The sequence below is a fragment of the Salvelinus fontinalis genome, chromosome 3 (assembly GCF_029448725.1).
Source record: "Salvelinus fontinalis isolate EN_2023a chromosome 3, ASM2944872v1, whole genome shotgun sequence".
Classification (NCBI taxonomy): Eukaryota; Metazoa; Chordata; class Actinopteri; order Salmoniformes; family Salmonidae; genus Salvelinus; species Salvelinus fontinalis.
Window position 1 is genome coordinate 44,313,747 of NC_074667.1, and position 72,089 is coordinate 44,385,835.

Genomic DNA, 72,089 nt, shown 5'->3' on the forward strand with positions numbered 1-72,089 from the left:
CTGCTTATCACTTATTAACCGTAATTTATTGACATTACTTTAATAAAATATTTAAGTTGTTGTATATATTACATTTGTTTCATATGATGACTTTATTATTTCATTCTATGTCATCATCTCTATAGAGCTGCTGCCTATGCAGTCTGACAAAATCACTATTTTAGTAGTTTTTCAAAGTTAACAAGGCATACTTTTATGACTGCGGAATACCAACTGTCAATCACTTGGATCTTGTATCTTCAGGTAGAGATACCGTGTGAAGCAACAGCTGCTCTCTACTGTATGTCACTTCACAATCTTGAATTCTTCTGTCTCTTCAGTAGCAGGCGTAAAAGAAACACAGACCGGACAAGTAGATGTGCAATGGATTATGGTCATTGTAGTTAATTACCATATGTTATATGTTAAACTATGTAGAATATTGGCCTGTTGGAAATTGCAACTCCCTACTACATCGCACAGTTCAGGTTGGATTGGATCTGATTTATCTCTAGAGGAACTGCATTGAGCTCACAGAAAAAAACTGAACGAAATGGAATTCAAATAATGGAACCGAATTCGGTCAATTAATTGTTCAAAAATGAAAAACAACTGAAGTTTCGGTTAATTGCTCAGGGGCCAAATCTGGGGTGGCTCTATACTTATATATTTACAAACAACTACCGCTGTGCCAAATTTGGTGCTTTTATCACAAACTTTTGTTTTGTTTTATTATTGATTCCACGATTTCAGTTTAGCCGCGCACCACAGTGTATAAAAGAGAGATTATTATTCAATTAACACAGAAATCATTGAATATTGTGTTTTTACGCTGGTAAGTAGTTGCTTGACAAAGTTCAAAAATTTCAAAAGGACTATAAAAAAGGGTTTCAAAATTCTGATTTTTTTAACCCTGTTGGTGCTTTTATGGTTAAATATTAAATTATTAATAACCCTCAAGCTACCAACTGGGGTCATTTTGACCCCAGAGGCATATTTTTTATCATAGCCAAATGTGGTTTATTCATTTCTTGACTTTGTTAACCCTGATGTGTTCCGGTTGAGTTTTCTCTCTGAAAAATGTAGTTCATTTAATCTGATTGTCATAAGGTTCCATGACTTTGTCCACACAGGTCATCTGAACACACAAAATACATTTTGATGATTTTCATTACATTTTGAGTGTTTTATTTTTTTATTTAACTTTTGTACACCTGTGGTGTTCCCAGTCAAAAAAAGACCGGCCATTAGAAATGACTGGGTGAGACTACAATTAGTGTATAAAATTGAGTTCAGGCACATGCCCATTCATCAGATGGACACACTTCCTCTCCCAGACCCCCACATGCATGTGTGTTTGAACACACACACACACACACACACACACACACACACACACACACACACACACACACACACTACAGGCCATAAATAGCAAATAGAAGTTCAAAACTTGTAATTTTCACAAGAACTTAAGTTGATAAAAAGATCTAACACAACATTAGGTGATAATATATGTATTATTGTGGATTTAAGCATAATTAATGAACATGAAACGAACACAACAGGAGGGTTAATCAACTTGTCCTTAACAAATTTAAATCACTGTTTAGTGTTTCTGTAGCACTATGGAGCATCTTGTCTTGTTGCATCACCACCTGGTGTTGCATCACCACCTGGTATGGCAACTGCACCTCTCTCAACAGCAAGGGTCTACAGAGGGTGGTGCAGAAGGTCCAATAAATCACAGGGGGCGAGCTCCCTGCCATCCAGGACATTTACACCAGGCGGAGGGAGGCCCAGAAGATCGTCCAGGACGTCACTGGAGTCACTGACTGTTCACTCCGTTACCATCTGGCAAACGGTATCGGAGCATCTGTCTCGGACCAACAGGCTCCTAGACAGCTTCTACCACCAGGCCATTAGACTTTTGAACAGCTAGACCCCAGCTGTCTACCCGCTTGCACCTTAGAGACTATTTGGACTGACTCTCCACACACACACACACACACACACACACACACACACACACACACACACACACACACACACACACACACACACACACACACACACACACACACACACACACACACACACACTGCTATGAAACCAATAACACACACACACACACACACACACTGCTATGAAACCAATAACACACACACCTACAGGTTACTGCTGGATTTCTTAACCCGCTACACATAGTTAACACATTTAATTGCAGACAATTACTGTCTACATCGAGGCTACTCTTCTGCGAAAACTAACTTATTGAAGACCAACCTTTAATAAATAATTACCACATTGTAAATGAAAGTGACATGGATTGCAGAAACATGTGATAGACAATTTGAATATCATTATAACAAAACACTTTGCATCTGTTTCTTTGGTTAAAATAATGATACATTCCTCTCTCTACCACATTTCTTTCCAATTCAGACATTGTTTCTTCAATAAAGTACAATATGCCACAGTAGGCCTACTGGCCTCATTACTGTAACCCTGTATGAAAACAAAGGTACACCATGAACTGCTATCACGTTGTTCTACAGATGAATAAATAATCTCCACTAGCCACACAACATTGGAAATCTTACACTACCAGCTTAACCACGAACAGCTCATCACACACAGACAATCACGCCAAGCTGTATGCTGTTAATATGTTGTTTTGTTTTTGAAAGCGATATATAATAAAAAAAAATACACAGAACAAAAATATAAACGCAACATGTAAAGTGTTGGTCCATGTTTCATGAGTTGAAATAAAACATCCCAGAAATTTTCCAAATACAGAAAATACTTATTTCTCTCAAATATGTGCACAAATGTGTTTATATCCCTGCTAGTGAGCATTTATCCTTTGCCAAGAAAATCTATCCACCTGACAGGTGTGGCATATCAAGAAGATGATTAAACAGCATGATCATTACACAGGTGCACCTTGTGCTGGGGACAATAAAAGGCCACTTTTAAAGGAGCAGTTTTGTCATACAACACAATGCCACAGATGTCTCAAGTGTTGAGGGAGTGTGCAATTGGCATGCTGACTGCAGGAATGTCCACCAGAGCTTTTGACAGAAAATATCATGTTTATTTCTCTACTCTAATCTGCCTCCAACGTCGTTTTAGATATCTTGGCTGTACATTAACTGTCCTCACAACCACAGACCATGTGAAACCATGGTGAGGAGTATTTCTGTTTGTTATAAAGCCCTCTTATTGTCTGGGCCTGGCTCCCCAGTCATGTTAAATCCATAGATTAGGGCCTAATGAATTTATATAAATTGACTGATTTCCTTACATAAACTGTAACTTGCATTTATGCATTTTTGTTCAGTATATAATAACTATTAGAATACAATATCATTTGATTAAAAAAATACAAATGTGTAGCCTACAATTCAGGAATATTTCCTCTTCCTTTTTAGTAAGTCTGTCAAATCATTAATGGATTACACGCATTTTTGAAAAAAAAACTAAAAACATTTTACACCATGATTTTTCCATTCATAAAATGTGTTGGGTAGGCTACATTGCCATATATGTGCTTTGACCTTCTACCCCTTGAAAGTTTGCCTCACAAATCGAAATGTAACGTGTTATACACCTTAACTTTGTGTATCACCCCATCATTGTTTCATCTAGCATGGATGACAGCCTGTTACAAGCAAAAAGCAAGCACTTTTTCCAGGTTGGCTTGTCTACTAATGGTAGATTTGCAGTGGGTAATGAGAAATTGTACAGCTTTATTTCAGTTGTATGGAATGATTTTTAAAAGAGATAAATTGCCCTTGTTCTAAAAAAGCTGAATTAAATTGCTATGATGATAATACCCACCAGAGGGCAAAATATTATTGAAAAATGTTGGCAGTAACCAGGTCTAAGAGTAAACACCGACATCCGCTTTAGGAAAAGGACATCCGCTTTATTAAGGAGAGGTAATTCGGTGGCCTATATGTTTGCATTTGAGATCCGCTGTGCGGGCGATTTGAGTGCATATTGATGGCGATAATCTACTGTAATCTGTAATCGGATTACAAAAAAACAAATCAGTTACTTTATCAGCAAAAATATTGTAATCAGATTACAGATACTTTTGAAAAACTAGATTATTATTTATTGGATGACTTTTACATTCATGAAGGATGTTTGCAACAACAAGCAAAACATTAGGACACCTTTCTCAATGACATTCAATTCAGCATTGAAAAATGGCCTACATTTAAAGTCTGACCACAAGTCAGAGACCACTATGATGACAATAGCATTCCTTTAAGGGGAAAGTAATCAAAAAGTAACTGAATGTAATCAGATTGTTACTGAGTTTTCTTAATTCAAAAATTGCTTTACTGATACACATTTTGGAAAGGTAACTAGTAACTGTAAAGGAACTGAAAGTAATCAGATTGTTACTGAGTTTTCTTAATTCAAAAATTGCTTTACTGATACACATTTTGGAAAGGTAACTAGTAACTGTAAAGGATTACATTTGGAAAGTAACCTACCCAACCCTGGTCTTAGGTCTAGCTACATGGGCCTTGTTTCCCAGAGCCTTCGGCATTAGAACATTCTTAAGATACATCTTAAGTAGCCAAAGTATTTCCCAGAGCCTTCATTAGAAACGTTGTTAGAGGCTGTTTTGCTCTTCCGTGTCACTTTATTCACAGATCTCTGCGAATCATCAGAGAGAGTGGTGAGAATAATAGAGAACGGCGCTGGATGGAATAGCAGTTGTTTTACGGGCTCCTGATCAATTGTGCTGTTTTGTGTACTGTTTTGCTCTGATCTTAACCCCCCCCCCCTTTGTTTCCTATGACCGAAAAGAGCTACTGGACATCAGAACAGCTATCACTAAGCTTATTTTGGAAGAGGACTTCTACTTCAATGAATCGGAGGCAAAAGACATTGAATATCCCTGATCAGGCCCAAATCCCCCGATACTCGAAGAAGGAGGAGACGGCGCAATAGAGGCCGGCGTGCGGGATACCTGATGAGATTAAATTGCCCCTACACTGCATTCTATTGACGAACGTGCTATCACTGGAAAATAAAGGGGATGAGCTCCGTTAGAGACAATCCTATCAACGTGATGAACTGTAACATCCTATGTTGCTCTGAGTCGTGGCTGAACAAGGACATGGTAAATATAAATCTAGATGTTTTTTCTATACATCGGCAGGCCAGTTCGCTGGTGTCGGTGAAGATCAGGGGAGGTGGTGTGTCTCTTTGTTAACAACAGCTGGTGCGCGATCTCTAATATTAAGGAAGTCTCAAAGTTCTGCTTGAGTTAGAATACCTCATGAAAAACTCTAGACCATACTATTTATCATGAGAGTTTTCATCTATATTTTTTGAAGCTGTCCACAAACCGATGCTGGCACTAAGACCGTACTCAACAAGTACTCCTCCTCACCCAGAGGAGGAGCTCCTAGTAGCCGGTGACTTTAATGCAGGAAAACTTAAATCTGATTTACCTCATTTCTACCAGCATGTCACCTGTGCAACGAGAGGTGAAAAAACTCTAAATCACCTTTACTCCACAAACACAGAGACATGTACAAAGCTCTCCCTCGCCCATAAACTTGGCAAATTTGACCATAACTCTATCCTCCTGATTCCTGCTTACTAGTAAAAACTGAAACAGGAACATTCATGAAAAAGATTGCAGTTATTCTGCATTTACTACGTCCAAAATACCACAGTCGACTGCAGTTACTGCACTTTTACCGCAGTTTCAAAACTACACTTTTTTCAATACGGAATACTCAATACGGAAGTGGATGCAATACACAATACTCAATACGGAAGTGGATGCTAAGCTACAGGACTGTTTCATTTGAACAGACTGGAATATGTTCCGGGATTCATCCAATGCCATTGAGGAGTTTACCACCTCATTCACCGGCTTCATCAATAAGTGCATTGATGACAGCATGCCTACAGTGACCGTACTGACAGAGCTAAAGGCTAGAGCTCTTGCTTTCAAGGAGTGGGAAATTAATCCGCTCACTTTTTTCAGGACGACAGTGTGATCATGCTCTCCGTAGTTGATGTGAGCAGGTCAGCATTCACAAGGCCGCAGGGCCAGACGGATTACCAGGACTTGTACTCAGAGCGTGCCAACTGGCAAGTGTCTTCACTGACATTTTCAACCTCTCCCTGACCGAGTCTGTAATACCTACATGTTTCAAGCAGACCACCATAGCACCGGTACCCAAGAAAGCGAAGGTAACCTGCCTAAATGATTACCACCATAGCACTCACGTCGGTAGCCATGAAGTGTTTTGAAAGGCTGGTCATGGCTCACATCAACACCATCATCCCAGATACCCTGGACCCACTCCAATTCGCATACCAAACCAACAGATCCACAGATGAAGCAATCTCAATCGCACTCCGCACTGCCCTTTCACACCTGGACAGAAGGAACACCTATATGAGAATGCTGTTCATTGACTACAGCTCAGCGTTCAACACCATAGTGCTCTCAAAGCTCATCACTAAGCTAAGGACCCCGGGACTAAACACCTCCCTCTGCAACTGGATCCTGGACTTCCTACCCGGCTGTCCCCAGGTGGTAAGGGTAGGCAGCAACACATCTGCCACGCTGATTCTCAACATGGGCTACCCTCAGGGGTGCGAGCTCAGTCCCTTCCTGTACTCCCTGTTCACCCATGACTGCATGGCCAAGCACGACTCCAACACTATCATTAAGTTTGCTGACAAAACAACAGTGGTAAGCCTGATCACCGACAGTGATGAGACAGCCTATAGGGAGGAGGTCAGAGACCTGGCAGTGTGGTGCCAGGACAACAACCTCTCCATGAACATAAATAAGACAAAGGAGATGATCGTGGACTATAGGAAAAGGAGGGCCGAACATGCCCCCATTAAAATCGACGGTGCTGTAGTGGAGCGCGTCGAGAGTTTCACGTTCCTTGGTGTCCACATCATCAACAAACTAACATGGTCCAGTCACGCCAAGACAGTCATGAAGAGTGCATGACAACAAATTTTCCCCCTCAGGAGACTGAAAATATTTGGCATGGGTCCCCAGATCCTGGATTCTACAGCTGCACCATCAAGAGCATCCTGAGCAGTTGCATACACGTCTGGTATGGCAACTGCTCGGCATCTGACAGTAATGCGCAACAGAGGGTAGTGCGTATGGCACATTACATCACTGGGGCCTAGCTTCTCGCCATCAAGGACCTACAGTTGAAGTCGTAAGTTTATATACATCTTAGCCAAATATATTTAAACTCAGTTTCACAATTCCTGACATTTAATCCTAGTAAAAATTCCCTGTCTTAGGTTAGTTAGGATCACCACTTTATTTTAAGAATGTGAAATGTCAGAATAATAGTAGAGAGAATGATTTATTTCAGCTTTTATTTCTTTCATCACATTCCCAGTGGGTCAGAAGTTTACATCCACTCAATTAGTATTTGGTAGCATTGCCTTTAAATTGTTTAACTTGGGTCAAACGTTTCGGGTAGCCTTCCACAAGCTTCCCACAATAAGTTGGGTGAATGTTGGCCCATTTCTCCTGACAAAGCTGGTGTAACTGAGTCAGGTTTGTAGGCCTCCTTGCTCGCACACGCTTTTTCAGTTCTGCCCACAAATTTTCTATAGGATTGAGGTCAGGGCTTTGTGATGGCCACTCCAATACCTTGACTTTGGAAGTATGCTTGGGGTCCTTGTCCATTTGGAAGACCATTTGCGACCAAGCTTTTACTTCCTGACTGATGTCTTGAGATGTTGCTTTAATATATCAATTTTTCCATCCCATGATGCCATCTATTTTGTGAAGTGCACCAGTCTCTCCTGCAGCAAAGCACCCTCACAACATGATGCTGCCACCCCCATGCTTCACAGTTGGCATGGTGTTCCTCGGCTTGCAAGCCTGCGCCTTTTTCCTCTAAACATAACAATGGTCATTATGGCCAAACAGTTCTATTTTTGTTTCATCACACCAGAGGACATTTCTCCAAAAAGTACGATCTTTGTCCCCATGTGCAGTTGCAAACCGTAGTCTGGCTTTTTTATGGCGGTTTTGGAGCAGTGGCTTCTTCCTTGCTGAGCGGCCTTTCAGGTTACGTCGATATAGGACTCGTTTTACCGTGGATATAGATACTTTTTTTTACTGTTTCCTCCAGCATCTTCACAATGTCCTTTGCTGTTGTTCTGGGATTGTCACCCAAGTCATAGACTGTTCTCTCTGCTAACGCACGGCACATGGTACCGGAGCGCAACGTCTGCTTCTACCCCAAGCCGCAAAACTGCTGAACAATAAATCAAATGGCCACCCAGACTATTTACATGCACCCCCCCCCCCCCTTTATTTTTACACTGCTGTTACACTCTGTTTATAATCTAGTTATAGTCAAATACCTACATGTACAAATTACCTCGACTAACCTATACCACCCCACATTGACTCGGTATCGGTACCACCTGTATATAGCCTAATTATTGTTATTTTATTGTGTTAATTTGTATTTTATTTTTTATTTTGTAAATATTTTCTGAACTCTAATTCTTGAACTGCATTGTTGGTTAAGGGCCTTCTTAGCGCTCGTCCCCGTTTTTCCCAATATCCAACTGAATGACGTGCCCAAAGTACACTGCCTGTTGCTGAAGCCAGGATATGCATATAATTGGTACCAATGGAAAGAAAACCCTTTGAAGTTTGTATAAATGTTAAAATAATGTAGGAGAATATAACACAATAGATATGGTAGGAGAAAATCCAAAGAAAAACGAACCTAACATTTATTTTGAGAGACCATCCTCTTAGAATGGCAAGTGTAAGGTCAATTTGAAAATTAGCTCCCTGCATGCAATTCCTATGGCTTCCATAGGGTGTCAGATGTCTATGTTCAAGGTTTCAGGCTTGTAACTTCAAAAACGAATAAGTAATATCAGTTTTAGTACAAGGACACAGTGTTGGAAATTCGTGTTTGCGCTCGCCATGAAGACAGGACGCATCTGCTAAAATCGGTTTCCTATTGGACATAGTTCTTTCCACAAGAAATGTTATAGTTTGATTACATTTTAGGGTATCTGTGGAGTACATAGAAACGTATTTTGACTTGTTGAAACAAAGTTTAGGGGTAGATTTTTGGATTCCTTTCTCTGCATGTTGAACGAGTGAATTACTCAAATCGATGGTGCCAAGTAAACATACTTTTTGGGATATAAAGAAGGATTTTATCTAACAAAACACCACTACATGTTATAGCTGGGACCCTTTGGATGACAAATCAGAGGGAGATGTTCAAAAAGTAAGTGAATATTTAAATATTTTGATATGGGGTACCGTCCTCAAACAATCACATGGCATGTTTTCACTGTAATAGCTACTGTAAATTGGACAGTGCAGTTAGATTACAAGCTTTCAACCGATATAAGACTCTTATATGTACCTAAATGTTTAATATCCTGTAACGGCTGTCTATCTCTTCCTCCTCATCTGACGAGGAGAGGCGAGAAGGATCGGAGGACCAATACGCAGAGTGGTAAGTTTCCATGTTTTAATATAATCCACGAAAACAAGACACAATACAAAATAAAAAAAGAACTAACCGAAACAGTCCCGTGTGGCAACAAACACTGACACGGAAGACAAACACCCACAAACCAAAGGTGAAATCCAGGCTGCCTAAGTATGATTCTCAATCAGGGACAACGATTGACAGCTGCCTCTGATTGAGAATCATACCAGGCGGAACACAAAAGCCCTACATAGAAAAACACACAGACAGCCCACCCCAACTCACGCCCTGACCATACTAAATAAAGACAAAAAAAAGGAAATAAAGGTCAGAACGTGACATCCATAATTTTTATGATTATTTGAATTGCGCGACCTCCAGTTTCACCGGAAGTTGTCCCGCTAGCAGGACACCTAGCCCTAATTAAGGGCTCGTAAGTAAACATTTCACATTCTACACCTGTTGTATTCGGCGCATGTGACAAATACAATTTGATTTAATTAGACAATTCCTGGAAGCTGAAAATGTCCCAGTTTGTCCATGGTCTGCATACTCACCAGACATGTCACCCATTGAGCAGTTTGGGATGCTCTGGATCGATGTGTACAACAGAGTGTTCCAGTTCACGCCAATTTCCAGCAACTTTGCACAGCCATTGAAGAGAAGTGGGACAACATTCCAGAGGCCACAATCAACAGCCTGATCAACTCGATGCGAAGGAGATGTGTCACGCTACATGAGCCAAATGGTGGTCACACCAGATACTGACTGGTTTCCTGATCCACACCCCTACCTTTTTTTAAGGTATCTGTGACCAACAGATGCATATCTGTATACCCAGTCATGTGAAATCCATAGATTAGGGCTTAATGATTGATTTCAACTGACTAATGTCTTTGTAGGAACTGTAATGCAGTATAAACTTTGAAATTGTTGCATGTTGCATTTATATTTCTGTTTAGTATATAAAATATTAATAAAAATATGTTGTTCCAAACAATATAGATTAGTATAATTTTTTCATACAGTCATTTTTTGCTCATCAAGGGTGCCAATAATTTTGGACCTATTTACTTTATAAATAAATTGCTGTGCTCAAACGAAAGATGCACAATTCATATTATTTTGACATTATGTTTCATTGGTGACATTGTGAAGCTTACTTTTACATGTGTCCTATATATAAACTGTATGTCGTGCACACGATCCAATCGTTAGCTGCAGCATAACAAACAAGTTTGAAATTCAAGGATTATTCCACCTCTTTTCAACATAATTTTTATTATCTCCAGCACAATACCAGCGTCTACATATGTGAAAAAGGCACATTTCTACACTTTGTAGAAATGTTTTTATTTCTACCCGATGACATCATCAAAAGTTAAAACATTAACAACAATGATTTTCAAACACAGATTCGTGGTGATGTGGAGAGCAAGAAAATACCCTCCCTCTGGCTAGAAACTCGTTGCAGGTTTTGATTAATTCTACCCTGTGCCGACACAAGGAAGCATTTTTTAGGACCTTTCTTCTTATCTTTTTAACCACAGATCATAGAAGTGCCCATTTTTACCTATGTAGACACGGGTACGGTGCTGGAGATAATGAATATGAGGTTGAAAAGTGGCGGAATTGCCCTTTAATTGCTGTGCCAATTATTTGAGATGTTCCGGTTATTTTTTTAATATCTCCACAATGTTGCCCAATTCCCAATTTAGCAGCCTAAAAATGTTTCCTTACTGTCTGTTCACTATATTCAAAGCATCAATAAAAGTACTTTCAACATGTTGCTCTGCGAGGATAGTTTGAGAAGCATGTGTTGACAGAAGATAAAGTAACACTGTAACCCCCCTCTAAAATGAAAGGTCAAAATTCCAAACTCTATATCCCAAAAGGCTTCCTGTCAACTGCTATCACAAACAGTATTAACGGAGCTCTCTGGAAATCCAGCAGAAATCCCACCAGCAATTTTCACGATCTAAATGAACTGTCATTCACTTGTCTCTAACAGATTCTCATCAACTAATCTCCTAAACAGATACCCCAAAAGGACAGAGATACAAAAAGGAATCGAGGAATCAAGTTTTAGGTAATTTGACAGTCAGTGTACAATATCTTATGGACAAATAGCTAAAGCTCATGTCAGCAACATTCCTCATACATTCACAAGCTGTTGAAGGAAATTAGATATTTTCCTAGGATTTTGAATGCATTGCTGAGTTGAATGGAGACTGCCACATTCTTGCAGTATTCAAATGTTATCTGTCCAATGCAGTATGCATTATCGACTCACTCAACTCTTAACGAGCTTAAAATGTTCAATTACATAGTTAGATGGCCATTATGACTACATGACCAAGTGACAAGACTGAGTCATTGGAAAGGGTTATGATGCTTGAAGTTATTTATATTCAAATTGTGATTATGTAAATTCTGATAAATATTTAGCAAAATAATTGCAGTTGTGCTGATAAAACTCCCAAAACTACTACCACTGCACAACTACTAAGCATAACTTGTTAAAGTCGAATTCTGCCATAAGGACACAAAGGACTCAGGCGTTAATTCAATAACTTTTTACTTCTGACTTTGGACTGTCACTATCATTCAAGTCTTTTGTCAAATTCCGTATTTTCTTCACCACCGCCTGTCAGAAATATTTTCTTCACAGTCCACATCTGTGCCAGTCTCACTGATGCATGCTTTTGATGGCAGCCAACTGCAAAATACCTCCATCAAAAGTGGAGGTTCGTCTTCATATTTCAGTTCCACTAGGCCTCTTGTTGATGTTTTTCTTGCTCAGGCAGTCTTTCTCTGTTTCATATGCGTGCATCTGTCATATCGGAACAGCCTTTATATGGTGATGGCTTTGTAAATCACATCCCCTCATACATAGGTAGACAAGAAAATCCCCCTTTCATATACTTTAATACTTTAACCCTGATATCCCTGCTATTTATTGCTACTCTCCTCATTTCTATTATACTCCTTTCTTTCTTTCTTTTCTTTCTTTCTATCTTTCTTTCTTTCTTTCCAGCCCTGCTCTTCTATTTGATACCTTATTTCCCCCAAAATCTGTGAGCAAAAGGGCAACAATGTGGAAAAAATCTGGACAGGGGTTGGTTATATTACCATCACAGACAAACCCAGCGACAGATGACAGAAAAATTTATATTTTCTTCCTGTTTTGCATGTCAGGTTCTGGGTTTTATGTGTCCAATTAGGAAAAGGGTGGTGTCATTCTCTCATGGCCTCATATTTATCTAAGAAATATTTAATTCTAGAAACACAAATATTTTGGGGCAAACATAGAAATTCAATCTCATAGTTCAAACACTACATATTTCAATTAAAGTGTTATTTCATTGAGGTTTGTTGACGTACTGGAGGCTTGCAGATATTACAGCTGGTAAGTTAAAGAAGTTTGCTATTGCTCTGTGAGCAAAAGGGAAAAAAAGGGAAAAACGGAATATTCACACGTGCATCCTTGTGTGATTGGATTGCCGTGCTAGCATCCATATTGACAGATCCATGTGGGTATCAAAGATAAAGAGCATTGTCTAATAATAATGCTGCATGGTAGATGGCCCTTGTTATATTAAACTTTTTTTCAGAATGCCCTCCTAGTGTTGTGTATACTGTGTGGCAGAGCCTGACATGCTTCAAAAGTCATTTGGAGGAATGGCATCACATATGCTTTTCTGTATCGATCAGAATTGTTGTGATATTCTAACCAGGCTTTTACAAAGCTCTCTTTTGAAGTAGGAATAACAGATGGTGTTAATTAGCATTTAAACTGCTATTAATGATTAGGGTTATTGATCAAATAAAATACAGTTTATTGATGATTGATAAAAATGCTAAAACATTGGGTTGAAAGTGTGTCAAGGGTAATAACTACCTGTTGTTTTCTCGCTAAGTGTATCATTAGTTAGCATGTTTCTTACTCCCCTACCCTTGGATCCATGACATTGGGGCACTCAAAGACACCATTCCCATGTTCTATTATCAAGTGATACAAGTGTTCTTCAATTAAAGATCTCATTAAACCTACTTGATAAGTCCATTTATCCCTGGGGGAATCAAGAAACTCATTAAAATCCCTATCCAGGATAAAGGCTCCCCCATTCACCATCACATTACCAGCTTGACAGATCTGAGGGGTGTTTGCGTGTCTGGGGACTATAAGAAGAGAGACTCTTCACTCTCCGGACACAACTGGTTTTCTCTGCTGGTGATTAGTCTGATCCACAGCAGGATTTAATGGTGTGAGCTCAGACTTTGTGCTCAACCGGGTCCCCTTACCCTCCTTGACCTTCTCCTACAGAGGCGGCTGAAGAAAACTGCTTTAGTGTCAGGCGATGTCATAAAGAGGTGCACTCATCACACATCCTGTATCACCAATATATTTTACCCCCAAGGTACACTCGTCACCAGCCCCCTCTTGCATCTGTACTCCTGACCTCCTGACTGTGACATTACAGACCTTGTTAGTAGCAATAGATGAGCATTGAGGCATTTTACAGACATTAATAGTGAGTTGGTCGCACCCCTTTTGAGACTATTGTTATGTTTTTCTGCACTTGAGATATGTAGAATTCATGTTTGCCTGTGGAACAGTTTCTACAAAGTCCCAAATCACATTTAATACACATTTTACATAAAACTCACACTTATGGGTGAGAAGGCCCTATCTCGAGGTAGGATTCAGCCATCATTAACTCGTCAATGACGGAGACTTTGTCTGAATTCCTCAAACTACATTCAATATCAAGGGGCAAAGACGTACAAGCTAACTTTCACATGTGAGTACTGTACTGTGGTGGAATAAAGCTTTTATCTCTTTTTTTGGACCCAACTCATTACCGTTCCACACCTAAACTAATAGGCATACAAGAATCAGGCAAACGAGTGTCTTACATTATATAAAATGTCTGGATTAGAGTTAAAAAAATCCTGGAACATTCAATACATTTCCTGGTTTTGCAGAAATCCTGCCTGAAGGATTACGGTTTTCCTGCTTATGATTCTGAGAACCTCCAACCGGGATTTCAGGAAAACCAGCAAATTTATTGAAAGTTTCCAGAATTTTGCTAACCTAGTCTGGATTAATCCAGCAATTTCCCAGTGGTCTATGTAATTTTCGCACTTACCCTCACAGATGGCATCATTATCCCTCTCCTCTAACCGTGGCAACAGGCCCAAAAGGTCATTTGTTATAATAAGATAATAGGCATACATTTTTCAGATATAGCCAAATGTGCCATGTGACTCGGCACACAAAGAGAAGCCGAGAAGGAAACATTCCATTCCCCATTTACCTTGGAAATAATGTTAATTGGTCAAACAATTTATTGCTGGTCTTATGTCTTGACTTATCATAATTACCTTGCCTTGAATATCTCTTAGTGCTTTAGCAATGGAAAAGAGATGGGTGTCCAGCAGAATCTATATGCATCCATTTGGGTGGAGATATCCTGTAATTGTCCAGCTAATAGCATATATGCCAATTCATCACCAGGCTCATCTACTGGTCAGCTGAGTACCATTCAGCTCTCTAGTGCTCTAAAGTGGCATCTTCTATTCTGTGCACATTAAACTTCCCGTCATACAATGTAGGTACATTAAAGGTGTACTCTGACACCAACATTAATATGAATTGCAATCGGAAAACCACTTTTCCTGTAGGTGAATAGAAAACAGACAGTGGTTGATGAGGTATTTTCTGTATCTGTTGGGTTTGAATCCCTGTTCTCTAGAAGAGCATCACAAAACAGCACATGACAGATTTCAGAGCAACCTCCTTCCTGAGCCATCAGTAATGAGACTGTAAAAAAAAAACATAAATTAGCTTTAGGATGTATCAAGTCTATTAATATCTGAAATGCTTGCCTGTGGTGTTTGTTGTATTTTACTTAGCGTTTGCTATTTTTAATTCGTTGAGAAATTAAGACGCTAATTAGCTCCCATTGCCTGAGAAGCCTCAGGAAATGACATTTTAGATGGCCCCAGAACATGCACCCCTTGGTGAAATTAGAGCCAAGCTCTTGCTTGGTTATTAATTTGAATGACATTTTTTACCCTCATCACCCTCCCCTAAAGAATAACCTTTAGAGTACTAATATAATTAAACAATCCTGGCCATGGATCTTCTTCAGAATATCAAGATATTACTAAACTTTGCCAGAGGCCTACTAGTCTTCTGTTCTAAACCCCTATTACTACCATCATGTAACACTCATTTTACACAATCTGATTAGGTAGGTAATCGCTGTGACCAATCCCCCCCATTTGACCCTCCATTTGACTTCCTTAACAAATGTATTTGTATAATATTGGAATCTATATGAACCATGAAGTCTCTCATCTTAAACAGCAACTGGGCCTATCAGAATACTATTGACAGTACCAGTCAAAAGTTTGGACACACCTACCTTCTGTACCTTCTTGCCCGTTGTGCTGTTGTCTGTGCCCAACAATGTTTGTACCCTGTTTTGTGCTGCTACCATGTTGTGCTGCCATGCTGTGTTGTTACCATGTTGTTGTAATGTTGTGTTGCTACCATGCTGTGTTGTCATGTGTTGCTGCCGTGCTATGTTGTCATCTAGGTCTCTCTTTATGTAGTGTTGTGTTGTCTCTCTTGTCATGAGGGGTGTTTGTCTTATATTTTAATTTAATTTAGTTTTAGTTTTAATCCCAGCCCCCATCCCAACTAGAGGCCTTTTGCCTTTTGGTAGGCCGTCATTGTACACAAGAATTTGTTCGTAATTGACTTGCCTAGTTAAATAAAGGTAAAATAAAAAATACAATAAAAACCTACTCATTCCAGAGTTTTTCTTTATTTTTACTATTTTCTACATTGTAGAATAATAGTGAAGACATCAAAACTATGACATACCACACATGGAATCATGTAGTAACCAAAAGCAAGTTTGTTTAACACTTTTTTGGTTACTATGTCACGTTCCTGACCTATTTTTATGTTATTTTGATTATGTTTAGTTGGTCAGGGCGTGAGTTGGGGTGGGCATTGTATGTTGTGTGTGTTTGGTTAGTCCATGGGTGTTGTATGTGTATGGGATAGTGTTTGTTAGGTTGTCTAGTTATGTCTATGGCTGCCTAGATTGGGTCTCAATCAGAGACAGCTGTCATTCATTTGTCTCTGATTGGGAGCCAGATTTAAGGTAGCCATAGGCAGTAGGCTTTTGTGGGTGTTTGTTCCTGTGTCCTCACAGGACAGTTGAAGGTTAGTCTCATTTGTTGTTTTGTAGTTTTGTAGTGTATTGTTTTGTTGTTTTCATTAAAAGATGGCTTATTTCCCTCAATCCGCATCTTGGTCCTATCCATGCTCCTCCTCGTTTGAGGAGGAGAACAACATTGACTGCCTTTACAGAAACACCCACCACAACAGGACCAAGCGGATTGAGGAGAGAGAAAAAGAACTAAGGCACTGGACACAGGAGGAATGGTCTTGGGAGATCATGGACGGAAAAGGACCCTGGGGAAGGGTTGGAGAGAATCGCCGCTCTCGGGAGGTGAAGAAGGCAGCCACAGCCCAGGAGCGGTGGATTGAGGAGGCAGCACGTATGAGAGGCTGGAAGCCCGAGAGGCTCACCCAAGAATTTCTTGGAGGGGGGGGGCTAAAGGGGAGTGTGGCGAAGCCGGGTTGGATACCTGAGCCAACTCCCCGGGCTTGCCGTGGAGTAAGAGGGCGTCGTACTGGTCAGACACCGTGTTATGCGGTAAAGCGCACGGTGTCCCCAGTACGCGTGCTTAGCCCAGTGCGGGCTATTCCACCTTGCCGCACTGGGAGGGCTAGGTTGGGCATCGAGCCGAGTGCCATGAAGCCGGCCCAACGTATCTGGTCTCCAGTACGTCTCCTCGGGCCGGCGTACATGGCACCAGCCTTACAGGTGGTGTCCCCGGTTCGCCTGCATAGCCCAGTGCGGGCTATTCCACCTCGCCGCACTGGCAGGGCTACGGGGACCATTCAACCTGGTAAGGTTGGGGAGGCTCGGTGTTTAAGAGCACGTGTCCTCCTTCACGGTCCGGTATATCCGGCGCCACCTTCCCACCCCAGCTCAGTACCACCAGTGCCTACACCACGTACCAGGCTTCCAGTGCATCTCCAGAGCCCTGTTCCTCTTCCACGCACTCTCCCTATGGTGCGTGTCTCCAGCCCGGTACCTCCAGTTCCGGTACCACGCACCAGGCCTGGAGTGCGCCACGAGAGTCCAGTGTGCCCAGTTCCTGTTCCCCGCACTCGCTCTGAGGTGCGTGCCCACGGCCCGGTGCCTCCAGTTCCGGTACCACGCACCAGGCCTATAGTGCGTCTCAGCCGGCCAGAGTCTGCCGTCTGCCTAGCGCCAGAGCCGTCCTGCCATGACCAGCCAGAGCCGTCCTGCCATGACCAGCCAGAGCCGTCCTGCCATGACCAGCCAGAGCCGTCCTGCCATGACCAGCCAGAGCCGTCCTGCCATGACCAGCCAGAGCCGTCCTGCCATGACCAGCCAGAGCCGTCCTGCCATGACCAGCCAGAGCCGTCCTGCCATGACCAGCCAGAGCCGTCCTGCCATGACCAGCCAGAGCCGTCCTGCCATGACCAGCCAGAGCCGTCCTGCCATGACCCGCCAGAGCCGTCCTGCCATGACCCGCCAGAGCCGTCCTGCCATGACCCGCCAGAGCCGTCCTGCCATGACCCGCCGGAGTCCCTCAGCCATGACCCGCCGGAGTCCCTCAGCCATGACCCGCCGGAGTCCCTCAGCCATGACCCGCCGGAGTCCCTCAGCCATGACCCGCCGGAGTCCCTCAGCCATGACCCGCCGGAGTCCCTCAGCCATGACCCGCCGGAGTCCCTCAGCCATGACCCGCCGGAGTCCCTCAGCCAGGACCCGCCGGAGTCCCTCAACCCGGACCTGCCGGAGTCCCTCAGCCAGGACCTGCCGGAGTCCCTCAACCCGGACCTGCCGGAGTCCCTCAACCCGGACCTGCCGGAGTCCCTCAACCCGGACCTGCCGGAGTCCCTCAGCCAGGACCTGCCGGAGTCCCTCAGCCAGGACCTGCCGGAGTCCCTCAGCCAGGACCTGCCGGAGTCCCTCAGCCAGGACCTGCCGGAGTCCCTCAGCCAGGACCTGCCGGAGTCCCTCAGCCAGGACCTGCCGGAGTCCCTCAGCCAGGACCTGCCGGAGTCCCTCAGCCAGGACCTGCCGGAGTCCCTCAGCCAGGACCTGCCGGAGTCCCTCAGCCAGGACCTGCCGGAGTCCCTCAGCCAGGACCTGCCGGAGTCCCTCAGCCAGGACCTGCCGGAGTCCCTCAGCCAGGACCTGCCGGAGTCCCTCAGCCAGGACCTGCCGCCCCTTGTCCCGGTGCTGCCCCTTGTCCCGGTGCTGCCCCTTGTCCCGGTGCTGCCCCTTGTCCCGGTGCTGCCCCTTGTCCCGGTGCTGCCCCTTGTCCCGGTGCTGCCCCTTGTCCCGGTGCTGCCCCTTATCCCGGTGCTGCCCCTTATCCCGGTGCTGCCCCTTATCCCGATGCTGCCCATTCAGTTAGGTGGGTTTAGTTGGAGGGTGGTCATTGGGTGGGGGATACGGAAGCGGGGAGTGACTATGGTGGTGTGGGGACAGCGTCCAGAGCCGGAGCCACCACCGTGGACAGATGCCCACCCAGACCCTCCCCTAGACTTTTGGTGGTGCGTTCGGAGTACGCACCTTGAGGGGGGGGGGGTTATGTCACGTTCCTGACCTATTTTTATGTTATTTTGATTATGTTTAGTTGGTCAGGGCGTGAGTTGGGGTGGGCATTGTATGTTGTGTGTTTGGTTAGTCCATGGGTGTTGTATGTGTATGGGATAGTGTTTGTTAGGTTGTCTAGTTATGTCTATGGCTGCCTAGATTGGGTCTCAATCAGAGACAGCTGTCATTCATTTGTCTCTGATTGGGAGCCAGATTTAAGGTAGCCATAGGCAGTAGGCTTTTGTGGGTGTTTGTTCCTGTGTCCTCACAGGACAGTTGAAGGTTAGTCTCATTTGTTGTTTTGTAGTGTATTGTTTTGTTGTTTTCATTAAAAGATGGCTTATTTCCCTCAATCCGCATCTTGGTCCTATCCATGCTCCTCCTCGTTTGAGGAGGAGAACAACATTGACTGCCTTTACATACTACATGATTCCATATGTGTTATTTCATATTTTTAATGTCTTCACTATTATTATACAATGCAGAAAATAGTAAAACATAAGAAAAACCCTTGAATGAGTAGGTGTCCAAACTTGTGAATTGTACTTCAGGTAAAATTAAAATAAATGCTCCATAAAAGTTTTTAAATATGCGTTATTTCCATGAATGATGGTCAATAAGATCATGATTTATGGTCATAGGTTGTGATATAACTCCAATCTAAAAAATAACTGACAAACACATGCAGCTAAATATTTTTTTGATGTTTGCTTTGATAGGTTGCACCCCACAGCTTTAAGAATGCACCGTCTAGACACCCCTCCTAAAAAACAAACTTCTTCATTCAAACATTGGTGGCCTGGTGTGGCTATTTCTCCCGCAGCATTTGTCCAGATAAGACAGTGTTCAGATACCTTTGCCATGTCAGAGTAGGAGGTTGAAATGTAACTGTCACACCAGAAATTAGGCATCCCTTGCTCATCATTACATTTACATTTTACACTTAAGTCATTTAGCAGACGCTCTTATCCAGAGCGAATTACAAATTGGTGCATTCACCTTATGATATCCAGTGGAACAGCCACTTTACAATAGTGCATCTAAATCTTTTAAGGGGGGGGGGGGTTAGAAGGATTACTTTATCCTATCCTAGGTATTCCTTAAAGAGGTGGGGTTTCAGGTGTCTCCGGAAGGTGGTGATTGACTCCGCTGTCCTGGCGTCGTGAGGGAGTTTGTTCCACCATTGGGGTGCCAGAGCAGCGAACAGTTTTGACTGGGCTGAGCGGGAACTGTACTTCCTCAGAGGTAGGGAGGCGAGCAGGCCAGAGGTGGATGAACGCAGTGCCCTTGTTTGGGTGTAGGGCCTGATCAGAGCCTGAAGGTACGGAGGTGCCGTTCCCCTCACAGCTCCGTAGGCAAGCACCATGGTCTTGTAGCAGATGCGAGCTTCAACTGGAAGCCAGTGGAGAGAGCGGAGGAGCGGGATGACGTGAGAGAACTTGGGAAGGTTGAACACCAGACGGGCTGCGGCGTTCTGGATGAGTTGTAGGGGTTTAATGGCACAGGCAGGGAGCCCAGCCAACAGCGAGTTGCAGTAATCCAGACGGGAGATGACAAGTGCCTGGATTAGGACCTGCGCCGCTTCCTGTGTGAGGCAGGGTCGTACTCTGCGGATGTTGTAGAGCATGAACCTACAGGAACGGGCCACCGCCTTGATGTTAGTTGAGAACGACAGGGTGTTGTCCAGGATCACGCCAAGGTTCTTAGCGCTCTGGGAGGAGGACACAATGGAGTTGTCAACCGTGATGGCGAGATCATGGAACGGGCAGTCCTTCCCCGGGAGGAAGAGCAGCTCCGTCTTGCCGAGGTTCAGCTTGAGGTGGTGATCCGTCATCCACACTGATATGTCTGCCAGACATGCAGAGATGCGATTCGCCACCTGGTTATCAGAAGAGGGAAAGGAGAAGATTAGTTGTGTGTCGTCTGCACAGCAATGATAGGAGAGACCATATGAGGTTATGACAGAGCCAAGTGACTTGGTGTATAGCGAGAATAGGAGAGGGCCTAGAACAGAGCCCTGGGGGACACCAGTGGTGAGAGCACGTGGTGAGGAGACAGATTCTCGCCACGCCACCTGGTAGGAGCGAACTGTCAGGTAGGACGCAATCCAAGCGTGGGCCGCGCCGGAGATGCCCAACTCGGAGAGGGTGGAGAGGAGGATCTGATGGTTCACAGTATCAAAGGCAGCCGATAGGTCTAGAAGGATGAGAGCAGAGGAGAGAGAGTTAGCTTTAGCAGTGCGGAGCGCCTCCGTGACACAGAGAAGAGCAGTCTCAGTTGAATGACTAGTCTTGAAACCTGACTGATTTGGATCAAGAAGGTCATTCTGAGAGAGATAGCAGGAGAGCTGGCCAAGGACGGCACGTTCAAGAGTTTTGGAGAGAAAAGAAAGAAGGGATACTGGTCTGTAGTTGTTGACATCGGAGGGATCGAGTGTAGGTTTTTTCAGAAGGGGTGCAACTCTCGCTCTCTTGAAGACGGAAGGGACGTAGCCAGCGGTCAAGGATGAGTTGATGAGCGAGGTGAGGTAAGGGAGAAGGTCTCCGGAAATGGTCTGGAGAAGAGAGGAGGGGATAGGGTCAAGCGGGCGTTGTTGGGCGGCCGGCCGTCACAAGACGCGAGATTTCATCTGGGGAGAGAGGGGAGAAAGAGGTCAAAGCACAGGGTAGGGCAGTGTGAGCAGAAACAGCAGTGTCGTTTGACTTAGCAAACGAGGATCGGATGTCGTCAACCTTCTTTTCAAAATGGTTGACGAAGTCATCCGCAGAGAGGGAGGAGGGGGGGGATTCAGGAGGGAGGAGAAGGTGGCAAAGAGCTTCCTAGGGTTAGAGGCAGATGCTTGGAATTTAGAGTGGTAGAAAGTGGCTTTAGCAGCAGAGACAGAAGAGGAAAATGTAGAGAGGAGGGAGTGAAAGAATGCCAGGTCCGCAGGGAGGCGAGTTCTCCTCCATTTCCGCTCGGCTGCCCGGAGCCCTGTTCTGTGAGCTCGCAATGAGTCGTCGAGCCACGGAGCAGGAGGGGAGGACCGAGCCGGCCTGGAGGATAGGGGACATAGAGAGTCAAAGGATGCAGAAAGGGAGGAGAGGAGGGTTGAGGAGGCAGAATCAGGAGACAGGTTGGAGAAGGTTTGAGCAGAGGGAAGAGATGATAGGATGGAAGAGGAGAGAGTAGCGGGGGAGAGAGAGTGAAGGTTTGGACGGCGCGATACCATCCGAGTAGGGGCAGAGTGGGAAGTGTTGGATGAGAGCGAGAGGGAAAAGGATACAAGGTAGTGGTCGGAGACTTGGAGGGGAGTTGCAATGAGATTAGTGGAAGAACAGCATCTAGTAAAGATGAGGTCAAGCGTATTGCCTGCCTTGTGAGTAGGGGGGAAGGTGAGAGGGTGAGGTCAAAAGAGGAGAGGAGTGGAAAGAGGGAGGCAGAGGAATGAGTCAAAGGTAGACGTGGGGAGGTTAAAGTCACCCAGAACTGTGAGAGGTGAGCCATCCTCAGGGAAGGAACTTATCAAGGCGTCAAGCTCATTGATGAACTCTCCAAGGGAACCTGGAGGGCGATAAATGATAAGGATGTTAAGCTTGAAAGGGCTGGTAACTGTGACAGCATGGAATTCAAAGGAGGCGATAGACAGATGGGTCAGGGGAGAAAGAGAGAATGTCCACTTGGGAGAGATGAGGATCCCAGTGCCACCACCCCGCTGACCAGAAGCTCTCGGGGTGTGCGAGAACACGTGGGCAGACGAGGAGAGAGCAGTAGGAGTAGCAGTGTTATCTGTGGTAATCCATGTTTCCGTCAGTGCCACATAAATACCTTAATAATTTAACGCCTTTGCTGTTACTTCAGATTGCATGGTCAATGTCTCCCATGGACACAACTATTTACTAGTGGGGGTTTCTAATGGTGAGACACTGGGGATAAAATAAGGTGCCCTGGAACTGTCATTCCTCATGAAAAATATGTTTCCTGATTAAATAAGTTTTCCCAAATGGTGGATGAACCTATTGAGTGGCCCTTTACAGTTCTGTGTTCGCAGTGATGGCAACACCAGGACCGTCATGTTCCCATTGTAGTTGGTCAAGGTTAAAGTGATGTACGGAGTGCTACTTTGTGCAAAACGTCAGGTGAAATGTATTGGTTTAATTAGTCATTCTTAATGCTATTAACCTGCACTATAATATAGATCTGAAACTCTTTAATTGATCATCTCCAGCACTAACCCAACATCAACATATGTGAAAATGCACGTTTCTATGTTTTGCAGTCAGAAAGATAGAGGAAGGTAAGTTTTTCCAATGTCATCATCTGGTGTGCATCATGTGATTTCAATCAATTATGAGTAGGCATTGCCTACTAATTGGTTAAAATCACATGATGTTGATGTTGGTGTAGTGCTGGAGATGATGAATATGAAGTTGACTTTTTTTGAATTTCGCTTTAACATTACATTACATGATAAAAGGAGCAGGTTAGCATTTTTTGTCATGAATCTTGTTCTTCAGGGAGCTCAGCAGTGGTCACTAGCTGGCAAATCCACAAAGTAATCCAATCTGTTTTGAAACCTTACCCTAACCCACTGTTAACCCAAATGCTTAATCCTAACCTATAAGCACATTTTGGTTTTCATGAATTTGTACAATATAGCCCGTTTTTACGTTGCAGCTGGCCTATCTAAGTGGAAATTGCTCAGTTCTGCCTCCAGGACAAGACTGCGGAGACACAAAAGCAAGTTCAGATTGGACCAGGGTCGAATCTGGGGGTGTTTAATTAAAGCTTAGTTGGTAATTTTTGCCTACAGAGGGCATCAATCTATTATTCATTTATAATTACTTCTCTGGTTAAGGTCTCTGGTCAGCTCTTTGGTTTATTTTTCTGTAATCATGAACCCCTTCCAGGCCCAACAATCCAGCAAGCATACAGTAAGCTTTCAAAGACAGGATGTTGTTTCATTTATTTTCAGCAGTAGCCTATACATGCAATAGCCAATATTATACCTCAGAAATAATGAAGCAATTGTATATGTATATGTGCAATACAAAATCAATACAGTTCTGACAGTATTTCAGAGATGTATTCGTTGTTCCACTATGTATGATACTGTGTATATACAGTAAGTGTGAGTGGGATGATAATATTCAGATGCAATTCATACACCAAGCACTAATCCACAGAATAAACACAGAGATTAAGATACTTGAATATTAATGTTCTTGAATTGCTAAATATTTGCTGGCAGTGTGCAAAGCAGAAGGATAAGCGTGCCAAAGCAAAGAGTCCTGTTGTTTTAGTTTAGCTGACTTATAAAAAGACAATTCCGGAGTCCATTTTGACAACTACATGAAATAACATGCACCTACTTCTTACCAATATCCAGCTAGGAAAGGGCAGGCAGGATACCGAGTTGTTATTCACACCAAATATAATTTTATTTGTCACATCCTTCATAAACAACAGTGAAATGCTTACTTATGGACCCTAATACACAATGAGTAATGACAACTTGGCTATATACACGTACTGAGTCGATATGCAGGGGTATGAGGTAATTCAGGTAGATATAGTGCCTTCAGAAGTATTGATTTTCCTATTTTTGTTGTTACAAAGTGGACTTAATTGTCATTTTGGGTCAATAATTTACACAAAATATTCTGTAATGTCAAAGTGGACAAACAATTCTAACATTTTATGAACAATTTATGAAATACAAGACACCAATATATCATGATTAGATTAGTATTCACCCCGCTGACACAATACGTTAGAAACACCTTTGGCAGCGATTACAGCTGTAAGTCTTTTTGGGTATGTCTCTAAGAGCTTTGCACACCTGGATTGTTCAACATTTGCCCATTATTCTTTAAAAAAGCATTCAAGCTCTGTCAAGCTGGATGTTGATCATTGCTAGAAAGCCATTCTCAAGTCTTGCCATAGATTTTCAAGACAATTTAAGTCAAAACTGTAACTAGGCCACTCAGGAACATTCAATGTCGTCTTGGTAAGCAATTCTAGTGTAAATTTGGCCTTGTGTTTTAGGTTATTGTCCTGCTGAAAGGTGAATTCATCTCCCAGTGTCTGTTGGAAAAAAGACTGAACCAGATTTTTCCTCTAATATTTTGCTAGTGATTAGCCGTTTCTTTTTATCCCCCCAAAACCTCTCAAGTCCTTGTCGATGACAAGCATACCCAAAACATGATGCAGCCACAATCATGCTTGAAAATATGAAGAGTGGTGCTCAGTGATGTGTTCTGTTGGATTTGCCCAAAACATAATGCTTGGCATTCTGGACAGAAAGTTTATTTCTTTACCACATTTGTTCACTATTACTAAAGTGTCTTGTTGTAAACAGAAAGCATTTTTTTTCATATTTTTATTCTGTACAATGCTTCCTTCATTTCACTCTGTCATTTTGGTTAGTGTTAGGGAGTAACTACAATGTTGTTGATCCACATTCAGTTTTCGCATGTCACAACCATAAAACACCGTAACTCTTCTAAAATCACCATTGACCTCGTGATGAAATCCCTGAGCAGTTCTGTTCTTTAGGAAGGACGCCTGTATATTTGTAGTAACTGGGTGCATTGATACCCCATCCAAAACCTAATTAATAACTTCTCCATCCTCAAAGGGATATTCAGCGTCATCCAATCGGTGCCCTTCTTTGTGACCCATTGAAAAACCTCCCTTGTCTTTGTGGTTGAATCTGTGTTTGAATTTCAATACTCGATTGAGGGACCTTACAGATAATTTTATGTGTGGGGTACAGAGATGGAGTAGTCATTCAAAAACAATGTTAACCATCATTACGGAACACAGAAGTCCATGATTTGTTAAGCACACTTTTACTCCTGAACTAAATTTCACCTTTATTTAACCAGGTAGGCTAGTTGAGAACAAGTTCTCATTTACAACTGCGACCTGGCCAAGATAAAGCAAAGCAGTTTGACACAAACAACAACACAAAGTTACACATGGAATAAACAAACGTACAGTCAATAACACAATAGAAAAAGTCTATATACAGTGTGTGCAAATGAGGTAAGATAAGGGAAGTAAGGCAATAAATAGGCCATAGAGGTGAAATAATTACAATTTAGCAATTAACCTTTCTGGACTACCCATCCCGATCCGGGATAATTGTCATCAGCAACGCTGAATAGCATAGCATAGCATAGCGGCACAGTCAAATGATATTACTAGAAAATATTCATATTCATGAAATCACAAGTGCAATATTGCAAAACACAGTTTAGCCTCAGATTTTGAAATTATGCTTCACAGCGAAAGCAATACAAGCGTTTGTGTAAGTTTATCGATCACTCGACAAAACATTAAGTACACTTAGCATCAGGTAACTTGGTCACGAAAATCAATCAAATGAATCGTTTACCTTTGATGATCTTCGGATGTTTTAACTCACGAGACTCCCAGTTAGACAACAAATGTTCCTTTTGCTCCATAAAGATATTGTTTTATATCCAAATACCGTTCGTTTGGCGCGTTATCCTCAGAAATCCACAGGAAAGAGCGGTCACGACAACGGAAATTCCAAATTATATCCATAATGTCCACAGAAACATGTCAAACGTTTTTTATAATCAATCCTCAGGGTGTTTTTCAAATATCTATTCGATAATATATCAACCGGGACTGTTGGTTTTTCACTAGGACCGGGAGTAACAATGGCCGCCTTTCTCTGTTGCGTACAACTCACTCAGAGCCCCCACCTATCCATTTACGCAATGTGGTCGTTCACGCTAAGTTTTTCAAAATAAAAGCCTGAAACTATGTCTAAAGGCTGTTGAAGCCATAGAAAAAGGAATCTGGTTGATATCCCTTTAAATGGGTAATAGGGATGCATAAGAACAGAGAGGTTTCAAAAACAGAGGCACTTCCTGATTGTATTTTCCTCAGGGTTTAGCCTGCAATATCAGTTCTGTTTAACTCACAGACAAAATTTTGACCGTTTTGGAAAACTTTAGAGTGTTTTCTATCCTAATCTGACAATTATATGCATATTCTAGTTTCGGGGGCTGAGAAATAGGCAGTTTCAAATGGGTACGTTTTTTAGCCAAAAACGAAAATACTGCCCCTAGCCTTAAAGAAGTTTTAAACACTGGAGTGATAGATGTGCAGAAGATTAATGTGTGTTCCACACTTGGTACCGCTTGCCGTGCGTTAGCAGAGAGAACAGTCTATTAATTGGGTGGCTGGAGTCTTTGACAAGTTTTAGAGCCTTCCTCTGACACCGCCTGGTATAGAGGTCCTGGATGGCAGGAAGCTCTGCCCCAGTGATGTACTGGGACGCACACACTGCCCTCTGTAGTGTCTTGCGGTCGGATGCCAAGCAGTTGCCATGCACTCTTAGAAAAAAGGGTTCCAAAAGGGTTCTTTGCAGAGGGATACATTTCTACTGTTTTGATCTGAGGAACCCTTTTTGGAAAACAACGGTTCTTTGTAAAGCAAATGGTTCTACCTAGAATGCTTAACATCCTAAGAACCATTTTTGGAAGAAAGGGTTGTTTTATGATTCTTTGGAAGGCAATAAGGATTCTTTGGAAGGCAAGAAAGGTTCTACATAGAACCATATATCATATTTCCCAGCATGCTCTATTACAGGGTGATTTTCAGAATGTATTTATTTTAATGTGTTTTTGCATGTACATTGATCGGTTGATCAATGTTATGCTACACAAAAATAAATAACATACATTAAACAACTAAATCAATTAGTAGTAGTCTCAATGTTTAATCTTCCCTACCCTGGCAGTCATTCTGAATGCAGTTTGCGGGTGATGAAAAAATCCACTTGTTGGATATCCTAATTGTCTGTATTCTAATAGGAATACAGGCCTAATGTGGCGTATAAACCAGGGGTTTCCTAACAACACTGTGTTAGGATATAACTATACTGTGTCAAATACCTTATGACACAGTATACATCATGTATTGTCATAAATAATTACATTTTAAAGGCTAATAAGGCTGGTGGAAACATTCAAAGAGGGTTCTACGAATTAAAATGGTTATTGTTCAAGGCAGAACCCTTCATAGAAGGTTCTAGGTAGAAGCATATACAGGGGGTTCTATGAAGAACCCCACACACAGGAAAAGGTTTCTACCTAGCACCAAAAATGGTTCCCCTATGGGTACAAGACAAACCAAAAAAAACTATTTTGTTCTACTTAGCACCTTTTTTTAAGAGTGTACAAAACTTTGATGCAGCTGTTCTAGATGCTCTCAATGGTGGAGCTGTAGAACTTTTTGAGGATCTGAGGGCCCATGCCAAATGGGTACACCGTTGGGATTCGAGTGGCTTCAGCAACATAAATAGATATCTACTATCTACCTTTGTGCTAAATTATGTTATAAACATGGGTGAAATTAAATCCTACTGTGTGATATCATCTCATTAAACCAATGTGATATTTGAAGTCTCAACTTAATACAAAAAAGTATGACTGCACATTATAGGTTACCAGTGGTTATAGGTTACCAATGAGGTATTTCAATGAATAAAAGTGACAGTTATTTAAATACATCAGGCTTTCAATCCAATGCAGATGTTTTACATGCTAAGCATAAACTCACACAGGGGCAGTTTTGATACCCCATCTTAGTTATTATTTTTACTTCAAGGGTCATTTCACCCTGGCTCTGCCAAGGCATATAGTTATTACTATATTAACAAAATTACGATTTTACATAAACATCCCAATTATCCAAGCCACAAGCTAGAACTCACACATGTTCATTTCAAATCAAATCAAATCAGATTTAATTGGTCACATACACATGGTTAGCAGATGTTATTGTGAGTGTAGCAATAACTGGTAGAATCGCTCCCTGTGTATCGTCTACTCATAGTGAACCACAAAGTCTTGGCATTCATAGTGAATGATGATACCACCCGCTAGGTAGAGGGAGCGTGCCCACAAACTTGAATAATGGCATTGTTTACTTCGAACAACCAACACAGTAATCTCAGAACTTCTCTTTTTTTAACGTTTGTTTTTCGCTAATGTTTGTCACCATGCCCGTGTGGTGTTCTGTGCCTGGCTGTGTTAATTACAAACAAGCGCAAAAATGTTTTACCTTTCACCGTTCTATCGATTTCTTTCCTTCACAACAAAACTGATTATTTTCAATTAGAGGTAACCTAAAATTAGCTAGCTAGCTAGCCTAATTGAGTAAGTCAGCTAGCTAGCTAATGTTACAGTCCTGTAATGAACTCTGAAATCCATCAGCTAAATCATACAGCTGTATTTTGGTATACACACTATTAATCAATTTCGCTAATTCCATGCTAGTCACTGCTAGACTGGTAGCTTCCTTCAGCAGAGTCAACATGTTTATCGTTCGCTCTATCATTGACTGACTTTAGCTAATGTAAGCTAGCTAATGTTGCCCTTATTTGGTATCTCAATTTGGTAGGCATCTATTCCACCCTTGTCTGGAAAAAACACTCCGTTAATAAAATTGAATGGTCGATATAGCTAACTCACTCTCTGTTTTTGTGTTGGTAGCAATGATGAATGTGTATAAAATGATCTATGGTTGGTTAGTTGGTTCTCAGCCAGTCTCATCTGGCTAGAAATCTTTTAGCCAATTTAGTGACGCTAGTTAGCTAACAGCAAGCTGACAATATTGAAATGTCCATGTTAGCTATGTTTAGCTAGCCAGTCTAATGGAGATCATTACAATTTGTGGGGTGGTTAAATTGTATATTTTTATGTATTTGTTGTAAGTAGTACAGAATCGGATTTCACCAATATGCGCTTCCAACCCCTAGCTCTGCACAATGTGAAGGTAAGTTGGTCATAATATTTACAAGCTGACGGCTAAGAAAGCTCAATTTACAGTACGCATAAACATGTATTGGGTAGTGTTTGTATGGTTTGTGCTTGTGTTACGGGGTGGTTCGAGGTAGCCCGAGGACTACAGAGTACCTTCCAGACCATGTAATCAATGTATTCTACCCCTCTTCTCTTTTTACCTTTTCTTTTTGTAAAATTCAGGATATCTGGAGTGATTCCACAGTTGCCTGCTGAAAAATACCCCAAAGCCGGGGCATTTTGGGTACACAAGCATGAGAGAGCGGACACACCTTGCGGTTATGGATCACAACAGGACTGTGGGACAGAAACCAGCAAGGAACACTGAAAGGTATAAAATCAAGACTACAACAGTAATGACACACAACTTAATTCTTGTCTCTGCAGATTCTCAAAACACAATACAAATACATGTCTACAAAATCCCCCTGCAAAGGATTACTATTGACAAGAATGATCTGTCAACGTCAATGGGCTGGAGGAGGTTTACAGACAGTACTTTGAGATAAGGATGGGGGTTTTGGTTGTGCAGGGTTGTGCTTAGACAGTAAATGTATTGTTGTTTATGAGAACGATTGAGGTGCCATTTCTCCCCAATCTCCCATACACAACAATTCATACTGTGTAAGAACTGCCTTCCTAAGACTTTTCACATCTTTAGTTCCCCCAGCCCATTTACTTTGTTGACTGATCTTTCCTCTCAAAAGCAGCTCCCAATGTCCCCTCACTGTCACTTAACATTAGGCCAGACGGTCCCATTCGGTTGATACATTTACCAACAAAGGCCTGTTGCCCTACGTTCCCTCCACGAAAAGTGTAAAACGCTAACACCATAACCATGTCTTTCCAGGAGACACGCAGTACCAGCAAATCTTCCGCAAGAGGACGAAACCGTTGGTGGTTAATTAGACCATACACCACGTTCGGTAGAGCATTATCCAGCTGGTCGTTCACCGCAGACAGGACAAGCCCATCGCCATAAGAACAAATAGTCTCAGCTTCCCCAGTCCACCATGTCAAACAACTGCCAGTGTACTGAAGCCGGATAAAGGACTATGGCTGCATTTACACAGGCAGCCCAATTCTGAGCTTAATTTCACTAATTGGTATTTTGACCAATCAGATCAGTTCTGAACAAGATCTGATGTGATTAAGACCAATTAGTGTAAAAATATCTGAATTTGGCTGCCCGTGTAAACACAGCCAGTGTGGCTCAGCATAAGACCATGTATAACAGGGGTCTCCAACCCTGTTCCTGGAGAGCTACCCTCCTGTAGGTTTTCTTGCTGCAACTCCAGTTGTAACTAACCTGGTTCAGCTTATCAACCAGCAAATTATTTGAATCAGGTGTGCTAGATTAGGGTTGGTGTAAAAACCTACACGACGGTAGCTCTCCAGGCACAGGGTTGGAGAGCCCTAATGTAGAGCCACAACAAAATGAGTATGAATATTTTCTATCAATCTTTGAAATGCTAACTCAAGAGAACTGGGTATTCAAGAAGAATGTTGTATGGTAAAAGTAACATGCAAATAAATTGTATAAACAGTGTAGTACATTTCAGTGTGTCCGAGTGTGTTTCAGGTGTAGAGACACACAAGTGAAGAGAACTGTAACTACTGTACAGATTGTGACACCAGATATTGTGATTTACGCAAAGATTTTTGCCTACATCTTTTCTATTTCAAGTCTTCTCTCATTTGATTGAGACAGGTGGGTGTCCACCCCAAAGTGCTGCATGTCATGATGACAAAGACCTGTCTCAATCAATGAGTGAGAAGACTTGAAATAGACTCGATGGTGGTACATATATTGTTGGATTACTTTATGGAGCAAAGAAAGTATTTATTTTAAGAACAGAGCATTTTCTAAGTTCAAACTGACCCAGAGTTGCAAAGAAAAAGCCATATCTCAGATTGGCCAATAAAAATAAAAGATTAAGATCGGCAAAAGAACACAGACACTGGACAGAGGAACTCTGCCTAGAAGGTCAGCATCCCAGAGTCACCTCTTCACTGTTGACGTTGAGACTGGTGTTTGTTTGGTACTATTTAATGAAGCTACCAGTTGAGGACTTGTTAGGCGTCTGTTTCTGAAACTAGACACTAATGTACTTGTCCTCTTGCTCAGTTGTGCACCGGGGCCACCCACTCCTCTTTCTATTCTGGTTAGAGCCAGTTTGCACTGTTCTGTGAAGGGAGTAGTACACAGCATTGTACGAGAACTTCAGTTTCTTGTCAATTTCTCGCATGGAATAGCCTTTGCTTCTCAGAACAAGAATAGACTGACGAGTTTCAGAAGAAAGTTCTTCGTTTCTGGCCATTTTAAGCCTGTAATCGAACCCACAAATGCTGATCCTCTAGATACTCAACTCGTATAAAGAAGGCCCGTTTTATTGCTTCTTTAATCAGAACAACAGTTTTCAGCTGTGCTAACATAATTGAAAAAGGGTTTTCTAATGATCAACTAGCCATTTAAAATGATAAACTTGTGCCATTGCAACACAGGAGTGATGGTTGCTGATAATGGGCCTCTGTACGCCTATGTAAATATTCCATAGAAAATCTGCCGTTTCCTGCTACAATCGTCATTTACAACATTAACAATGTATTTCTGATCAATTTTATGTAATTTTAATGGACAATTTTCGGGGCTTTTCTTTCAAAAACAAGGACATTTCTAACTGACCCCAAACTTTTGAACGGTAGTGTACATTTTATGAGACTCCTGTTCTCCCGAATCAAGGATGAAGATGGCATCGCCAAGGTTGGTCAGAAATTCTCTGTGCTACACCAAACAGTACTTAAAACTTCTTAAGGGCCGGGGGCAGGGTTCAGAAATTCGGATGACTGACGTGCCCAAAGTAAACTGCCTGTTACTCAGGGCCAGAAGCTAAGATATGCATATAATTGGTGGCATTGGATAGAAAACACTCTGAGGTTTCCAAAACTGTTGAGACAATGTCTGTGAGTATAACATAACTGATATGGAAGGTGAAAACCAGATTAAAATCCATCTGGAAATGTATTTTTTGAGGTCACAGGCCATTTCAATGCCAGTGAAGTGCTTATGGGATATACAAATAAATAGGACCCAGATTGCAGTTCCTATGGCTTCCACTAGATGTCAACAGTCTTTAGACAGGGTTTCAGGCTTGTTTCTTGAAAAATGAACAAGTAGTTGTAATTTTTCCAAGGTGTCTCTCATTAGAAAAGTAGTCTTGTTGCGCGTGTGAATGAGGTGCGCGCTCTTCGTTATTTATTTTCCCTATTGAACATACTATTCTCCATCTTAAATATTATAGTTTATTTAGATATTAGAGTACCTGAGACTTAATTAGAAACATTGTTTGACTTGTTTGGATGAACTTTACCAGTAACCTTTTGGATTCGTTTGTATGCATGTTGAACGAGTGGATTACTGAGATCATTGGCGCCAACTAATCTGACATTTTTGAATATAAAGAAGGACTTTATCAAACAAAACGACCATTCATTGTGTAGCTGGGACCATTGGGATTGCAAACAGAGGAATATATTCAAAGGTAATTGATTTATTTCATCGCTATTTGTGATTTTGTGACGCCTGTGCTGGTTGAAAAAGTACTTTGATGTGGGGCACTGTCCTCAGATAATCGCATGGTATGCTTTCTGACAAATCTGACAACGCGGTTGGATTAACAAGAAGTTAAGCTTTTAAATGATGTTAGACACTTGTGTTTTCATGAATGTTGAATATTATTCTTTTTGTATTTTGAATTTCGCGCTCTGCAATTTCACCGGATGTTCTCGTAGGTGTCCCGCCGCGGTTCATGCGCCTGAGAGGCATAACCATAAAAAACTTCAATAAATAATCTATAATAAAATAACAATTAAGGCCAAGTAATACAATCTTAAATGCATACAAGTTCCTGAGTAAAAGCTCACAGAAGTCCACAGGCTTCAGGTACAATTCAGATCAGAGACTGCAGTTTGTAAGTGTACATGTGTGCTGGAGCAGTGAGTGAAGCTTGGGGGTACCTGTACCAGACGGGGGGAGCAGGCCTGGGTAATCAGGAGCAGACCAAAAGGTGGGGGCCAAGCAGTGCAGCACACCATGGGAGTAGAGTAGTTCATGAGCCCTAGGAAGATAACCTGTAACTCCCAGTAATGGATACCAAAACTCTTTGGTTAAATCACATTATCTATCTAGTGTAACAATCTGTAGCCAAGAAAACTGGTGATCAGCAGATGATGGAAGAGGTAGTCATTATGAAATTGCCATTCCAAAAAAACATACAGTAAGTTTGGGGAATGCTTGTAAAGCTGTGGGAGGAGTGTTGTCATGATCAAACTACCTTTCAGCTCTTCATGAGTCATATGATTGAAATCCAGAGGGAGGGATACAGTTCACGGGATACAGTTCTGCTACAATGACACATGCAGGCAGAGGAATTCTGTTTCTGTGTCTAGAATCCCCTCCAGGAAGAAGCCCAGGCACCACACAGTATTTTTTGTAAGACAAAAACATTATACTCTATTGTACAGTTTGAACAGCAGTTGAACCGTGCCAGCATAACATCAACATTAGGGTAGACTAGTTGAACATGCATACATGTGCACAGGTACAGAGATTACCTCTACAACAATATATAGCCTAATAGAAAGAAATGTGGCATAACCCTCAACCTTTGCACAGTGACCAGATCATACAAATGAACCTGTGTAGGTAGGCAGAGAGTATCTACCTACAGCCAAAACTATCAGGCATGCTTAGGGAAATAGTTTAATAATAAAACCAGCATCAGTTTTAGAGATTTACAAAATTAAATGGTTGTATTATTGTTTCTCATCACTGTTTGCTAGTAAACTTAGCTTGCTAGCTTGCTGGATGTGCAATACTTGTTATTTGCATCTGTTTCGAATCATTCAATCATTCTTACATCATGCCTATACTTCTGTGTGATTGAAATGCATCCAGTGTCATAATCATAACCAATGTGTCATGACTCCCCTTTGAGGATCAGAATGGGTCAGGTCAGACTGATGGGGGGGGGGGGGGAGGAGAGTAACCAGGTCTATCCCTCAGCAGGGAGAGGGGGAGCTGCTAGTTGATTGAATGTTCATACCCTGTCATAAATTACAAGAGAGGGAGACTTTCTTTCTTTAACCTCCAGTATTGGCTAAAGGAATGTCCCTTTGTCTCCAGAGAGTTTTGCCCGTCCAAAACTCTAAAGTAGAAAAAGTGGATAATGGAACAATAATTCTAACATAAAGAATGTGGTGAATGGTCAGTGGGGAGCTATGGAAAATAAATATAATATTGCTTTTCATTTTGTGATGTCATTAACAACTGTATGGACAAAATTCTGTAACCTGGGAAGTATGTACCCTTTATCTGTCAAGTTTCCATCCAATACGTTGTGTATATAATATGAAAAGTGATGAAGGTATTTGTGTTAAGATAGGAATGTGATTTTAGTTTTCTAATGAGATAAAAGTTTTTGATATCCTTTGCACATTAAGTAGCCACGACCCAAGTGATGTCAGAGAGCTTGTCAGCATGACAGAATGCCCCTTTTGACCAAGAGTGCATAAAAGCTTGGAAGAGAAATCATCCTTCTGACCAGGAAACGTGAGGCGGAGAGCTGCACATTTGAAATTGTTGAAACCAACCTCAACATGAAGTGAAGAAATTAACTCACCTACGAGACCAGACCACCACCAGTCAGGTACAGCTAAATATCTGTTCTGAGGAATGAGCACTCACTGGAGACCAGCCAACTAAGAAGAAGGACATTGTGACCTCTTGTGGACAATCAGAGCCTTTCATCCACAGGAGACTCCACCAAAACCTTTTCCAAGAAGGTTTGGTTTTGACAGAGATAGACGAACGAAGGCATTTCACATGTAAATACATTCATGATTTCTTACTCCAAACGGGCGGTTGTTCATAGGCAAACTATATGATTAACGTTACTGTGAAAATAATTCTGAATTGTCTTGATGATAAGTGTGCCTTTTTTCTCTCTATCTATCTTCTCCCCTCTCCATCTATGTTGTAAGAAGTCATCATATTTTGTCAGTCCACTAGGAACCTTTGTCTCATGTAAAGGGTGTATGTTTATTCTGTGTTATTTTTAAGTTAGCAAGTATATAAATACTAAAACAATTTGTGTAGTACTGAATAATGAGCAAGGCTGGGGTTTTTGAGGATCCAAGAAGGTTACGACTGGCCAGAATGTTGATTTGATAGGGGTAATGATTAATAATGACCGTTTTTCGATTAAATAGATATATAGCTTTTAGAGTTTAATTTGGGAGATGGTAACACTTTAAATAACTTATTCTGTGGTGCCCCAAATCCTAATGAGTTCATTTTTACATTATTTATTTAATCGGGTAACAATTCAACATAGTTAGTGGATTAAATAAATAAGTCATCAGAATATGCCAACCCTTGTCAATTATTTTACATAGCTAGCTAGTAAAATGATTTACAGTTGCTGATGTTACACATGTTTGTGAACAAGTTACAAATGCGAGGCATGGTACATAACACGTTAGGAGGCGCCAGGCCAACTAGCTAGCCAATTCCAGTCATGCCAAAGTTTGCTGGTTAACCTAGCTTCAGGTGGCTGGTGGTAACGTTGTAACTTGCTGTTTTAAAACTAGCAATATCTAAGACTAAAAAGATAAAAGGTTTTTACAACTGATATACAAAAGATCTCAGATTGTAAACCCTCTTCTATTTTTAGTCATAGATATGGCTACCGGTAGTTGTTTAGTTAGCTAGCTACCTAGCTAGCAAAGTTAGCAAACAGAGAAACAATTCAATATCCCCCCACTATAACAGTAGAATGTTAGCCTGCAATACACAATATGGGTTTCAGTAGATAAACTAAAGTTAGCTAGGTGGCTTGCAGGAAAATAACTTACTTAGCTAAGCACCATACTTGTCATCTGCCCTCTTGGTGTTTGCATCAGCTATAGCTGAGCTTCTAACGTTAGCTAAATCCAACTCTGATTCAAATCCTCTTCGCTATATTCCGGTTGAAACATGTATGGTTGAATGTCACCATTCAGCTAATAGATGCTCCATTGTCAAATTCGTGTTGATTCGAGGAATCACATGAATTCATTGCATCACCCAACACAAGTGAAGCATTGCCCAAAACAAGTTGTAGTCTTTCAGAGACTGGAAAAAATGTGTCTGCTTGTATATTAAGCAATGAATCCGCCAACAGGAACATTGCTGAAAAGACAACCAGTGGCTCCACAAACATATCTACACCCACAGAAACGTATAGTGCGATCAGTATAACATAGCCTTTGCGAAAAGCCACAAAGCAGGACTCCATTCTTTTTTAGATCTTGCCCCCCCCCCACCCCGTCATAGGGTGTATCATTCAGCGCGTGAAGCCCTGACCTGCCTATCTCCTGGGCAATTATGTGTGAAAGACATCTCACTGTCCTAGAAATGCCTCAGACTTGATGACAACAAGCCCAGATTCCCCAAGGGTGAAATTCCCCGTTAAGTCAGCTGAAAATGCCTTCAATGGGGTTGCAGGAAAAGTTGAAATAAGAGTTTCTATTTCATGGGTGACTTTGTATATACATGCTTGACACGCATAGTCCTTTCCTCTACCCCAAGCTTTCTCACCTTCCTTCTCCTCTGAATGCCGATGGCCTACTGCAGTGTGGGGTCCAGGTAACCGAGTGTGGCAGGGAGAGACGTTGGGCCCTTCCGTTGTCAGTCTACTCAGGAGCATAGGAACACCCCAGGGTGTTGTTGGGTCCTCATCAATCTGTGGAAGGGAGAATAATGGTACCATAGGTCCTGAGGCCAGACAATCGGTTTCACTATGCACAGACTCTCTGTCATCATATTCACCTTTCCTACTATAGTTCCTCATTCCTCAATTGTTAATATGGAGTTTATTTCCAAAATGCTATAGCCCCCCTAAAAAATCACAAGCTCTCACAGTCTCACAACAGAATTAGACGTTCATCCATGTTTCCGAAACGTCTAATTTTGAAGTTGTTCCAAACGTCAAATTTCTTAAATGTAGGCATTAACTCTGAATTGTTTAGATTAGGGTTACGTTTAGCCATTAACTCTGAAAGTTTAAGGTAAGGTTTAAGGTTTGGGATAGGCTTAAAACAAATATGTCAAAAACAACATTCTATTGCTGGATTCAAATATGAAACCTTTGGAACCAGAGGCTGATGCTTACACCCATACCCATCCTCTACAGTCTACACCTTAGCAAAATCAAAGCCTATTTGAAGATAACAGTGATCACTGTGCCCCTAGTGGACGGTTTCTTCTCCCGACGTTCTCAGACATGGATGGACGTCAAATACTCACATCAAATCAAATCAAGCTTTATTAATACAGCACATTTCAGACATGGAATGCAACATAATGTTCTTTACAGGAAAAAACTAATGAAAAACAATGAAAATAAAAGCTGAAATATTTCCTACACAACAAACACAAGATAAAAAACAAAAGATTGACACAAACTGATTCACTAAAAAGCACATAACTTAAAAGCATGTCTGACATGTATCGGGGAGCACAATCACAGATTGATTTAAAAACCAATAGAAGAATCTTAAAATGAATTCTAAAACTCAAAAGCAGCCAGTGCAGAGACCTTAAAACCAATGTAATGTGTGCTCTTCATTTGGTCTTGGTCAGTATCCATGCTGCCGCATTATGTATGTTTTGCAGTTGACCAATGGCTTTCTTGGGTAGACCAGACAGGAGAGCATTACAATAGTCAAGCCTGCTTGTAATAAAAGCATGGATGAGTCTCTATGTATAAGCCTGAGAGAGAAACGGCTTTACCTTTGCAATGTTCCTCAGGTGGTAAAAAGCTATTTTGTACACATTCCTAATGTGTGATTCCAAATAATGTTCAGAATCTAAAATAACTCCTACCTTTTTTACCTGGTGTTTTATCTTTATTGCCCGTAGAATAAAATGTGCGGCTAGATTCTCTCTCTGTGCTTTGGCTCCAATAATAAGTACCTCGGTCTTGTCTTGATTTAGCTGGAGGAAGTTGTTAACCATCCAAGGAATTAAATCAAGATAAGAGTCTAATAATTTATCCATGATGCTGAACATATATAGGGGTAACATATATATACTGAACAGGACCGGACCCAAAATTGAACCTTGTGGAACGCCACATATGATATGTATTTTCTCTGAGTTATGTTCACCATAGGTGACGAAAAACTATTGACCAGTTAAATAGGTCCTAAACCAACTTAGAAGTGGACCAGATAGGCCAACCCACCTCTACAGTCTGTCTGGTCTTGTCTTGATTTAGCAGGAAGTAATAAGCCATCCAAGTATTTAAATCACTAATACAGTCTAATAATTTATCCATAAAGCTAAAATCCTCCGGTGACACAAAAATGTAAAGTTGTGTATTGTCTGCGTAGCATTGAAAACAATGCTTGGCTTTCTGATAATGCCTGCAAAAGGTAACATACAGTTGAAGTCGGAAGTTTACATACACTTAGGTTGGAGTCATTAAAACTCGTTTTTCAACCACTCCACAAATTTCTTGTTAACGAACTATAGTTTTTGGCAAGTGTGCATGACACACGTCATTTTTCCAAAAATTGTTTACAGACAGATTATGTCACTTAAAATTCACTGTATCACAATTCCAGTGGGTAAGAAGATTACATTACAGCATTAAGTTGACTGTGCCTTTAAACAGCTTGGAAAATTCCAGAAAATGATGTCATGACTTTAGAAGCTTCTGATCGGCTAATTGACATAATTTGAGTCAATTGGAGGTGTATCTGTGGATGTATTTCAGTGTATTTCAAACTCAGTGCCACTTTGCTTGACATCATGGGAAAATCAAAAGAAATCAGCCAAGACCTCAGAAATGTTTTTTGTAGACTTCCACAAGTCTGGTTCATCCTTGGTAGTAATTCTGAATGCCTGAAGGTACCACGTTCATCTGTACAAACAATAGTACCCAAGTATAAACACCATGGGACCACGTAGCCGTCATACCGCTCAGAAGGATATGCGTTCTGTCTCCTAGAGATGAACATACTTTGGTGTGAAAAGTGCATATCAATCCCAGAACAACAGAAAAGGACCTTGTGAAGATGCTGGAGGAAACAAGTACAAAAGTATCTATATCCACAGTCAAACGAGTCCTATATCTGCATAACCTGAAAAGCCGCTCAGCAAGGAAGAAGCCACTGCTCCAAAACCGCCATAAAAAAGCCAGACTACACTTTGTAACTGGACATAGGGACAAAGATCGTACTTTTTGGAGAAATGTCCTCTGGTCTGATGAAACAAAAATAGATCTGTTTGGCCATAATGACCATTGTTATGTTTAGAGGAAAAAGGGGGAGGCTTGCAAGCCGAAGAACACCATCCCAACCATGAAGCATGGGGGTAGCAGCATCATGTTGTGAGGGTGCTTTGCTGCAGGAGGGACTGGTGCACTTCACAAAATAGATGGCAACACGAGGATGGAAAATTATGTGGATATATTGAAGCAACTTCTCAAGACAATGGACAATGACACCAAGCATACTTCCAAAGTTGTGGAAATGGCTTAAGTACAACAAAGTGAAGGTATTGGAGTGGCCATCACAAAGCCCTGACCTCAATCCTATAGACAATTTGTAGGCAGAACTGAAAAAGCGTGTGTGAGCAAGGAGGCCTACAAACCTGACTCAGTTACACCAGCTCTGTCAGGAGGAATGGTTCAACATTCACACAACTTATTGTGGGAAGCTTGTGGAAGGCTACCCGAAATGTTTGACCCAAGTTAAACAGTTTAAATGCAATGTTACCAAATTCTAATTGAGTGTATGTAAACTTCTGACCCACTTGCACAAAGGCGGAGGTAGCGGTCCTGCTGCTGGGTTGTTGCCCTCCTACGGCCTCCTCCACGTCTCCTGATGTACTGGCTTGTCTCCTGGTAGCGCCTCCATGCTCTGGACACTACGCTGACAGACACAGCAAACCTTCTTGCCACAGCTCGCATTGATGTGCCATCCTGGATGAGCTGCACTACCTGAGCCACTTGTGTGGGTTGTAGACTCCGTCTCATGCTACCACTAGAGTGAGAGCACCGCCAGCATTCAAAAGTGACCAAAACATCAGCCAGGAAGCATAGGAACTGAGAAGTGGTCTGTGGTCACCACCTGCAGAATCACTCCTTTATTGGGGGTGTCTTGCTAATTGCCTATAATTTCCACCTTTTGTCTATTCCATTTGCACAACAGCATGTGAAATGTATTGTCAGAGTTGCTTCCTAAGTGGACAGTTTGATTTCACAGAAGTGTGATTGACTTGGAGTTACATTGTGTTGTTTAAGTGTTCCCTTTATTTTTTTGAGTAGTGTATTTTCTATGAGTTATGTTCACCAAGGGTGACAAAAAATTATTCACCGGTTAAATAGGTTCTAACCAAATTTAGAACTGGACCTGAGAGGCCAACCCACCTCTACAGTCTGTCCAAAAGGACATCATGGTCACAGTGATTTCATAGATTTTAGCTGTATAGTTTTTGCACAAATTACCCATTGTTCCGTTGCTCATATATTGTATATTTGACTGTGATGTGGTGGTCTCATCTAACTCTCTTAAAAGATGAATGCGCTAACTGTAGGAGCATCTGCTGAATGACTAAAATGTCAAATGTAAATGTTTGCATACACATCTCATATAACTGTATTGATAAATACTGTATATTTTTTAAACAGCTTGATAGTTTTTTTATGAAATAAAATAAATAAAAAATGCATTAAAAAGATTCACCGTCCATGGGTTTATGGTGAGAACGTACATGGCTTGAATGCAATGCAATTTTGTTAAAGAAGTGCAAAAATTCTTAAAATTGTTCTATGATGTTTATAAAACATTTAATTTGCGAGCAGTATAACAGGGAGTGGACAGTCTCCCTTTCTCTTGATATTGGCTTTTTATTCAGCTCCCATGGAAAGTTTTGATGTGGGTAAAACCATCCATAGTCTAAGTTAGTGTCACGATCTTTCAAGATCGAACCCAGAAGCAGACCAGGACAAGGAGCGTAGGAAGAAGGTGAGTATTTATTTACAATTAAATGTGAAAAGGTAGATATATCCAGATGGCGTAGCGGGCAGCGGTGGTGAATAGATGAGAGGAAATAGGTGAATCCAATGTAGTCGTAGAATCCTCTGTCAACCAGGCGGGAATGGAGTGAATGATCCAGGTGAGTAACTGAAGGCAAAACAAACGGAGGTAAGTTCAAGGCAAGCAATACGTAAATGAAAACAACAAAACAAATACTATCCAACTGGAGTCTGGTACTCAGGCACAACATACTGTTCATGGCTAACGATCCGGCAGGGAATGGAAGTCAGGTCAGAGCTTTTGAAGGGGAGAGATGATGATCAGGACAGGTGTGCAGATTACTGATGGGAAACAGGTGCGGGTGAACATCAATCTCCCAACGAGCTAATTCGCCCGGCAACCAGACAGGATGCGTTCCAGGACACCTGAAACACACTCCAGGACAGACACACAGGCAAACCCAGACTCAGGAAGCGGGATTCGTGACAGTACCCCCCCTCCGACGAACGCCACCGAGCGGACTACCTAGAGCGCCAGGATGGAGGCGGTAGAAGTCACGAAGCAGGTCGTCATCCAGGATCTGTCGCCGAGGAATCCAACTCCTCTCCTCTGGACCATATCCTTCCCAATCCACAAGATACTGGTACCCTCGACCCCGCCGTCTGGAGTCCATGATGCGGCGCACCGTGTAGACAGGACCACCTCCGATCATCCGAGGAGGAGGAGGACGAGGAGGAGGAGGCTACAGAGGACTGAGGTGCACCGGCTTGAGACAGGCGACATGAAAAGTGGGATGCACTCTAAGTGTTGCAGGCAACTTGAGTCGAACCACCACAGGATTTATGATTCTCTCTACTACAAACGGACCAATAAACTTCGGTGACAACTTCCTTGACTCCGTCCGTAGAGGAAGATCCCGTGTAGCCAACCAAACCTTATCTCCAACAGTATAAGCTGGGGCAGGAATACGGCGACGGTTCGCCTGGATCTGATACCGGTCAGAAACTCTAAGGAGAGCCTTCCTGGCCCGATGCCAGGTCCGGTGGCAACGACGAATGTGGGTCTGGACAGAGGGAACCGAGAGATCCCTCTGAGAAGGAAACAAAGGAGGTTGGTATCCGTAAAGGCATTGGAAGGGAGACATCCCAGTGGCAGATGAAGGAAGGGTATTATGGGCATACTCAACCCAGGGTAATTGAGATGACCAAGAGGTGGGATCAGAGGAGACAAGACAACGCAGCGTGGACTCCATCTTCTGGTTGGCTCTCTCCGCCTGACCATTAGATTGTGGGTGAAATCCAGAAGTGAGACTGACTGTAGCTCCAATGGCCAAACAGAAGGATTTCCAGACAGCAGAGGTAAACTGAGGACCACGGTCAGAAACAATGTCACTGGGCAATCCGTGAACCCTGAAAACCTCCCTAACCAGGATCTCGGACGTCTCCGTAGCCGATGGAAGCTTGGAGAGAGGAACAAAATGAGCAAACTTGCTGAATCTGTCCACAATGGTCAGAATGACCGTGTTCCCAACAGAAGGGGGCAATCCCGTGACAAAATCCAGGGCCAGATGCGACCAAGGTCGCCGAGGAATAGGTAGGGGGTGAAGAAGCCCAGAGCTGGGCCGATTGGTACTCTTGTTCTGGGCACAAACAGGACATGCGGCAACAAACCTTCGGGTATCTTCTCCCATGGCAGGCCACCAAAAACGTCTGCGCAGTAGTGCCATAGTCCGAGCAACGCCAGGGTGACAAGCTATCTTGCTGGCGTGGGACCACTGAAGGACAGCAGAACGGACCGACTCGGGTACGAACAACCGACCGGGTGGACCGTTACCGGGGCCGGGCTGCGTCCGAAGGGCCGCCATCACATCCTCCTCTATCCTCCATGTAACGGCTCCCACGACCACATTCTGGGGAAGAATTGTCTCAGTCTTGACCCCACTCTCCTCCGTCTTAGAGAACATCCGGGACAGGGCGTCCGCCTTCCCGTTCTTCGACCCAGGTCGGAACGTCAGGGAAAAATTGAAACGTCCAAAAAACAAAGCCCACCTGGCCTGACGGGCGTTGAGAAGTTTAGCCGATTGTACGTAAGACAGATTCTTGTGGTCAGTCCAGACCACAAACGGTTGCTCCGCTCCCTCCAACCAGTGACGCCACTCCTCCAAGGCAAGCTTCACAGCGAGAAGCTCCCGGTTACCCACATCGTAGTTTCTTTCAGCTGGAGAAAGACGACCAGAGTAGAAAGCGCAGGGATGGAGTTTACCGTCAGTGGAGCTACGCTGGGACAGGATGGCGCCCACACCCACATCAGAAGCATCCACCTCCACAACGAACTGACGGGAAGTGTCAGGTTGAGAGAGAATCGGGGCGTTGGTGAATCGGCTCTTCAAGTCCAGAAATGCTCGGTCTGCCTCAGGCGTCCGACAGAACTTTCTGGTGCAAGACGTCAGGGCAGTTAAAGGTGCAGCCACCCGGCTGTAGTCACGGATAAACTTCCGATAAAAATTCGCAAACCCCAGGAATCTCTGGAGCTGCAATCTTGTACCGGGCTGGACCCAATCCCGAACCGCCCGAACCTTATCTTGGTCCATCTTGATCTCTCCCCTGGATATGATGTACCCGAGGAAGGACGTTGTGTGGGCGTGAAAATCACACTTCTCAGCCTTCACGAACAGACGGTTCTCCAATAACCGCTGCAGGACCTGCTTGACATGCAGAACGTGGCTAGAAAGCTCCTTTGAGAAGATGAGGATATCATCCAGGTAAACGAACACAAAAATACCAATCATATCTCTCAGAACGTCATTCACCATACTTTGGAACACAGCCGGAGCGTTGGTCAGTCCAAACGGCATCACCTGGTACTCAAAATGTCCCATCGGAGTATTGAACCCAGTCAACCACTCGTCCCCCTCCTTGATCCGAACCAAATGATAAGCCTTACGTAAATCAAGCTTCGTAAAAACCGTAGCACCCTGTAAGGAATCAAAAGCCGAGCTCATCAAGGGCAGGGGATACTTGTTCTTAACCGTAATATCATTCAAACCCCGATAATCAATACACGGTCGAAGAGAGCCATCCTTCTTGCTCACAAAAAAAAATCCTGCTCCCAAAGGTGATGACGATGGCCGAATGAGACCTGTAGCTAGAGACTCCTTGATGTAGGTCTCCAAGGCCTCACGTTCCGGTCGAGAGATACTGTATAACCGTCCCTTGGGAAAGGCAGATCCAGGAAACAGATTAATCGCACAATCATAAGGTCGGTGGGGAGGAAGGGACAGAGCCTTCTGTTTACTGAATACCTCACCCAACTCGTGATATGTTTCTGGAACCAGGGACAAATCAGGAGGAGCAGAGTCACTGACCTGACTGGAAACAGCAGGAGAACAGGCAGTCCTAAGGCAGTTAGCATGACACTCAATGCTCCAACTAGTTACCTTCCCTGTCACCCAATCAAACGAGGGATTGTGTTCCTTCAGCCAGGGGTAACCAAGAACCAGAGGAACATGGGGCGAGGACAAAATGAAGAAAGAGATAAACTCTGAATGATTTCCCGACACCAACATCTTAACCGGTTCAGTCCTCATAGTGATCCGTGCCAGACTACTGCCGTTCAGAGTGGTTGCTTCAATGGCTTCCGGCAATTGCTCCTTGGAAAGCCCCATCTGTTCCACCAAGTCGGCATCCATAAAGCTGCCATCGGCACCTGAATCGATAAAAGCGTTCATGTCAAAACTCTGATCCTTATTCATAAGGGTCGCAGGAAAACGGGGTCTGACAAGATCCTTGAGAGATTGAAACTGGCTCGCTAAAATTCCTCCCAAAACTAGCGAGCCGGGCAGTTTAACGGGCGCTGTGGACAAGCGGAGATGTAATGTCCCGATCTACCACAGTAGAAACCGCTATTGGTCTCACGTCTACGTTGGCGCTCCTCCTTAGTTAGCCCGTGTCGCCCCACTTGCATTGGTTCAGAATCTGGTGGCAAGACCCCTCCACTAATCCCGTGTGGAGAATAATGCTCAATACGTCCTGGTTCACCTCCTGAACCGAATGGTAACCGAGTTGCAGATTGCTTGGATGGGCCCCACTGCTTCTCCCTCCTTCTCTCTCGGACTCTATTATCTACCCGAATAGATAAAGCGACCAAGCTGTCCAGGTCACTAGGCTCTGGATAAGATATCAGCTCGTCCTTAAGTTCCTCTGACAACCCCTTGTAAAAAAACGCTTGTAGTGACTCGTCATTCCAACCACTCTCCACAGCCAATGTCCTGAACTCAATCATAAAATCTGCCACACTGCGATCTCCTTGGCGAAGAGAGAACAAACGTTTAGCTGCATCCTTACCTCGGACTGGATGATCAAAAAGCTTTCTCATCTCTCCCGTGAACTCCTGATATGAAGCCGTGCAGGTTCCCTGTCGTTCCCAAACGGCTGAAGCCCATTCCAGAGCTCTTCCACGCAACAGTTCAATAACAAAGGCTATCCTAGCCTTGTCAGTGGCGTAAGAATGGGGCTGTAGATCAAACACTAACCCACACTGCATAAGAAACGAACGGCATTTTCCCAAATCCCCTTCATATTTATCAGGCGTCGGTACCTTGGGTTCACGGAATGACACTGCTCCAGACACGGCAGGTGAGATGGGTGAAACCGGTGGTGAATGAATCGCCGGCAAACTGAGCTGATCCTGGATTTGTGTCAAGCTAGCAGATAAGTTCTGGATCGAACTCGCTATCTCCTGTAGCGCCGTATTGTGTTGTCCCAATGTCTTCCCCTGCTGGGTAATGGCATGGCAAACGGAGTCCAGGTCCGCTGGGTTCATTACTGGCCGGATCGTTCTGTCACGATCTTTCAAGATCGAACCCAGAAGCAGACCAGGACAAGGAGCGTAGGAAGAAGGTGAGTATTTATTTACAATTAAATGTGAAAAGGTAGATATATCCAGATGGCGTAGCGGGCAGCGGTGGTGAATAGATGAGAGGATATAGGTGAATCCAATGTAGTAGTAGAATCCTCTGTCAACCAGGCGGGAATGGAGTGAATGATCCAGGTGAGTAACTGAAGGCAAAACAAACGGAGGTAAGTTCAAGGCAAGCAATACGTAAATGAAAACAACAAAACAAATACTATCCAACTGGAGTCTGGTACTCAGGCACAACATACTGTTCATGGCTAACGATCCGGCAGGGAATGGAAGTCAGGTCAGAGCTTTTGAAGGGGAGAGATGATGATCAGGACAGGTGTGCAGATTACTGATGGGAAACAGGTGCGGGTGAACATCAATCTCCCAACGAGCTAATTCGCCCGGCAACCAGACAGGATGCGGTCCAGGACACCTGAAACACACTCCAGGACAGACACACAGGCAAACCCAGACTCAGGAAGCGGGATTCGTGACAGTTAGCTCATCTGTATTATACACCCACGGGGAGCAATTATGGTGCTTGTACTGTAACTGTATTTAGACATAGCAAACAGATTGTTTCGTTTTTATTAGAATTATATTACAATTACACACTGTCTTTTAAGCCTTATCAATAGCTTAGTGAATTTAATCTTGCTTATTGACTAAGTTTGGCATGTCCATGTCCAGACTGCATTTTACAGTAGGCCTAGCCCCTATATCAGTGTGAAAGCTACAGCCTGTTTGACTGGCCAGTGAGGGGACTAGCCTTCGACATACCCACAGCTTGTTTATTCAACAAAACCCAGGCGTTTCGCGCCACCGCCAGCTACTGAGCCCATAATTCCGGTTGTGAAAAAAATTCTGACACACCCCCAAACCTATAACACTACTGCCAGCACTAAGATTTACCATTGCTTTAGTTTATTTTAAATAGAGACCTCTATTGTCAGATTAAAATAACTACATTTATTATACAGTAATAAACTAGTTCGAATAAAAATTCTCAGAGCGCCCTCAGCTCTTTGACCAGGGCTGTCTCACTGGGGAATGGACCCAAACAGAGCACTCTGCTGCAGGCCAAACTGGTAATAGGTTTTTAAGGACTTATAGCAGTCTCTGGTCACTGCAATGTTTGTTGCAACATACATATATTGACTTCAATTGACATTTTTGAACCATTATGCAAAATACTTTAGACCTCACAATGAGAGTATGGCATTATGCAATAATAAACATATGACTATAGACTTTTAAACAAGTAAATTTAATTGTTGCTGTTTTGCACGCTGGGAGAGAACTTTTCCGTCACAAAAAAATTACAAACTACACTATCAACAGAGAATATAATAATATGTGTAAGATCATATACATACTGTCGTGGAAATTCACCATCATGTCGTGGAAAATACCACCAGGGACACTCAAAGTCAATCTTAAATGAATCATCCTTTATTATCAGCACCCTGGAGAGGTTCCAACCAACACATTGCACCATAGTACACATGTCAATCAGGAGCTCTGCTGGGGCAGTCCCAGCAGTTGTCTTGTATACGGATATAGTTATATTTGCATGATTTAGCATAAGGAATTCATCATTACCATTTTTTTTTCATTCATGTGACCGACCAACACTGGTTCATGACATGTGACAGACCAATACCTCACGAGGCTTCTTCTCTCTAAGTTGAGATATCTTTCGTCCTCAAAACAAAGGTCTGGGCATACTGCCAAATTGCAGCTACGGAGAGTGAGGATTCGTTCAGTCAGTCACTTGTATGAACACAGAAAACGTTTATTAGAAAAGCACATGAATATAATACAGAAATTAATGATTAGAAAAGCACAAACATTAAAAATATAATCACGTCACCAAATAATTGATTAGAACACATTATTTTACAAAGAATGTCTACAACAGCACTCTGTCGGGTAGTGGTGCTTAAGTAAAAATACTTTAAAGTACTACTTAAGTTTTTTGAGGTATATGTACTTTACTATTTATATTTTTGACAACTTTACTTTTACTTCACTACATTCCTAAATAAAATGATGTACTTTTTACTTCTTACATTATCCCTATCACCCAAAAGTACTTTTAACATTTTGAATGCTTAGCAGGACAGAAAATGGTCTAATTCACACACTTATCAAGCGAACCTCCCTGGTCATCCCTACTGCCTCTGATCTGGCGCACTCACTAAACTCAACTGCATCGTTTGTAAATTATTTCTGACTGCTGAAGTGTGCCACTGGCTATCATTTACATTACATTACATTTAAGTCATTTAGCTAACGCTCTTATCCAGAGCGACTTACAAATTGGTGCATTCACCTTATGATATCCAGTGGAACAGCCACTTTACAATAGTGCATCTAAATCTTTTAAGGGGGGGGGGGGTCAGAAGGATTACTTTATCCTATCCTAGGTATTCCTTAAAGAGGTGGGGATTCAGGTGTCTCCGGAAGGTGGTGATTGACTCCGCTGTCCTGGCGTCGTGAGGGAGTTTGTTCCACCATTGGGGTGCCAGAGCAGCGAACAGTTTTGACTGGGCTGAGCGGGAACTGTACTTCCTCAGAGGTAGGGAGGCGAGCAGGCCAGAGGTGGATGAACGCAGTGCCCTTGTTTGGGTGTAGGGCCTGATCAGAGCCTGAAGGTACGGAGGTGCCGTTCCCCTCACAGCTCCATAGGCAAGCACCATGGTCTTGTAGCGGATGCGAGCTTCAACTGGAAGCCAGTGGAGAGAGCGGAGGAGCGGGGTGACGTGAGAGAACTTGGGAAGGTTGAACACCAGACGGGCTGCGGCGTTCTGGATGAGTTGTAGGGGTTTAATGGCACAGGCAGGGAGCCCAGCCAACAGCGAGTTGCAGTAATCCAGACGGGAGATGACAAGTGCCTGGATTAGGACGTGCGCCGCTTCCTGTGTGAGGCAGGGTCGTACTCTGCGGATGTTGTAGAGCATGAACCTACAGGAACGGGCCACCACCTTGATGTTAGTTGAGAACGACAGGGTGTTGTCCAGGATCACGCCAAGGTTCTTAGCGCTCTGGGAGGAGGACACAATGGAGTTGTCAACCGTGATGGCGAGATCATGGAACGGGCAGTCCTTCCCCGGGAGGAAGAGCAGCTCCGTCTTGCCGAGGTTCAGCTTGAGGTGGTGATCCGTCATCCACACTGATATGTCTGCCAGACATGCAGAGATGCGATTCGCCACCTGGTTATCAGAAGGGGGAAAGGAGAAGATTAGTTGTGTGTCGTCTGCACAGCAATGATAGGAGAGACCATGTGAGGTTATGACAGAGCCAAGTGACTTGGTGTATAGCGAGAATAGGAGAGGGCCTAGAACAGAGCCCTGGGGGACACCAGTGGTGAGAGCACGTGGTGAGGAGACAGATTCTCGCCACGCCACCTGGTAGGAGCGAACTGTCAGGTAGGACGCAATCCAAGCGTGGGCCGCGCCGGAGATGCCCAACTCGGAGAGGGTGGAGAGGAGGATCTGATGGTTCACAGTATCAAAGGCAGCCGATAGGTCTAGAAGGATGAGAGCAGAGGAGAGAGAGTTAGCTTTAGCAGTGCGGAGCGCCTCGGTGACACAGAGAAGAGCAGTCTCAGTTGAATGACTAGTCTTGAAACCTGACTGATTTGGATCAAGAAGGTCATTCTGAGAGAGATAGCAGGAGAGCTGGCCAAGGACGGCACGTTCAAGAGTTTTGGAGAGAAAAGAAAGAAGGGATACTGGTCTGTAGTTGTTGACATCGGAGGGATCGAGTGTAGGTTTTTTCAGAAGGGGTGCAACTCTCGCTCTCTTGAAGACGGAAGGGACGTAGCCAGCGGTCAAGGATGAGTTGATGAGCGAGGTGAGGTAAGGGAGAAGGTCTCCGGAAATGGTCTGGAGAAGAGTTGAGGGGATAGGGTCAAGCGGGCAGGTTGTTGGGCGGCCGTCCGTCACAAGACGTGAGATTTCATCTGGAGAGAGAGGGGAGAAAGAGGTCAGAGCACAGGGTAGGGCAGTGTGAGCAGAACCAGCGGTGTCGTTTGACTTAGCAAACGAGGATCGGATGTCGTCGACCTTCTTTTCAAAATGGTTGACGAAGTCATCTGCAGAGAGGGAGGAGGGAGGGGGGGAGGAGGATTCAGGAGGGAGGAGAAGGTGGCAAAGTGCTTCCTAGGGTTAGAGGCAGATGCTTGGAATTTAGAGTGGTAGAAAGTGGCTTTAGCAGCAGAGACAGAAGAGGAAAATGTAGAGAGGAGGGAGTGAAAGGATGCCAGGTCCGCAGGGAGGCGAGTTTTCCTCCATTTCCGCTCGGCTGCCCGGAGCCCTGTTCTGTGAGCTCGCAATGAGTCGTCGAGCCACGGAGCAGGAGGGGAGGACCGAGCCGGCCTGGAGGATAGGGGACATAGAGAGTCAAAGGATGCAGAAAGGGAGGAGAGGAGGGTTGAGGAGGCAGAATCAGGAGATAGGTTGGAGAAGGTTTGAGCAGAGGGAAGAGATGATAGGATGGAAGAGGAGAGAGTAGCGGGGGAGAGAGAGCGAAGGTTGGGACGGCGCGATACCATCCGAGTAGGGGCAGTGTGGGAAGTGTTGGATGAGAGCGAGAGGGAAAAGGATACAAGGTAGTGGTCGGAGACTAGGAGGGGAGTTGCAATGAGATTAGTGGAAGAACAGCATCTAGTAAAGATGAGGTCAAGCGTATTGCCTGCCTTGTGAGTAGGGGGGGAGGTGAGAGGGTGAGGTCAAAAGAGGAGAGGAGTGGAAAGAAGGAGGCAGAGAGGAATGAGTCAAAGGTAGAAGTGGGGAGGTTAAAGTCACCCAGAACTGTGAGAAGTGAGCCGTCCTCAGGAAAGGAGCTTATCAAGGCATCAAGCTCATTGATGAACTCTCCAAGGGAACCTGGAGGGCGATAAATGATAAGGATGTTAAGCTTGAAAGGGCTGGTAACTGTGACAGCATGGAATTCAAAGGAGGCGATAGACAGATGGGTAAGGGGAGAAAGAGAGAATGACCACTTGGGAGAGATGAGGATCCCGGTGCCACCACCCCGCTGACCAGAAGCTCTCGGGGTGTGCGAGAACACGTGGGCAGACGAGGAGAGAGCAGTAGGAGTAGCAGTGTTATCTGTGGTGATCCATGTTTCCGTCAGTGCCAAGAAGTCGAGGGACTGGAGGGAAGCATAGGCTGAGATGAACTCTGCCTTGTTGGCCGCAGATGTTCTTACCATAATATGGATTTGGTATTTTGCCAAATAGGGATATCTTTTGTATACTGAAGGATACCTGGCACCATCTCTATGTTGAAGCATGTTGGTGGCAGCATCATAATGTGGGGATGTTCTTCAGCGGCAGGGGCTCAGAGACTAGTTAGGATCAAGGCAAAGATGAACGGCGCAAAGTACAGAGAGATCCCTGATGAAAACCTGCTCCAGAGCGCTAAAAACCTGTTTTTTTCTTCGTCATTATGGGGCATTGTGTGTAGATTGATGAGGGGAAAAAACGATTTAATACATTTTAGAATAAGGCTTTAACCTAACAAAATGTGGAAAAAGTCAAGGGATGTGAGTACTTTCCGAAAAAAATATACTTATTTCAAATGCTGTTGGTCTTTTTTCTGCAGATGGGGTCAGATTGTTTTTCACTGCGAATTGCAGGTCTTCCAAGCCATATCCACACAGGTCTCTGGTGCAATGGAGCCATAGAAATGTTCTTGCTCATCTAATTAGAGCCAGTGATGGACTGGCTCAGAGATATAACACCTCGCCCAGTCTCCATAATCTCATGGCAAATAGGGAAGGTATCCATCTCTCCATGCCACAAAGAGTAATGCTCACACTTTCTCTTCACCCCTTCCAAAGTGGTGGGGCAGACCTGCCGCTCATCCTCCCTCGCTGTCCTCTGCTCATTGGAACCATTCATCACAGGAAGTCCCACTGATGAAACAATTAAGGAGTGGGTGTGCCTGATCTTCACTGTCTTCCTGAATAAAAATAGATCTGTGATTTGGAGCTCAGAGCCTGTATTCAAAAGAATTTTCCATTACCCTGACCATTTAAAATAGGCCGTCAGTGTTTAGAGATTTTCTCTGATGGGAACGACAACATTACTTCTCGGTTTGCCTTTCTTAACTGAAACACATCGAGAGGATGTTTTTGTGGCTTTGTGAAAACCATCATTGGACACTTTATACATTTCAGAGCTCGTATCATCCTCTCTACAAGTCATGGCAGTTGGTATGTAGAGCTACATTTTGCTCTGCAAATCACTATTTTCTAATCATCAATCGTCTTCACAAAAAATGCTATTAATTTTTACCTGTAGTTAAACACAATCCATATGAACGATCCACAAGTTATGAAAATGAAAGCAGGAATTATGTGCAGTATACTGACCTTGATATGCTCGTGTACACTGAGTGTACCAAACATTAGGAACACCTTCCTAATATTGAGTTGCACCCCCTTTTGCCATCAAAACAGCCTCAATTTGTCATGGCATGGACTCTACAAGGTGTTGAAAGCGTTCCACAGGGATGCTGGCCCATGTTGACTCTAATGCTTCCCACGGTTGTGTCAAGTTGGCTGGATGTCCTTTGGGTGGTGGACCATTCTCGATACACACGGGAAACTGTTGAGCATGAAAAACCGAGCAGAGTTGCAGTTCTTGACAACCTCAAAACGGTGAGCCTGGCACCTACTACCATACCCCATTCAAAGACACTTAAATATTTTGTCTTGCCTATTCACCCTCTGAATGGCACACATATACAATCCATGTCTCAATTGTCTGGAAGAAATGTTCAATAGAATACTGAGAAAGCTTTTAGTCAAACCCAGACTGGGTGGACAATGCTTTATACTGTATCGTACACTCTGATCCTCTCCAGATATGAATACTTTTGTTTGTAATTTGTAACCAATTATCCAATTCAGAACAATGGTTGATGTTCTCAGAAAGACTAAATAGCAGTCTATTAAATTGGGTTCATTAAAGCTGTGAAATGAGGGAAACAACTAATGACTAATGATTCTCTAGGTAAGTGACTTTGAAGCATTGTGCACTTCATCCAGACTGTTTATCTACCACCTACTGTGAAAATTGACTAGCAATTGATTCACAAGCTAAAATCTGGAAATTCTTAAAAAATATATGAGCCGTTAATACCACCTTAGTCTCACTGAACATCAGTAATTTTGATTTTTCATTACTAAACTCTGAACCATTTATTTCCTCCTATTTCTTCATCCACACATACTGTATAATGCTCTTACTGGTATGAAAGGTGTACAGGCTGTGCATTAGAAAGACCTGATCGATACCTTTAGGAGCTCTGTTAAGGCCTGTTAAGTGTTGTTGTGCAGGCATGTTTGCAGCCACTGCTTTCCCTTTGGGCCAACTAAGTGACAGTTTCCAGATGGGGCTAATTTAATTTGCACTTAGACCTACCGCCTTGTCCTTTCCTATAGATTCCTTCTCTCTGTGTTTAGAGACTGTTTAGAGACTATGGGGCAGACTGTGTATTTGAGAGTGCTGCTGACCAAGAGTTGCTGTGATTATTACTGCATACTGTATTTAAACGCATATGTAAGTGTCTGCCATTTCTCCAGTGCAAACCGGTGATAAATGGATAAGTGTTTTATCTGATAAGGAGAAGAAGATTTAAAAAAAATCTCTGTTCATTAAAATAGAATCAGATGACGGGTAGGTTGAGGATTAAGCATAACAAGCAATGTAGTTGTTCTAAGACACTACATTGTGTATGATGGCCTCGGGACCATGTGGCCTCTTCTATAAACAATAAAGAAGAGTAGAGAACTCAGGTTACTGATCGAAAAGCTAAAGAAGAGAGATACCAATTCTAAAACCCCATCGAAAGTGAGTCTCCACCGACATAAGTGAGAATGAAGACAGGAAACATATTGAGGGAATTATTTTTTCCCCGTTGCCAATGATCAGTAATCACTGAAGCGTAGAGGAGAGTAATCTCAGAGAGTGGTTCAACAATTCTGTCCTTCCTGAGATTACATTATTTCCCCAAATTGCAACTGAAGCCCCTCAATCCCCCAGCCCCTGAATCAGCACTGCAGAGAGAGCTGGAAGAGACTCATGTGCCATGCCATACCAGACAAGGCGTTGAGTCATTCCATGGAGGAATGAGGCCTCCAACTGGGAATACTGCAGCACATAATGACAAAGCCAAACCACACACTGGATTCACCTGCTGGGAATAGCACACAATGGAACAAAACATCTATTCACAATCAGTCTCAGAATATACTTCACAACAGGGCCAAACAATGGATCATATACATACGTACCATAAAAAATAACACCAGAGAACTGGACCTTGTAATTGGAATCACTTAGTGATCTTACCACTGAATGATTGATTCAAATGCTTTGGCAATCATCTTACATAGGGATGGGAAACTTTGATGGGGGTGGTATCCACAAAAAATCTGAACTCATCTTGAGGGGCCGCAGTGGCTTACGGGTCTGCGTTCCCACATCCATATCCACACATGCAGTCAGCATTTTGGGGGCCCTAAGTTACATTTTGTTTCACCTTGCGAGCCAAACATTTTAGCGCCCCCCCCTTAACAGCGGAGAGAAAAAATATATAGTTTTAGAGTTAATTTCCTGCAATTCTACACATTTTGCCATGGGGCGAAGGGAAGATTTTGAAATTCTATAACTCATTTCATGCAATTCTACAAATTTCGCAATGGGCCGGAGAGAAAAATGTGCAGTTTTACAGCTAATTTCCTTCAATTCTACACATGTTGCCATAGGGTGGAGAGAAATGTTAGCAGTTTTTAATATGAAATCTGAGTGAGAGTGACTAACAAAATAAATGGGGGTCCCCCAGTCAATAATTCGACCATGATTACTACAAGTTTAGATACTGTAGCTGGCTAGACTAATTTACGAATCTAAACAATTACAGCTGACATGGACTAATTAAGTGACTGTCAGTGACTGACATAACAAGAGAAAAACTGCTGACGCACAACCAATTTTTTGAAATTGCACCTTTTTTTGGGACATTTATCCGCGAGCCTACAAAAGGCTTCCAGTTGTCTATCCCTGATCTAACATTTGTTATAAGTGGAAATGTACTGTAACACAGGAAAGTTTGAAGCACAAGAAGATATAATACATTTTGTTGCATAGCTGTATGACTGAATAAAGTATCTTCATATGGGTCTAACTGAATAGCTTTACATGGCTAGACAAGTTTCCCATGAGGTGATTGATTGAATTAGTGTTAAGCATCAGATATGTATTAATTCTGTGTGTGGCCTCTGGGATGGCTGTTAATTACTGACAAAGAACAGGTCGGATGGTTTATAAATACTAAAGCACCCCTGGAATGCAAAGGGGGGAAATTAGTCCCGGAAATCTTAATATCAGTTTTATGAATGCTTTTCTTGGCTAATCTTTGAAACAGTGTTCAAAGAGAGGCTTACACGTTTTGCATTTTTAATTTCTAATTTAAAAGCTAATTATATAAGTCTACCTGATAACGCTGATTGTCTTGTCAGTCACATTGAAAAAACGCTGAAGACAGGATGAGTCATGTGAATATGTTTGTGAATACAGGGATGATATTACAAGGGTGGAAAAGTGTCACATACTTTAGACCTGCTATACAAAACAGAAACATGCTTGTCTTGTACAGGGCTCCTTCTAAAGTGCTAGATGATGGAGAGGGTGAAGGGATGTGTGGTGAAAGTAGGATGTCTGTGTTTATGCCTTCTCTCAAAGGACTAAAACCTGTCTGTAAAGTGTTCTTTGTAAAGCAGCAACTTTATAGAAAAGTGTACATCAAGGTGTTTGGTTGGCAAATCAATGAGTTCCAACTGAACAGGCAAGAGGCGTTTAGCGCCATCGAATCCTAAACACTTCTCCAAGTACACATACACCTTGTTATGAGACCATAGAACATGGAAGCACAACAATAGAATAGCAAGCATTCCTAGAAACTGCTCATTACAACTCTACTTTGTTTTTATTAACCTTGTCTCAAACAGTCTAGTCATGTTCTGTATAGCTTGAAGACTGTGCGAAACTGGATGTTCAGCCTCCCTTTCTGCTGCATCAAATATTCACAATACTGATCCACTCTACTGCAGACTGGAATTACTATGAAAACACCTTGAAACTCCACAGAAAGAAAAACTAACAACGGACATGTAGTCCCTCAGGCTGTTTTCATTTAGAAAGTGCACTTTTAAATGCTTTTGTTATGTGCTGCGTTCACAATAAGTGTTTTTTAAAGAATTTGAACATACATTTATCCAGTAATAGTTCACCCGGGGCTGAATTGTTGGCAAATAAGCACAAATACGCGACATACACTTCAAAATACTAAATTAATGCATTTACAAAGCATGGGGGATGTTTGTAGAAGAAGTGCCTCAGAGAAAACTATACAACTATTTAAGCCAGTGAAGCAAAACTGGCTAAGTAGTTAATATCAACCTACACACCCATCTGAGCCCTTATAATGTCTGTTGTTTTTTCATCCTGTAGCCTACATGGTTTGTATGCAACTCATTTTCATATTGTTTACTTTAACTCTGAATAAAATATGAATGCAATCTTGAGCTGCAGTATTTCAAACTTATTTTAGATGAGCTGCTGCCCTGTCTATTTGATTTGTTACCAATTTTTTATGCAACTAAACAAAATGTACCATGACATTTTTCAGCATTCCTGATTGTGTGCTCCGTCATTCAGAGCAATGACTAGTTGTTTTTGATACATTGTAAATGTTCCATTGTATGATTTAATTGGATCTGGTGGCCAATAAATAAAAAGAGAACTGTTTCTGGTTGTTTGAGTTTCAAGTTGAAACGGAATTTTCTATTACCACACATTGTATGCAGAAATATATTTCCAACTTATTCCATCTTCCCTAGGGTGAGGTTCTGTAATTATTGACACGAGAGTAAACACAATCAACTTTGTTGTACTTGTCAACTCTAAGTGTGAATGCATGAATGCAAAATGTGTTGGTCCAACATTATCTATATCGTCAAATGATGCATCATTCAGTTATTATAATTTTTGTTAGTTATTAGCATTTAGTTATTTAGTATCATTTAGTTATTTTATTAGTATTTATCATATTCCTTATGCTCTCCTTATCTTGTACAGGGGGTACTAGCCTTTTTCTCCAATGGTACAGATATAGGATATTAACATGATCACTTTTCTGTGGCTGAGACTTTTCCTGCTCTGCAGGAAATGCAGATGAGCTTCACGATTTACGTAAATTTGTTGAAAACCCACACTAACACAGAGTTATATTAACAGTATTCCACTTTTCATGTAGCATCATTTTGACCAGCTAATTGCCTAACCCCAATCAAGCAACATTATAGGCTAAATACTTAAATCCTGTTGCTGCAGGATTATTTTGCTGCGACAATACAGATCAAATTAAGATCCTCCACTTGTAGTTCAATAGTGTGACAGATTGATTGACAGGGCAATGTTTGACCAACCATATCATGCGTATCACATTCACACTGCTTTACCTAATCTTAATTAGTGACTAGACTTTCTATGTGGCTCTCACCATGGGAAATCAGCCTGGCAAACAGATTGGAAAGCCCTGAAGAATCCAAGTCACCATCCTCCACACAACGCATCACATAGCTTTTCCCAGTTCCTCGCTGGACTGCCAACAGGAACAGGTTACAGTGGTAAAGTTATGTGCTCGATCTAAACCAACAGCTCCAGCCTTACCCGTTTTCTGAGAAATTGATGCATGATTACGAGTGATGCGGTTACAATAAAGTGACAGAATGACAATAAAGTCCTGCCAAAATGCACTTAAAGCGGCAATCAGCAGTTGAAACAATAGCAAAGCTGTAAAAAGCTGAGGGGAGGGGCTGGGGAAACCACTCTCAAATTCATAGACCAAACTACGGATGCAAGGACTGACTATCCATGATATCCAAATATTGATTTGAGGCTATATAGTTCTTCTTTTTTTAAACATTTACTTTGTTTACAATCATTGGAGTAAAACAAGCTTATATTTTGTGTTCTGACGGGGTACGGCAGTTGAACTAAACTCATTTATGAGTTTGATTATTCAAGAATCAATGGGCACATATCAGTGGAGATTGCTGAGGGGAGGACGTTTCATAAAAATTTCCCGATTGGAATGGTATTAAGTGCAAGGTCCCGTGTAGTTACGTTGGTAGGGAATGGCGCTTGCAATGCCAGGGTTGCGCATTCGATTCCCATGGGGGACCAGTACAAAAATGTATGCACTCATTATTGTAAGTCGCTCTGGATAAGAACGTCTGCTAATTGACGCAAATGCATGATTTTTAAATGTTTGATTTCACTCCATTACAGCCATTATTATCAGCAGCCTCCGCGGTAAATATAATTAATGAATAAGTCAAAATACACTACCAGTCAAAAGTTTGGACAAACATACTCATTCAATGGTTTTTCTTTATTTTTACTATTTTCTACATTGTTGAATAATAGTGAAGACATCACAACTATGAAATAACAGATATGGAATCATGTGGTAACCAAAAAAGTGTTAAACAAATCAAAATATATTTGATATTTTAGACTCTTCAAAGTAGCCACCCTTTGCCTTGATGACAGCTTTGTACGGATTATCAAACTTTTGACTGGTACTGTATGCCAGTTAGGCTCTACACTCATTGTAAAGAGGATTAATGTGCTTAATTTTAAGAAGTTATTTGGCCACTTTAGTTGTGATACAAACCATCACAGTATTCTTGATTTAATCTTAAAATCAAATCAAATCTAATGTTATTTGTCACATGCGCAGAATAGAACAGGTGTAGACCTTACAGTGAAATTCTTACTTACAAGCTCTTAACCAACAATGCAGTTTTAAGAAAAATAACTGTTAAGAAAAAAAGAATTAAAAAGCAGCAGTAAAATAACAGTAGCGAGGCTATATACAGGGGCTACCGGTACAGAGTCAATGTTAGTCGAGGTAATTGAGGTAATATGTAAATGTAGGTCAAGTTAAAATGTCTATGCATAGATAATAACCAGAGAGTAGCGGCAGCGTAAAAGAGGGGGTGGGGTGGGAGGGGGCAACGCAAATAGTCTGAGTAGTCATTTGATTAGCTGTTCAGTAGTCTTATGGCTTGAAGGTACTGCTTGCCGTGCAATAGCAGAGAGAACAGTCTATGACTAGGGTGGCTGGAGTCTTTGACCATTTTTAGCGCCTTCCTCAGCAACCGCCTGGTATAGAGATTCTGGATGGCAGGAAGCTTGGCCCCAGTGATGTACTGGGCCGTACACACTACCCTCTGTAGTGCCTTGCAGTCAGAGGCCGAGCAGTTTCCATACCAGGCGGTGACGCAACCAGTCAGGATGCTCTCGATGGTGCAGCTGTAGAACCTTTTGAGGATCTGAGGACCCAGGCCAAATCTTTTCAGTCTCCTGAGGGGGAATAGGCTTTGTCGTGGCCTCTTCATGACTGTCTTGGTGTTGGTGATGTGGACACCAAGGAACTTGAAGCTCTCAACCTGCTCCATTACAGCCCTATAAATGAGAACGGGGGCTTGCTTGGCCCTCCGTTTCCTGTAGTCCACAATCATCTCCCTTGTCATGATCACATTGAGGGAGAGGTTGTTATCCTGGCACCACACGGCCAGGTCTCTGACTTACTCCCTATAGGCTGTCTCAACGTTGTCGTTGATCAGGCCTACCACTGTTGTGTCACCAGCAAAGTTAATGATGGTGTTAGAGTTGTGTCTTACCATGCAGTCATGGGTGAACAGGGAGTACTGGAGGGGACTGAGCACACAACTTTGAGGGGCACCCGTGTTGAGGATCAGCGTGGCAGACGTGTTGTTACCTGCCCTTACCACCCGGGGACAGCCGGTCAGGAAGTCCAGGATCAAGTTGCAGAGGGAGGTGTTTATTTCCAGGGTCCTTAGCTTACTGATGAGCTTTGAGGGCCCTATGGTGTTGAACGCTAAGATGTAGTCAATGAATAGCATTCTCACGTAGGTGTTCCTTTTGTCTAGGTGGGAAAGGGCAGTGTGGAGTGCAATAGAGATGGCATTATCTGTGGATCTGTTGGGGCGGTATGGGTCTAGGTTTTCTGGGATGATGGTGTTGATGTGAGTCATGATCAGCCTTTCAAAGCACTTCATGGCTACAGACATGAGTGCTACGGGTCGGTAGTCATTTAGGCAGGTTACCTTAGTGTATTTGGGCACTAGAACCATGGTGGTCTGCTTGAAAAACGTTGGTGTTACAGACTCAGTCAGGGACAGGTTGAAGATGTCAGTGAAGACACTTACCAGTTGGTCAGTGCATACTCAGAGTACAGTACACATCCTGGCCTTATGAATGTTGATGTGTTAAAAGGTCTTACTCTCATAGGGCTACGGAGAGCATGATCACACAGTCGCCCTGAACAGCTGGTGCTGTCATGCATGCTCCAGTGTTTCTAGCCTCGAAGCGAGGATAGAAGTAATTTTGCTCGTCTGGTAGGCTTGTGTCACTGGGCAGCTCGTGGTTGTGCTTCCCTTTGTAGTCTGTAATAGTTTGCAAGCCCTGCCACATCCGACGTGCATTGGAGCCGGTGTAGTACGGTTCAGTCTTAGACCTGTATTGATGCTTTGCCTGTTTGATGGTTCGTCTGAGGGCATAGCGGGATTTCTTAGAAGCGTCCAGGTTAGAGTCCCGATCCTTGAAAGTGGCAGCTCTACTCTTTAGCTCAGTGCGGATGTTGCCTGTATCCATGGCTTCTGGTTGGGGTATTTACGTACGGTCACTGTGGAGACGACGTCATTGATGCACTTATTGATGAAGCCAGTGACTGATTTAGTGTACTCCTCAATGTCAATGGAAGAATCCCGGAACATATTCCAATATTTGCTAGCAAAACAGTCCTGTAGCTTAGAATCTGCGTCATCTGACCACTTCTTTATTGACCGAGTCACTGGTGCTTTCTGCTTAAGTTTTTGCTTGTAAGCAGGAATCAAGAGGATAGAATTATGGTCCGATTTGCCAAATGGAGGGCGAGGGATAGCTTTGTATGCGTCTCTGTGTGTGGAGTAAAGGTGGTCTGGAGTTTTCTTCCCCTCTGGTTGCACATTTAACATGCTGTTAGAAATATGGTAAAAGCATTATAGTCCCCGGCCACTTGGATCGCCGCCTCTGGATGAGAGTTTTAATGTTTACTTATGGCCTTATACAGCTCATTGAGTGTGATCTTAGTGCCAGCATCGGTTTGTGGTGGTAAATAGACAACTACGAAAAATATATATGAAACTATAGGTAAACAGTGTGGTCTACAGCTTATCATGAAATACTCTACATTGGAGAGCAAAACCTTGAGACTTCCTTTATGTTATCTTATTATCTTATCTTATCTTTAATACAGTTGAAGTCGGAAGTTTACATGCACCTTAGCCAAATACATTAAAACTCAGTATTTCACAATTACTGACATTTAATCCTAGTAAAAGTTCCCTGTCTTAGATCAGTGAAGATCACCACTTTATTTTATTAAGAATGTGAAATGTCAGAATAACAGCAGAGAAAATTATTTCTTTCAACTTTTATTTCTTTCATCACATTCCCAGTGGGTCAGAAGTTTACATACACTCAATTAGTATTTGGTAGCATTGCATTTAAATTGTTTAACTTGGGTCAAACGTTTCAGGTAGTTTTCAACATGCTTCCCATAAAAAGTTGGGTGAATTTTGGCCCATTCCTCCTGACAGAGCTGGTGTAACTGAATCAGGTGGTTAGGCCTCCTTGCTCACACACGCTTTTTCAGTTCTGCCCACAAATTTTCTATAGGGTTGAAGTCAGGGCTTTGTGATGGCCACTCCAATACCTTGACTTTGTTGTCCTTCAAAGCCATTTTGCCACAACTTTGGAAGTATGCTTGAAGTATGCATTGTTCATTTGGAAGACCCATTTGCGACCAAGCTTTAACTTCCTGACTGATGTCTTGAGAAGTTGCTTCAATATATCCACATAATTTTCCATACTCGTCATGCCATCTATTTTGTGAAGTGCACCAGTCCCTCCTGCAGCAAATCACCCCCACAACATGATGCTGCCACCTCTGTGCTTCACAATTGGGATGGTATTCTTCGGCTTGCAAGCTTCCCCCTTTTTCCTCCAAACATAACGATGGTCATTATTGCCACACAGTTATACACTGCTCAAAAAAATAAAGGGAACACTTAAACAACACAATGTAACTCCAAGTCAATCACACTTCTGTGAAATCAAACTGTCCACTTAGGAAGCAACACTGATTGACAATAAATTTCACATGCTGTTGTGCAAATGGAATAGTCAAAAGGTGGAAATTATAGGCAATTAGCAAGACACCCCCAAAAAAGGAGTGATTCTGCAGGTGGTGACCACAGACCACTTCTCAGTTCCTATGCTTCCTGGCTGATGTTTTGGTCACTTTTGAATGCTGGCGGTGCTCTCACTCTAGTGGTAGCAAGAGACGGAGTCTACAACCCACACAAGTGGCTCAGGTAGTGCAGTTCATCCAGGATGGCACATCAATGCGAGCTGTGGCAAAAAGGTTTGCTGTGTCTGTCAGCGTAGTGTCCAGAGCATGGAGGCACTACCAGGAGACAGGCCAGTACATCAGGAGACGTGGAGGAGGCCGTAGGAGGGCAACAACCCAGCAGCAGAACCGCTACCTCCGCCTTTGTGCAAGGAGGTGCACTGCCAGAGCCCTGCAAAATGACCTCCAGCAGGCCACAAATGTGCTTGTAAGTCGCTCTGGATAAGAGCGTCTGCTAAATGACTTAAATGTAATGTAAATGTAAATCTCTAGGAGATAGAATGCGTCTCCTTCCTGAGCGGTATGATGGCTGTGTGGTCCCATGGTGTGTACTTGCGTACTATTGTTTATGCAGATGAACGTTGTACCTTCAGGTGTTTTGAAAAGAATGAAGGATGAACTAGACTTGTGGAGGTCTACAATTTTTTATCTGAGGTCTTGGCTGATTTCTTTTGATTTCACCATGATGTCAAGCAAAGAGGCACTGAGTTTGAAGTTAGGCCTTGAAATACATCCACAGGTACACCTCTAATTGACTCAAATAATGTCAATTAGCCTAGCAGAAGCTTCTAAAACCATGACATAATTTTCTGGAATTTTCCAAGCTTTTTAAAAGCACAATCAACTTAGTGTATGTAAACTTCTGACCCACTGGAATTGTGATACAGTGAATTATAAGTGAAATAATCTGTCTGTAAACAATTGTTGGAAATATTGCTTGTGTCATGCACGAAGTAGATGTCCTAACCGACTTGCCAAAACTATAGAAATTTGTGTAGTGGTTGAAAAACGAGTTTTAATGACTCCAACCTAAGTGTATGTAAACTTCCGACTTCAACTCTATGTGTGAAATTAGTTATGATTTAGAATGGACCATTATCATGTGCCTGTCTCGAAACAGGACCAGTGGAAGAAATACATTTCATCTATGCAATTAAATAGCGAATAGACTACGCTTTTCCTGTCGTTCATTTTCATGCCAAGCAGGTAGGCTATACTCCTGTTGTAAAGAGAAGCAATGTGCTACATAATAGGAGAACTGGATCCTCCTCTTTATAATAGAGGCCATCACTCTTTTCGCACGCAATTGCATAGCCTATAGAAATGTTACGCAACATGAGCTCATGGGCTCTCATTAAGTGATTGATGAGAAACATTTGCATTGACGTCAGAGTGATTATAGGGACAACATAGTGCTGAGTACCAGGCAGTTAGCAAGTTTGGTAGGCTACTGATGATTATCAGCAGCATCAGAGCTTGGAGATGCCTAATTACCGTGACTAAACGGTCACGTGGAATTGGACTGCCATCATGACTCGTGAGAGCAAGTCTGCCGGTAATACAGTCACTTTATCAGCCCTAGTAGTAATTTCAGATTGCCCTTTTAACTGGTATTCACAAACAACTAAATGTATCTTTACACTGACTGACAAGCAAGGTGAGCAACAATGCCTCTTTGTGTTATGATGATGACCGAGCGTAGGTCTCTGGAATGTAAAAAAGATACCTCCCATTGGTTCTCACTGCATTGCCCCTTTTCTCTTAAATGGGTATAGACATCTAGATACATTTATTTATTTTTTATTTCACCTTTATTTAACCAGGTAGGCCAGTTGAGAACAAGTTCTCATTTACAACTGCGACCTGGCCAAGATAAAGCAAAGCAGTGCGACACAAACAATAGCCAGCAGCATACCACCCTGCATCCCACTGCTGGCTTGCTTCTGAAGCTAAGCAGGGTTGGTCCTGGTCAGTCCCTGGGTAGGAGACCAGATGATGATGGAGGGCCAGTAGGAGGCACTCTTTCCTCTGGTCTAAAAGAAATTATCCAAATACCCCAGGGTGGTGATTGGGGACACTGCCCTGTGTAGTGTGCTGCCTTTCGGGTGGGATGTTAAATGGGTTTCCTGACTATCTGAGGTCATTAAAGATCCCATGGCACTTATTGTAAGAGTAGGGCTGTTAACCCTGGTGTCCTGGCTAAAATCCCAAGCTATCCCTCATATCATCACAGTCACCTAATCATCCCCAGCTAACAATTGGCTCATTCATCCCCCTCCTCTCCCCTGTAACTATTCTGCAGGTTGTTGCTGTAAATGAGAACGTGTTCTCAGTCAACTTACCTGGTAAAATAATATTTTTTTAAAACACAGTTACACATGTCAATAACACATTGCCGAAGTCAAGGATCGATAGGATAGTCAGTTTTACGAGGGTATGTTTGGCAGAATGAGTGAAGGATCCTTTGTTGCGAAATAGGAAGCTGATTCTAGATTTAATTTTGAATTGGAGATGCTTAATGTGAGTCTGGAAGGAAAGTTTAATGTCTAACCAGACATCTAGGTATTTGTAGTTGTCCACATATTCTAAGTCAGAACCGTCCAGAGTAGTGATGCTAGACGGGCAGGCAGGTGCGGGCAGCAATTGGTGGATGCATTTAGTTTTACTTGCATTTAAGAGCAATTGGAGGTCACGGAAGGAGAGTTGTATGGCATTGAAACTCATCTGGAGGTTTGTTAACACAGTGTCCAAAGAAGGGCCAAGAGCAACATCATTGATGTATACAGAGAAAATGTATACAGAGGCCCGAGAATTGAACCCTGTGGCCCCCCATAGAGACTGCCAGAGGTCCGGACAACAGGGCCTCCGATTTGACACACTGAACTCTGTCTAAGAAGTAATTGGTGAACCAGGCGAGGCAGTCATTTTAGAAACCAAGACTGTTGAGTTTGCCGATAAGAATACGGTGATTGACAGAGTCGAAAGCCTTGGCCAGGTCGATGAAGACGGCTGCACAGTATTGTCTTTTATTGATGCAGGTTATGATATCTTTTAGGACCTTGAGCGTGGCTGAGGTGCACCCATGACCAGCTCGGAAATCAGATTGCATAGCGGAGAAGGTACGGTGGGATACTAAATGGTCGGTGATCCATAAATCAATGGATATTTCAATGACCTAATTGCATGGATATTTCAATGACCTAATTGCATAACAGGTTCACCATCAAGTAAATGGGGCTGAAAACTTGTTGGGGATCTTGCCTTAATGTGTTACAGACCATAATAAGTCACAGTGATTGCATTTTAATGCTGTGTGAATTAGTTTTTTTGAATAGTGGTTGACTGTTGGCACTGCACAAAACATTGACAGAGACTTATTTCGCCTATGTAACGGGCTTCCTCCTCCTCTTCATACGAAGAGGAGGAGTAGTGATTCGACCAAACTGGAGCGGGTTGTGAATACATAATGATTTAATAAACAAAACTGAAGAACACGACGAACACTTGAATAATTACAAAACAAATAAACGAATGTAGACAGACCTGGACACGAACTTACATACAACGTGAAGAACGCATGAACCAGGAAAACAGACTACATAAAACGAACGAACAAACAAAAACCGGAACAGTCCCGTGTGGCGTAACATACAGACACTGACACAGGAGACAATCACCCACAAACAAACAGTGAGAACAACCTACCTTAATATGACTCTCAATCAGAGGAAACGTCAAACACCTGCCTCTAATTGAGAGCCATACCAGGCAACCCAAAACCAACATAGAAACAGAAAACATAGACTGCCCACCCAAAACTCACGCCCTGACCATCAAACACATACAAAACAACAGAAAACAGGTCAGGAACGTGACAGAACCCCCCCCCCCCCCCCCTCAAGGTGCGAACTCCGGGCGCACCCCTACAACTCAAGGGGAGGGTCTGGGTGGGCATCTGTCCGCGGTGGCGGCTCCGGCGGTGGACGAGGACACCACTCCACCACTGTCTTTGTCCCCCTCCTTAGCGTCCTTTGAGTGGCGACCCTCGCCCCCGACCATGGTCCAGGAACCTTCACTAAGGCCCCCCCTACATAGAGGAGACAGCTCAGGAAAGAGAGGTAGCTCAGGACAGAGAGGTAGCTCAGGACAGAGAGGTAGCTCAGGACAGAGAGGTAGCTCAGGACAGAGAGGTAGCTCCGGACAGAGGGACAACTCTGTACTACTGGCAGGTCCGGACCGGGTGGCAGCTCATGACTGGAGGGCAGCTCATGACTGGAGGGCAGCTCATGACTGGAGGGCAGCTCATGACTGGAGGGCAGCTCATGACTGGAGGGCAGCTCATGACTGTAGGGCAACTCATGACTGTAGGGCAACTCATGACTGTAGGGCAACTCATGACTGTAGGGCAACTCATGACTGTAGGGCAGCTCCTGACTGGCTGGCGGCTCTGGCAGCTCCTGACTGGCTGGCGGCTCTGGCAGCTCCTGACTGGCTGGCGGCTCTGGCAGCTCCTGACTGACGGACGGCTCTGGCAGCTCCTGACTGACGGACGGCTCTGGCAGCTCCTGACTGACGGACGGCTCTAGCGGCTCCTGACTGACGGACGGCTCTAATGGCTCGGGACAGACGGGCGGCTCTAAGGGCTCGTGGCAGACGGATGGCTCAGAAGGCGCTGGGCAGACGGATGGCTCAGAAGGCGCTGGGCAGACGGATGGCTCAGAAGGCGCTGGGCAGTCAGATGGCTCAGAAGGCGCTGGGCAGACGGATGGCTCAGAAGGCTCTGGGCAGACAGATGGCTCAGACGGCGCTGGGCAGACAGATGGCTCAGACGGCGCTGGGCAGACAGATGGCTCAGACGGCGCTGGGCAGACAGATGGCTCAGACGGAGCTGGGCAGACAGGCAGTGCAGAAGGCGTTGGGCAGACGGCGACTCTGCCCTGCTGAGGCGCACAGTAGGCCTGGTGCGTGGTGCCGGAACTGGAGGTACCGGGATGACGGCACGCACTTCAAGGCTAGTACGGGGAGCAGGGACAGGGCACACTGACCTCTCGAAGCGCACTATAGGCCTGGTGCGTGGTACCGGAACTGGAGGTACCGGGCTGAGGGCACGCACCTCAGGGCGAGTGCGGGGAGAAGGAACAGTGCGTACAGGGCTCTGGAGACGCACAGGTGGCTTAGTCCGTGGTGCCGGAACTGGAGGCACTGGGCTGGAGACACGCACCATAGGGAGAGTGCGTGGAGGAGGAACAGGGCTCTGGAGACACACTGGAAGCCTGGTGCGTGGTGTAGGCACTGGTGGTACTGAGCTGGGGCGGGAAGGTGGCGCCGGATATACCGGACCGTGTAGGCGTACTGGCTCCCTTGAGCACTGAGCCTGCCCAACCTTACCTGGTTGCATGCTCCCCGTAGCCCGTCCAGTGCGGGGAGGTGGAATAACCCGCACTGGGCTGTGTTGGCGAACCGGGGACACCATGCGTAAGGCTGGTGCCATGTACACCGGCCCGAGGAGACGTACTGGAGGCCAGATATGTTGAGCCGGCTTCATGGCACTTGGCTCAATGCTCACCATAGCCCTACCAGTGCGGGGAGGTGGAATAACCCGCACCGGGCTATGAACACGTACAGGAGACACCGTGCGCTCTACTGCGTAACACGGTGTCTGCCCGTACTCCCGCTCTCCACGGTTAGCCTGGAAAGTGGGTGCAGGTCTCCTACCTGCCCTCGGCCCACTACCTCTTAGCCCCCCCCAAGAAATGTTTGGGTAGTACTCACGGGCTTTTCGGGCTTCAGTGCTAGACGCGTCCCCTCATAACGCCGGTTCCTCTCTCCGGTTTCCTCCGCTCTCCGAGCTGCCTCCAGCTGTTCCCATGGGCGGCGATTAACTTCAACTTTAGCCCATGGTCCCTTTCCTTCCATGATCTCCTCCCAAGACCAGAAATCCTGCTTTGTGCTCTGTCCGTTAACCCGCTGCTTGATCCGGGTTTGGTGGGTGATTCTGTAACGGGCTTCCTCCTCCTCTTCATACGAAGAGGAAGAGTAGTGATTCGACCAAACTGCAGCGGGTTGTGAATACATAATGATTTAATAAACAAAACTGAAGAACACGACGAACACTTGAATAATTACAAAACAAATAAACGAATGTAGACAGACCTGGACACGAACTTACATACAACGTGAAGAACGCATGAACCAGGAAAACAGACTACATAAAACGAACGAACAAACAAAAACCGGAACAGTCCCGTGTGGCATAACATACAGACACTGACACAAGAGACAATCACCCACAAACAAACAGTGAGAACAACCTACCTTAATATGACTCTCAATCAGAGGAAACGTCAAACACCTGCCTCTAATTGAGAGCCATACCAGGCAACCCAAAACCAACATAGAAACAGAAAACATAGACTGCCCACCCAAAACTCACGCCCTGACCATCAAACACATACAAAACAACAGAAAACAGGTCAGGAACGTGACAGCCTACAACTGAGAGAAGTCAATCAGAGGGAAGGCTGCTGCCAAGTGCTTTGTGTCTGTGTATGTCTCTGCTGGAAGGGTCACAGTCATCATGTTTCTCTCTGGTATGGCTGCACTCACACTTCCTCTTCTAATGACTAATCCATCACATTTTCCTCTGACATTTTCAATAACAAACAGGCAACTCATGTTTATTACAGCATTTAAATTCAATAAAAAATAATTAACTGACCCTCAGGTTCATGAGTAAAATTATTTTTTAAGTAGTATATTAACTTTTTATAAGATATATTCTTTTCAACTTTGGATAACTTGTATTGTGTCTACTTCGATGCAAATCAAACTATGTCAAAAATAATAATCTGCTGACTGTTTCAAATTGTACTAGCCAACTCTCCAAACCTCCAAACTCTCCCAACTTCAGGAGGGAGGACATGATCCAGTATGCTGTCCATCCTTTAGAGGTGACATGAGTTTGGGGTTCTTATGGTTGTTCAGTGGACATTCTTTACCCCTCTGAGTGGAAAATTACCAAGGTATTTTTACAGGGCACTGCATGGGGAGGGCCGCACAAACAATCAATCACAGAGGACTAAAGGGGCCAGGGCGTGTGCAGAGAGATGAGGGTTCAATCTGACTGATGAGTAATTGCAGGACAGTCCTGTCAGTGATGCTAGCCAGCAATTAATACCACTCCCACCAACTGTGCAGGGGTCTGGAGTGTGCCTGATGGAGCAACTGATTTTAAAGCACAGTTAATGGTTGGGTCCAGGAAACAAACCAAATTGTAGCGTCTCTTACATCTGCTGTTTGAAATGCAGTACATTACACAGAGAATCAATACTCACCTCTTTTTAGATAAGGTTAATCCTGTGACTTTGGTTAACAGGGAAAATGTATCCACTGTATGTTTCAAGTTAATGCCTTAGTGCTGACTACATTTGCCACACAACAAGGGCCAAATTAGTGCTCATAGGAGGCAGAAATAATTTGTTGTGGATAATTGTGAAATTAAAATAATTTCATGAAAGCCTTTGTCATTTAACAGTACTCCCATTGGTCATGGGCTGGGGCCTGTAGATGTAGCTAAGGGTTTTGAGCGATGACTGACTTTGGATGAAGACGTGAACGTCACACTGAGCCCAGGGGCGTTGATGGCTAGGCAAGACAATGAAAATCCAAAATATGAAAACGATTAAAAACATCCTATTAAATAACTTAACTAGTTGTTTATTATATTACATTTCCCCTCAACACATACAGACCCCCACCTTTATCACAGGCTCACGCATACACAAGAAAAGTAGGCTGTTTTAATTGAAATATTTCCCCATGGGACTGACTGAAGATGTTTGGAAGGGTTGGAAGAAAATGAAATATGCTAACCTCTAGTTTATGAGATTTTTCCTCCCAGTGACAAAATAATTGGTGGAGGTGGGGAATAACTGGTGAACAGAAGTCAAGATCACTATGATTTCAGCTAAAAGACTGCATGTAGACTAGCCAGGGTACCAGTCTGTCTCTGCTCTCTTGCCAACTCCTAATGTAATTGTCATGCCAAACAGATGATGTGTTTGGTGTGACAATGACAGCAATGGAGTTGGCAAGAGCACAAACAGATCTGGGACCAGGCTACACAGAGACAGACGTTGGAGAGAATTAATCATACAACTCCTCAGCTGCCATTTTTCTTTTCAGATCTCTGTGAACTAGTAAACGGTGAGGAGACAGACTAAAAGACTAGTATGAGTGAAGTTGCCTTAGTTCTTACAACAAACTTGTGATTGTAGGTCTGGCTGGCAGTCCTTTCCATACATGCCCTTGCATAGACTCAAAGCATGTGTTACAAATTTGAAATTCCATACTATAATATTCAAACAACAAGTAAATATGTTATTTTATAGGGTACAGTACACATTATCTGGCTCAGGACGTTCAAGTCAAGAACATCTCAGGAATTGTTTAGTGGGTCCCTCTGCTCTATTTAGTGACAAGACGTGTTACTTTGCATGGGGAGATTTTAGTTGACTGATTTACTCTGTCAAGCCAGTGCATCAAAACCGCATCGCAGGCAGAGGGAGATCTCAGAGATAGACAGGATCCCTCAGTCAGAGTCGGCCCGCTTCACACACTTTGTTCCTGCCTTAGAAACACAAGCCCCTACTGAGCACAGCTCAATAATGCACACTAGTCAGCAGGGGAGTTGAGAGATTTGCAGCCAACCTCAGAACT